We start from the raw sequence: 60,948 nt of genomic DNA on the forward strand, positions 1-60,948 counted from the left end.
TCGATGAAAAATATCGATTCTAGACCCATTAGGTTTTGTTTTTGGCATTTTGATTAACCATGATTTTTAACAGTTTTACTGTCTACTTTAACAGTAGTAGGATTTGAACAGTTCCTCACAAAAATCACAAGTTATTGCCAAAATTATAGCTTAAACACATGCTGCTAATAAAATTAAATTGTTTCCTGTTTTACGATTTAATATCGTTCTCGTTTGATAATACATATGTTTAGAAAAGCCTTTTTCGAACCAATAAACACAATTTCTTCCTACGAGTATTCTTCGGAACAAAGCATATTATCCATCATTTGATTCTATGTTTCACCCACGGCATGCAAGGAAGCTAGGCTCAAGACCTCGTCACATAACTATGATACTTTGGCGATTCGTGGGATTTGGAGTTGAGAACTCATATACGGAAGCCCCGCGCTCTACCAATAACTCAGCTGAGTCCCCATCCAAGACTGACATGATGTAACAGTGGTCCAACTACTACAGCGGACTAGAATAGTATTTCCGTGCACACTTAATCACCCTATAACCTAACTCAAACCCCGTGCATCAGTAGGTAATGATATAGTGCAAAAACATGATGATGCCATACAATAAATTGTCATGACATTGAATTCAGCCCCGAAACAGATATTCAGAAAGAATCGGAAAAGTAGATAGCTTTACTGTAGTTGGTTTCATGGGTGTTTTTTACGCTAGATGAAGGGCTTTACACGTCAAAATTGATCTTTTAGTCTTTTATTTTATAGCATTTATAAAATATTTGTTAACGTTATTAAAAGTAATTTACATGTATATATTACACCTATTGTGTTCTTTAAAGGAATAACTAATATGTTTAGATGGTTTAATAACTGAACAATTTGAGAATTCACTTATAATATCTTTCATAATAGATAAACCAATCAAACTTAAAGTAAAGGGTAGGCCTAGTAATCTTTTAGATATTTGACTTATCTATTAATAATAATAGGAGACTCTCTCCACACTTTGAGCATATTTTCTACGTCCACTTAACTATATTCACGATCATTAACTAATAATGGACTTCTTGGTGGTTGAGACTGAAATCTAATCAACACGATGTTGACTTGGTGGGAGTTTCAATTTTCTTTCACGGCGTTTTCAAATACTATGACGAAATTAATTTTCCCATAGAGGCAGGAACCAGATGGAATTATATTGGATGAAGTAATGAACACGACCTCATATATGAACTATAGCTTGCTTTGGCTTCGACTATACAGGGTGAGTTTTAAATAAATTCCCCCCCCCCCTACATTTTTCAACATTTCTTAAGATATCAACTCCGGACCACGTCAGATCATTGTACAGTAGTAAGTACTTTATTTTGACTGGGTATAAATTTTTGGCCGCCATCTTGGATCCGCCATATTGGATACAAAGTTTTTTTTTCAAATGTAAAGGTAGGGTTGTGGCCCATCTTTTTAAACTACATTTTTTTGCTGAATACGGTGCTGCAATCCGTTTTAAAAAATCTTGACCCATTCTAAAGTAATGAGAACTTTTTATAACATTATTTATAGCCCATTTTAGAATTGTGCATTTAGAAACTAAGAACATAATCGCAAAATAGTGCTAAATAAAGATAAGTATACACCACATAATATACATAAATCTTTATCTAGCACTATTTTGCGATTATGTTCTGTTATACCCTGTCAAAATGAAGTACTTATTACTCTACAATGATCTGACGTGGTCCGGAGTTGATATCTTAAGAAATGTAGAAAAAAGTAGGGGGGGAACTCATTTAAAACTCACCCTGTATATAAAAGTTAAGAGTTTTTTGTTGCCTTAGAATACATGCATATTTTTAATGATACAAAATAAATTCACGTTTGTATTGTTGTTTACTAAAAAGATCAAAGTCAAATTTAGGACAGCATACTCATATAATTTTGAAGACTTATTGGAACACAACGTTGCCATCTTATTCATAACTAACTAGGTAAATAAAGTATGTTTAATTAACAAGCATTGGGCTAAATGCATGGATTGACGTCAGTTTAAAGTAGCTTTGATATTATTAATTTCATCAACTTGGGGGGAAGAATACAAATTAATACGTAAGATCTACTAATAACATACCGTTCTTTAAAAAGGGTACTTGCATTAGTTTATGTTTTAATTGTTATTAATCGTTCTTGAGTATAACTTTCTGCCTTGAATGTATTTCGTAAATACAAGAAATTGTGTTCACGTAATGAATAAAACGTTCAATTTTTTCAGGTCAATCTCCATCAGGAGGAGGAGCCTTCAATCCCACGTGAGTAATAATCATTATAAATTACTAAAACATCACGTCATGGCTTTTCCTCACGAAAATTTAAATAAAAAATTTAAAGGTTCTAACTGAAACAAAATAATTTTAAAAACCTTACGGATATAGTTTGAAAATAAGATGTATTTTTCTTCGTAATTCCAATACATAATATACACAATTTGGTTAAATTGTGACTACTGAGGTTAAACTTCTTCTTCATTCTTCATTCTACATTCTGAGGAGTACTTCTTCATTTACAACATTACTGTCCTCCACCAAGAGCTTAGAACTAGTCTCTGAAATCATGTACATAATGTTTTTGGCTAGAATACTATCCCCGCTGTATCTCTTGTCAATTAGCGTAAACTAGCACATGCTTAAACCTAATTTTCCAATAGTACAGTCAGTTCTCACATAACTTCATTGAAAATCATTATTTATCTTAAAGTAACATGAAGTAATATACCTTGGACGATGTTTTATTGTGGTTCTCATAACCCCAAAGGTCATAAACAATTGTAGGTCCACAGTATCTATGATGTTTTCGTCAACATTATGTTTATCTTTGATGTAAACACATCACTCACCACCAAATACGTGAACTCCTATTATACAGCAACTAGTCTGGCATTGTTATTATGTAGCCTGTAGGGATGGGCGGAATTGTATAGTTAAGAAGGATTGTACTAGTTAATGATATTAAGAAGTTCTTCTCTCATGAGCAACCATTATAAATAAGCGTAGAGTGATAGGAGAAGGCAAGTGCCATTCCTTAAAACTTATGATTGCTTCCAGAGCAGTGAAAACCAGTTGAATGAAGCGATCACGTATCAGGTTTTTATGAAGTAAGAAACTCAAACTTAGTCTCAATAGGATATTAATACTATTTATTATTTTAAATTATAATTTTGTCGAGGATAACATATCTACTTGCACTGACTAAAATAGAGCCGCGTGTTTCTATTAGCCTATTAAGATAAATATTGGTTTGACAATGTGCCAATTAGTTAAAATCTGATAATTTAGATTCTTTGTTTTAACATCAATTTACATAAAGTAAATATTATTTTTTAGCTAACAAAAAAAATCCAGTCAATTTAGTTGAAGGCTACTTGCAGTGTTTAAAGACAATAATAATACCGCTTGTTTAGATTAGCCTTATTAGATTTTTTATAAACAAGGGATTAAGCAATGCTTGGTGGTGATTAATTTGTTAGGCAAGTCAAATTAAAAAAAACATAAATATTTATTATATCCAACAGTCTTTTGTTTTCTTTCGATCAATAATGATTACAAAATATTCTCTAACATATTAGTTTCAAGTTTTAAAAAACTATTGTAAATAAACAAGCATTACTGACACAACCAACAAAAAACATATCCTGTATACATAAATAAACAGATCTATACGGTATCGACAACAACATAGGTACCAAAAACAAAAATAATAGTTTACAAAATGCTGTTTTATTTTTTTATAATAAAGATGGTACCAAATACCAAGTGTCACTTATAAATTTGTTTTTAATAAGTAAAATATGTCAATACATATCTTAATTAGTTAATTAAATAAAATTATTTAATAAATTGATGGCTCGAAAACCTGACTGGCAGTTTTTAAGCAATGCATATTTTGAAACACGTTTTGAAAAACGGTTTATCTGTTCAAATATAAACAAATTGTTTCTCTATGAAGATAAAATAGGAACTCAAAAGTCCACTGCGGCAGAGCCCTGATGATATTTCTCGAAAAAGCTTCTTATTGCACACCTAGAGCCTTACTGGAACCTCCATTTTAATTCCAGAGTTCTTACGGCTTCAACAGGTTGTTTTTTACGCAACCCTAATATTATAACTATAAGTGCTGTGAGACACTGTTTAACGACAAGACAATCATATATGTTGGCATTCCTGTTTTCTTGACTTCATTGATCTAAAAATATCTTGTTCTTTTTCTTCACACTCCAGTAGCCTACTCGACACTCTGTATAAATGGTCTAGGTGTTCATTGTGAAACTTTGAAGTTATCAAAACACGAGTATCATCAACATAACATGTCACAAACTCAGACAATTCTGAGCCAAAAATAATGTAGACTATATTTCTTTGGTAAAGAGAGCAGTAACACAAAAAAAAACAGTAAATATAAATGTCTCTATAAAAATAAGTCGCATAATAAGACATTAGCCATGCAATGTTCTAAAAAGTCTATATGTTTTGATTTGTTCTTCATTCTTAATAGGCCTACCATGATTATCGTAGCTCAACTTCATGCTGTTAATACGCGTAGCAAGATATATTTCAAGTTAAAACTCTTTCAGAGAACGCCCGTTTGAAAAATTATAAAATGATATAAAATTCAACATTTGTTTGGTTTAAAAGTGAAAATGTTTGTTCACAGAATTGGTAACGAGTCTAAGATTCATCAATATCCTGATGGGGAAAGCGGAAGAGTCGACAGTGTTATCTTTGCATCTAAGGGAGACACCAATAGCCATGCCACGTCAGAAGGAGTCACCAATAACCATAATGAATCAGAGGGAATCACCAATATTCATACTGCATCAGAAGGAGTCACCAATATTCATACTGAATCAGTTACCAATAACCATAATAAATCAGAGGGAGTCACCAATATCCATACTGCATCAGAAGGAGTCACCAATATCCATACTGCATCAGAAGGAGTCACCAATAGTCATGTCACATCAGAAGGAGTCACCAATATCCATACTGAATCAGTCACCAATAACCATAATAAATCAGAGGGAGTCTTCAATATCCATACTGCATCAGAAGGAGTCACCAATAGTTATGTCACATCAGGAGTCACCAAAAGCCATACTGCATCAGAAGGAGTCACCAATAGCCATGTCACGTCAGAAGGATTTACCAATAGCTATGCCTCGTCAGAAGGAATCACCAATATCCATACTGCATCAGAAGGAGTCACCAATAGTCATAATGCATCAGAAGGAGTAACTAATAGCTATACCATGTTAAAAGGAGTTACCAACAGCCATATCCATACTACGTCAGAAAGAGTCATGAATATCCATTCCACTTCAGAAGGAGTCACTGAGAGCCATACTGCATCAGAAGGAGCCACTAATAGCCATACCACGTCAGCCACATCTATTCATGCTACTGAAAGTGGCTTAACCTCTGAACACCCGTACCAAAGTTCCACTGTAGCAGACATTCATTTTCTTGTTAAAATGAAACCTGATGACCCCACGGCAACTTAGAAATTTGGGCCTTGTATTACGAAGACCCCCAATATTGTTATAGGAAGGAGGACCAATAGCGATGCCACGTCAGAAGGAGTCATAAAAAGCTTTGCCCCGTCGCAGGGAGTTATTTGGAAAACGTTAAATCTGACTTTAATATTCATGATTTTTGTAACTATTGTTTGCATGCAATAAAACTAATATCAAATTATGTTGTTTTGTAGATTTATTTCATTAACAGGCAAAAGTGCAGAAAATTAGGGTACCATTAGGGAAATTTAAAGAACTATTGTTTTTAAGCTTCTTCGGCCAGTAATGCTTCTTATATCAGACGCCCGGCATTTTACCCAATATTTATAAAAACTTGGCATGTTTTTTAGTCTTAGAAATATATCTTCAAAAATCAACAAAAATTTTATAGTGCTAAAAAATTGGAATGGTGGTCTTTTAAAAGGTTCCATGTCAAATTCTATGAAAACGAGTGACTCAGTCAAACCTTACACGACATCAAAAATGTAAAGCACTTTTCAATCGAAATCAATTTGATTGTGACTGGCTATGACCAATAAACCACATAAGTTTTATAATTTCCATAACAAAACAGTGGACATCTTGTTTTTTTAGGTTTACAATGTTTTTAAACCTAAAACGAACTTAACGATCAAATATGTCAGCTCAGTTTATCAAACTTGGTTTGTTTAATGTGTATACTTATTTTTTTGTTTATTAAATACTAGTACCAAAAACTACTTAGTATCAAAAAGGATTACGGAAAGTAAATAAAAGAAACGTCTTATATCACTTATAACAAGACGGTAAATATACAAAAAGAGATGGTAAGTGGTTAGCTTAACCACTTATCATCTTTTTGGTAGGCTATATTTACCGTCTTGTTGTGAGTAACAGTATAAGCGTAAATATATGTTTTAGGTGTTATAAGACGGTTCTTTAATTTACTTTCCGTAAATTTAATAACACGTACAATGCTGATAAAGAAGTTATTTAAAAAGGATTGGCAAACATATTTAGTATTTGAAAAAGTTAAACAATCATACTACTGTATTAACCTAACTGCAACAGAAAAATCATTCTGAAATGTTCTTGCATTTGACCACTTTGGAAGTCAACTGCTAATTCATTAACTTCTATGTAGGCCTTTTTTATTGTAAATTTTCCATAACAACAGAAAAATCGGATTTTCAAAAACAGCTTACCATATTTTAGTTAATAAAATAAGGTTGACCAAAATTTTATTTTTCAAAGTCCCCAGTGTATAAAAATAATTTCCATGTGGAAGGTGTTTTCCAAAACATGTTGTTCTCCTTGCCATAGAGTACCATTCTTTTCTATATAGGTCCTCATATACAGTGTGTCCGATCATAAGTGGTTAGTAAAATTATCTGTCAAACTACATGGTAATGGTTATAAAATTACGTCCATTTGAGGTTCCCAACTCAAACAGTAAAAGGATAAAAGATTAATTAAGATTTTAAAAAGAATTATGGTGAATGTTGTGAAAAAAACTTATATTACTATATAAGAATCACATTTATTGTTAGTAAATTCATTTTTTAATCCTCCCAAAATGTATAATAAGTAAAATGCATAAACATTGGCATCATACTTAAGCTTTATCGTCAAAATTAAAATTGTTTAAAATTGTTTACGAAGACAAAATTTAATAAATATTAAAATACTTATCTCTCGGTTGCATAGACTAGCCGAAACGTTGAAAAACATACAGTAAAAGAATACATTGATTAAATTTTATATAAAAATGTTTACATTCATGCTAAAATTGTGTTAAATTAATTGTTTGTCTATACTAAACATTAGTATATGTTTCTTTCGGCTGATTTTAAAATTAATTTATATACTTAATGTTTGCACGTCAATCGTTTTTTTTTTTTACTTCTTCTCCCTACACATACTAGTATGTAGAGAAAATATTATTTTCGTAAAAAAAGCTAAAACGTGGGTTTCAATGTGATGTCCAAAGATAACAGAGCTGTGGTCTGAGTTTTGAAATTTTTATTTTTAATGGTGATTTTCCATAAAACAACAGAAAAATCAGATTTCCAAAAACGGCTCGGACAATTTTGATTAAAACTTAGTATGTTAAGGTCCTTCTAACTCTAAGCAAAATGGTAAACCCTCTAATAGGATAACAATTACGGTTTCAAAATTATTGCAATTTTGTCTAGTTGTACCCATGAATTGTCATAGTTACGCCCAACGCTTACTTGTTACAAGGGTTGCTGACAAGCTAATGGGAAAATCCGTTTTTAGTTGATGATACCGTTTATTTATTATCTGGTAAATACAATGTTAAAAATTATTCTGTGACTCTCAAATTTTAAAACTACTCATAACTCAAATTCATGGGTTAAGTTATGTAAGACCAAACGTGAGGGGGAAAGTTAGGTGCAGGTAGAAGCTTATCTCAGGAATGCCACTGTAGAACAAAAGAACATAATCAACGATAAGGAGATTGAATCAGCAATCACAGTAATAACAGCAATAACAGTTGAATCAGCCTGGACGATAAGTCAGATGCCAGAAGTATGACTAACTAATAAACAATTCAGGAGTGCTAACTGCAAACTATACAAACATTTATAAAATGATTTAAATTTTCTCTTTGAAGAAAAGCTCTCAAATGCAATTCCATTTTGGAATTGGATGTATAGTACAGAGAGTGGGCATTTTAAATTATTCAAATATCACATTAATGAAACCTTAAATAAAAACTCAACCCTTCATCCTAAAGATTATGATTATTTGTGGAAAGATTTAGTGTTATTTAGAAGTATTTTGGGATTAACTGTGATTTTTATTATGATTAGGTAAAGATTTTTTAAATGTTAAATTGACCTGTCTACATGGGTCTCAAAGGTCAATGCGGGTAAAATATCAACAAAAACGATAAATGGGATGATACTTTACAAGAATTATGTATAACTAGGTTGATATATTTTATGTAGCAGCAACGGGAACGAACTCAAGACATCACTGCCTTGGCTGGTCATATTGCTCACTCTATTCACCGACAGAGCCACGATTTTCCCGTAATCATACAGTATTTATGTAATATATAAAAATATATTAGTGATGAATTCAAAGTTATAAATAAATATTACTGTACTAGATATATAGTTTAAATGTATTACCATTATATAACTTATTGCCCTTTTACAACCTATGTACCAAAATTGGATATGATTTTGATCCTGGCAGACAAAAGTCAACACGGAATATGGTACCTACTAAATTGAAATCAATCTTTGATGAGTTAAGCCATTTGAATTAAATTATTTAGGTTATTTAATCTAAAACTTACAGATCCTAAGCAACCTTTAATTCAAACTGAACTAGTTAATTATACTAAATCAATAAATAGAGTTACCTTCGTCAATCAGATCATATTAGTTGTAACATTGTTACGGCCGTTTGTTTAGTCAAAAACCCCCGTTTATGTTTATGTATGTGTACGTCGCGTGTGACAGTTTGTGTTTTTGTATATTAACGACGCCACTAAGGCTGAACGTCTGATGATGGCTTGGATATGCTGAAACGGCTGTAACAATGTTACAACTACTATGAGCTGATTGACGAAGGTAACTCTATTTATTGATTTAGTCACAAGATCAGCTCAGGGGCTAAAAATGTGGATTTTAATTTAGTTAATTATGTTCACTTTCGAAACTCCCAAAAATATTGTCAACAATTATAATTTTATAGCTACACAATGTATGCTCTTGTCAATGTCTGTTGATCCCAAATTTATCATATGTCAATATTTAAAAACAGCAGGAATATGTTTCTATTTATTTATCAAATATATATTTGTAACCTTTTAGCGTTGTACAGTATTTGTTAAAACCTGTTACTATTTTGCGAAATGAAAGTTAGTTCATTCAATCAATATAACTATCTTTAAATATGCATGCTTGTGAAATTGCAAGCAGGATAGTATTTGGAGAAAATATAAGTAAAACAACTGTCTCACTTTTTCAACAGTATTCGTGCTTTTAGTTGTTTAATTACACCTGTTGCAAATAGAATTATGAAAGACACTTGGCGAATTCAAATAAGCAAGAGGGGTCCAACAATCTAACTTGTTGGTTTGAGATAAATCAAAACTTGAAGCACATTTTAACGCGAAAACTTCGACTCTAGACTCTTCCTCGATATGATTTGTTAAAGTGGGGCTCAACTCTTAAACTCATCCTTTATTATTCGCTTGAGTCATTAACTGGCTTAACGTCTTGGTGCAAATAAAACAAAAAGCTAATATTCCAGCTTGTGAGGAGTAATAATATTTATATTATTGAACTAACATTTTCATTGCAAAATTTCGTGTTTCAATGTCACAATCAATTTATCATACATTTCCTATAATTATAATTAGTTTAAAAATATATATGTAACTGTAAAATATATGTTACAATTTTACGTTGAATACATTTGTCTAAAATTCAAAGATTATACTTCTATGATTAACTTGAACTAAATAGAATTCAGTCGTGTGTTGCAATTTTAAGAAGAAAACATTAACTCGAATGAATGTACTTTTTAAAGACTATCATGTATAAACCTTTGCGTTCTCAATAGTTAATTATAGAATGTGAATTGGAAATATAACCCTGATATATTATGACAACTAAATGCAATGGAAAATGTTTAAAATGGTGTTGTATAGATATGTGGTATAAACAAAGCATTACAGAAGATTACAGTGGTACAGTTGAGGATTGTAAGCGGGTTAACTAACTTTACTCTTGACAAGACCGAAGATGTCCAAGTATCATCCAATTCACTACATCGATCATTACATTTTCACCATATCAGCTGTTCACATTTACACATTATCAGCTGTTTTCGGACATTGTTTATTGTCCGAAAAAGGCGTTTTGTAGAATAGAGGTTAAAACTAATACTTTTTCTTGTAGGACCGAAATCTAGTGCGATAATATCAATGATCTTCAAGAAGTCCTAAAATCTCGAAAAAAACAATGTTTGAGAAACTTCCATAACTAAATAATAGGGCCAAAACTAAGTTAACAAGTTATATAATATCAAATAGCCAAAACAATTGTTGATACCATGAATACATGTAATAAATCATCCACGAATGTACTTTGGACATTATGAAAAAATGTAGTTTTGAGGCGTTATGTCACTTTTCTAAAACCATATTGACTTTACACCGAATAGACTTCCCATATAATGTAAACATTTGAAGGCAGGAAAATAGATGAAGTTCAGGACCATCTCACCAGAAGGTACTAGTGTATTGGGTTAAATATTAAAATCAATGCAGTATCGTAGTAAACAGCTGATTGATTTATCACTTGACACAGAATATTGTCATTAGTTGCTAGGCCATCTCAACAGATTGTACCACGTTTTTTGCTTAACATTTTTACTATACTTGAGAAGTCTATTCTGTGTATAGTCAATGCTAAACTTTGTTTCTGGACATTATGGGACTATTATTCAATGGTCTTTGACATTATGACACTCTTTAATTTAGTTTTGGGCATTATTAAACTTGAGTATAAAATTGTATTTTTATTTCATTTGCCTTTTTGATGGTCTTTTAACTTATACTTTGACATTATGAAACCCCCCAAATTCAGCCGTGTATATTAGAAGTGCATTAACAATTTGTTTCCACAGATTTACAAACTACATTATTTTTACTGTTGTTGTTGGTGTTGAGCAACAACAATAAAACTATACAAATCATTGTATTATTGATCGTTTTATTGGTTGACTATTTCAGTATGATAGACATTTTTCAATTTACGTAGTTAAGAGTTCATTTTATACTGTTGTGTAAATGACATTCACATCCCGGGCAAAAGAGCTCGATAAGGAATAATCTTTGGAGCTTTGTGCAAAATGTGCAATTGTGTACGAGAATATGCTCAGTAACCTAAACTAAGCATTGATACTACGGTCTTACATAAATATAGCCAGTCAATTGCACTTTGTTGAAATACAATTAAATCCCCTGACCAAATTTACAATGTGTATACGTAATAAAAAAAAAAACAGAGAATACAATTTGAAAAAATACTTTTTATTCTTAAACTGTATAATGAATCTTATACAGGGAATAGATAACTAGCCATAATTATCAAGCTCATGCGTTGAAACACTGGACGATATTTCGATGCCAATGTGTGAGGGGGCAAGCTGATCTAGTTGCATAGCGAGGGGATTTGGTCTCGGAGGTCCCGGGTTCAAATCTCTCGAATCACCAATCACTTTAGCTATGATATTATGCTATTACCCTCTAGGTCTAGCCTGAAGAGACGTGTAAACCAGTTCAAGAGTCTGGACTAGAGCTACAGTCCTAGGATGTGAAGGTGGGACATACAAATCCAAATTGTAAGGAAGCTCAATAATACCTTAGTTAATTTTAATAATTTTCTTTCAAGTGATTCACAACGTAAAAATATCTAAGATAGTTGTGCTCCTCCTCTGCTTCAATAGATATCAGGTATGTTAACAACGTAAATTCAGTTTATTAAGAATATGGCTATAGGCTACTATAATAGTTTCTTCTTTATAAGTAGTTTAACATAATATTTTATTTTTATTTTCCTGATAAAATATGTACCTAAAGCCGTTAGATTTTGTTAACTCAACCCACTTTACCCAGACGTGCTTTACTCCGCTAGCTAAAGTTTATAATTGGGTTTTGATCTGCTTTTGATATTGTTTATAGCCTTATCTTTACGAAAATCGGCCGTAAAAATATTTTACGTTGTGTTATCTTTATTTCCACAAAGTAAATGGTTTATCCACAGATGTTTTATGAATATATTATTATCGGAACATCTCACTTCAAGAAAAATATAATTATTTCAGGGTAGTATATCATGATTTCAAAACCCTTACAAAAATACATAAAAAGTCCCCAAGTATCTGAATAATTTTAGAGTGTTGAAGATAGAAGAATATAATATACCCATTTAAAGTACAACATTTAATCCACTAGATGAAATTGCAATTTTGTTCATCACCTCAATACAAAATTTTGAGGACAGACCAAAAATTGAAATGTCAACCCCTTCTTCAGTGGCAGCTCATTTTACAGATATTTATGACAGAAGAAAAAAATACTATTTATTAGCCTTCTTAACTTTAGGGGAAAGTACTTAATATACTAACGGTGGTGAGTTTTAGTACATACATAAATTATTTTCTCTGATTAAATATTTTACACAATAAACAACTATTTAATTGTTTGAAAATGCAATTAACTCAACAGACACTTCAAATACAAAGATAATTAATATCCACTGCAACACAGTGGAGAATAAATAAAGGATATAACCGAAAACCCATTCGCGCATCGACTGTTTTACAATGCTCTACTGTAATCACATCTCTCATTCGACTCACAATCCGGAGCCTAAATTGAGTTTTGGATCGCTTCGTGTGGACCTCTGGTGTCGAAAGGTTGCTTTTGTTGGATTACTAACGTATTACACGTCGAATATCACGATAGCAGTGGTTTATCTTTGCTGGAATTTTCAATAAATATATACAGTTAGATATTCAATGGTTGATTACTTATTTACTGCACTTAGACATCAAAGAAATTTGTTACGTGTTTACTGAAAAAAATGCAGGATGATCTGAGTAGCTTGTTACTGCCCAATATCAGCTGGTTAGAGCGCGGGACTTCGGTCCAAGACGTCCCGGGTTCAAATCCCGCCAAATCATCAATGGATTTTATCCAAGTGATAATACCACAACCCCTAGTCTAGCCTGAAGTAATGCGAAAAACAATCCCAGGCTCGTGCCTAGCGTCCTAGGACAAAAAATATCAGCTGTTTATTTAGTCAGAACCTTAAAAGCCTAGATCAAGGATAGCTAGATCCAGTTCGAATCTATAAAACTACTGAATTCGTAGGATTGAACTGACGACTTTATAACTCTTAATGACCATTATCCGCTAACACAACAATATTGAACAAGAGTTTTTATTTTCTCTCAACTTAATTTTTTATGTTATTAATGTGTGTTTTATTTGTTTTTTTATTTTATTAGACAAGGGTTGTATAAGTAATGGTCAAACATAATATTATTTAAATATGGAATAAATATATCTTTTTATGAAATATTTGAGCAAAAGGACAATCAGGCAAATGGAATTTGCATGGTCTGTAGGTTTGCTGCAACCGAGAAATTTTTGTTTTGTCTTACTTTTGATATCATCAAACATCTGTAGAATTCGTCTTTAAACAGTTTCCGTTAAGGCTCGTTCCCAAATGTTTAGTAAGCTTAGTATGTTTTTTATCAATTCGTCAAAAATAATAATTGTGTAAAATTAAGTGTGGAATCAAGCTTGACATTAAGGTTAAAATTATTATTAGACCCATTCTTATGTTATTTATCTCAAATACTTGGTATATTTTCCAAATAGGCTATGATTGTTTAAAATTTATATAAACTATATTAATTAGCTATGGTAATAATTCGTATTTCATTCACATTTTCTTTCTAAATTTACATTTTTACCCTATTTTAATTTAATTTCATGCTCAAGAGAGTCCAATAGAATATAATCAAATGAAATATTATTTTGAAAGGGCAATCGTTTTAGAACAATAAATAAGAATTATAGAAGGCAAACTTTTAGTTCTAGTTTCTAAGATAACCTTTTGAACAGTAACTCCCGTCGCATGAGGCCTCATAGTTATTCTCCTTAGATATATTTAATGTAATATAGATAATATTTAAATGAAGTTCTAAATCAATAGTCTATATATATAATATTGCAACATTGTTATTGTTGTTGGTCAAGTATTACAAAATGTAGAAAATTAATAAACCTACTTGAAGCAATAAATCCAAAGTGACAATATTTTCTCATGATTTCCCCTTGGATAGTACATTATAATGAAACTATAATATAGCCTACACACTGTTCCTGAACTCTCCACCACCTTAAGGCCTAAGGCCTTAAGACCTTCCTGGCCTAAAGACAAACTTAAAATCAAAGTTTACCGCTACAGTCGCCATTTTTTACCAAACTATTTTTATTCGATAACGGCGTTTTGTAGTGAATTGAAATTTGGCGCAAAAATGCAAATAACTATTTTTTTTAAGTATTTTTAATATTGTTGAATGTTGAAACCACAACAAGAATCAAGAATCTTTACTGCCGTTGGTTCATAACAATACTGGCATTAATAAAAAACAGTATTATTGAAATGCAAAATGTCATTAATATACTATTTATACTAAACAATAATGTAATTAGTGTTAAAAGTCAATGACCACAATACAACCTAAGAATTCATGGATTGAATGAAATGGCTAGGCAGGCCACTCACACGACTCACAAGAAATAAGTTGGGCGGTGTCAGTCAATCTTTTAAAATATGCTACGATTACATGGTCAGTTTTGTATGAGTTAACTTTTTTCAATGTGTGCTGTGAAAGACCAATATTTTTCCATCTGGTGTTGAAAGTTTTTCTTTATGAAGTAATCTAAATATAAATTAGTGATATACTCTTACGATTCCCTTCAAATGTCCTCCTTTCACATACCAGAGGACATTATGCTCTAGCCTGGAACCGTTTTCACACATTACTTCGGGCCGCCGCATTATCACATAGTTAAGCCATTCGTCACTGGCGGGATTTAAACCCGGGACCTCGGGGAATAAACCCCTGCTCTCTACATCTAGACCAGCTTACTCCCTGCCCTCCTAAGATAGTATATACCAATGCAAACTGTTAAAATATATTTTAATATACTGTATATTTTTTTAGAATTGCTACTTGGTATCTTTGGCATTACACGATAAACCCAACGTTTTAATATTTTCCCATGATTTCACCACTAGATTGACAACCTAGCTACACTTAACTCCTGAGGTGATGTTAGGCCCCAATAAATCCCTTCTGTGGCTTGACAGGTTAAACCAATTTCACTCTTTATTCTGGGTCCAAGATTGATAGCAGGGTAAAAGTCACGTCCATTTCCCCACATATTTATCATATTGCTCATAACATCTTGGCTATATTAAAATTCCAGGCTATATTCATCCATTTTACCTTCCAAAATAAATATTGCCTCGACAATTTAATAAGGTGAATGATAGAAAACAAGGAAAATTTAATATTGAAAAAGCTTGTAGAGCATACTGAGAAAAGAAAAAATCCTGGAATACAATTTATGTGGGAATTGATTTTGTTTATGATTTTAATTGATGGTTAGTATATGTGTGTATATGTTACATCGTTACTATATTTTTTAATAATCAATGTAACAGTAAACACTAAATCAAAGGTAAATGAAACTGTTTAAATTGTTTAGTAACATTTTTCAATTTTGTCTTGATTTCAAAGTTTTGATATCCTTAAATTAGCAAAAAACATTGATACTTACCTAAGCAATCAATTCATTGCTGCTAAGTAAAACTAATCTATAATATATTCAATGAGTTTTGGATTAAACTCCACCCATATTCGGGTGTACCAGTGCCAAAAAAATTAAAAGTAAAGAACTTATAACTAATCATAAGGGACATCTGTTAGGTAAGGTAAGGTATAGGCATAATAGGTTTTGATTTTGAATTTTCTAATTACTAATCAAATTTGACTAATATAAACGATATGATGGTAGTTGACGACAAAAGTGTGATAACAAAGACAATCATTTTATTAGTTTGAAAACTCATTTTCAAACAATAACAACATTATCTACATATATAGCATACATAACATTTTATAAAAATAAATTTGACAACCATTCTCTAATATACTACTATAAAATCTGAAAACATTTTTTGTTCTTTGGTAATGAGTATTACAACATCTAAAAGTATATCACATAAATTGTACATGATATTTGTAGACTATCACATGCAAATTGACTTAAACAGAGGTAACTAAGTTTCCAAATTGACTTCTCTTTTAGATACAACCACTATCTGTAGAGATATCATTCTTCAAGTAACTATGTCTTCCCAATAATCTAGGCCAGAATTTCCTGTAATCAAAAGCAGATTTATTTAACTTATTATTATTTTTACAACAGTTCAATAAAAGTAAACGTTGAGCCATTGACTATTGAAACGCCTAGACATACCGTTTCCATGTTAAAGTTGTCACCAGTTTTTTAATCAAAATTGTCGTGAGTCACCAACAGATTGTGCTGTCAAACTAATGGAATGACTTATTTTGAGCTATAGCAATTTGTTATAACCCATCAACTTGGTTAGCAAAAAAAAATAAGGTAGAAAATAGAATTTTAGACACTATAGCGCATTCTGTAACTAGTTCACACAACTATGTACTTTTTTAATAAAAAAATTGGTGACAGCTGGTCCATATAGGGTGTCTTCCATTTTGCGGTCAGTCCATTTTCCGGTCATGTTTAGATATGCCTGGGGGGCGACGAGGTTCTAGGGGTGGGAGGGTTTCCATTTTGCGGTCAGGTTTCGATTCCTAGAATATGTGACTATACTGAATGAATAGTTGTTCCATGTACATAGAGCAGCAACAGTTCTTGATTTTTTACAGGATGACCTTCATGAGAAGTTGTTGACGGAGCCACTTTTATATTAACAGACAGATATTTCTGAACTCGCAAATCATGTCTAATTATATTCCAATGGCTGTATATTCCAACAAACTAGTCAAGAAGGCTATATACATCGGTTACAATACTGCTACAATGTCCTCTCAAATCTGTTTTATTTGCTGATAACACCGCCTTTTTTACATCAAGATAGGCTTCGTCTGGCACGCAATCGTGGACAACAGCTTTAATTTCTACATTGTCTTTAGTCACTATTCTGCCCTTGCGTCTGGCGGATCTTTCCTTTAAGCACACCTACATCACAACACCTTGTTTGTTTTCTCGATATATCCTATTAGAATAGCGTACCCATTATAATGCAAACATGGCTTCCCCCTCAAAAAAACCCACTAACTTTATGATTCTAACTTAAATAATACTATTACTATTCACACACGTAGGTGTTAATACCTTGCCGACAACAGCTAAGCTAATCTCGCGAAAGAAATTGTTAAGTCAAAAGTAAAGCGGGCGAGGGGTGCATAATTTCAGTTCACATACCTGCATTGGTGCATTGGTGTTCCCCATACCTACGCGTCTTCAGCCCCATCGGCCTAGTCTCTGCTATGAGTCATCAACCTGGCTCACATGTTCTCGGGATTTTCAGAATATGTGACCGCAAAATAGAAAGCTATTTTTCAGACACCCCACGAGATTTTTGGGTTGACGGTAAGTGGACGATTTTAAACTTGACCGGAAAATGGACGACCGCAAAATGGACACAACCGCATATCTACTTCAGTATCCAATAGTCAACGGTTGAACTGAAAGACATTCACTGGCATTATCATGCATACTTGGGTATTTTCAAAAGTAAATCAACTTTTTCACATATAACGGAAACATGAGTAACATGACATAAAGAGTTTTTTTTATGTCCAAAACTAAACAGGTGTTTTTTCTCTTTGCCTTGGTTATCACAGCTGTTAATGTCAAAGGAAAGGACATATTTATTAGTTTTATATGGTTTATTTTTTCTTTGCTACTTGATTAACTGTGACAGACTTGCTTATTAAATGGCTACAAAAAAGCTAAAACTATGTTGTGTGTGTGGAGATTTCTCAGATCTGGAGCCGAAGCCTTTTCAACAATACTTCCAAACAATTGTCATAAAGGATTATTCTTCGTAACTGCTTTTGGGTGAGGATTGGGGAAGTTATAGCTTATAAGCTCGTTAGTTGTTGTTAACTAATGAACATGCTCTTTCCATTAATGGAATAAACAGCAGGTTTCATCATGACACAGAAAATTCACCTGTTTAGTTTTGTTGTATTATTTTTTGAAACCCTTTGTAATTATTTTATCTCAGTTTATAATAGATTAGCAAATGTACCTTTAATTATATTGTATTCTCTATAAATCTGTTCAGTGCCTTATTAAATCAATATAAGATTAATGGAATTATAGTAACTTGTGTTTTTGATCAGCAAATGAAGGAACGTAATCAATATCTTAAGAGGAAGTGAATTAAAATAAACCTTTCTTACTGTTGAACTAAGTTCTGTGCGTGGGATAAATATTTATAATGTCAATTTATTTAAGTGCAATAATTTTTATATTTCGTAAAACATATTTAATGCAATAATGCAGCTTAGGAAATGTCAGGAATATTTTCTTGGTTAAAGGCAATAACAATTTTCATCGTTTTAAAAATAACTTGAATTTCTCAACCCTCCTAAGCTATATAAACCTAATTTCAAGACTTTACTGACATCTTTACAGTACAATACTTACATTATCTATACTTTTGCAAAGGTTGAGGAGATTATGAACATTTTGTTACTGTGTTTATAAAGATGTATTGTTAACTACCAATAACTTAACTACAAATAACTTAACTACCAATAATTCAGTGAAAAACTTAATGTCTCATATGTTCAAAGGTTTTAACCTAATTTATTTTTAGAAATATTTCCCAACACTACTACTAAGTGACAGTGCTTTCTTTGTACTATTTTATCCCCCATGCGTTTTCCCAACCATAAATGAGTACAACTTTTCATACTACATTTATTGTTATGTTCAATCTTCGGTCTTTTAATTATGCTATAGTATGAAACTAATATGCGTTAGTCTAATATTCATTAGTCTTGTGTGTATAATAGATCAATTCGTGTTTCTGGTCTTAAAAATTATACTGTTTACCAGAGACAATTATGAACATTTCCAAATTAAATCTTTAATTGAATTTAATACCTGAACAGAATTACTGTAATTTTTAAAATATTTATAGAATGAAAAGCTCAAGATTGTTATAGTACACAGTAAGAATAATGAACATAAGCTCCATGTTTAATAAGAAAATGCAGCTTCTAAAATACTTGCAAGACTATTCTTTGAAGAGGGGCAACTGCAGTGTGAACGTAAATCAAACATGTTAATATAAACACCACATGTTCCATACAGTTTTTACTGTTTTTATACCATAATCAGTGGCGTATCCAGAGGGAAGGTGCCCGAGAGGGCCGCCCCCCCCCCCCAATTTTTTTTATATTAGGGATGTGTTGTTTCTTGATGCCAATTCTCAATACCACCGATACTTGAACATTGGTAACTTATCGGTGTCGAGAATTGATCGTCAATGGTCAATTCCGATACAGATACCAGACACTTTGGTGACAATCGGAAAATTACCCCTTTTGCAGCAATTGCGCAAGACGACGATGATGACTGCACCATCACATAACTAACCACGATCACATTAGACTAACCATGGGAGACAATGACAATTTTTTTCCGATAGGTACGAGGAGACGATTATGATGTTTACACCACCATGAAGATGACAATGATTTTTCAAACGGGTAGCCTCCGGATTATCAAGATACAATTAAAGTGGTTCAACGTCAACAAAGTGGTGGGCATTATCAACATTACTTGTATTTAAACCACTTTAATTAACGACAATGATGTCCATACGAACAAGGGAGATGAACCAAATTTTGCTCCAATCGCGGAAGACTACGATAATTTCCACATGACTGTAGGGGTCAGGAGATATTCGTGATTTTGCCACGATCACGGGAGGGATCGATAACGTTTTTGTGACCACCGGAGACAATTATGGTGATTCCGTTTCTGAGGAAGATCTTCAGGATTTTGCAGTGATCCAAAAATACGACGACAAAGACTCCACCACTGCGGGACATAATCTAGTTTGTAAATAATAATAATAAAATGCCTTTATTTAAAGCGGTCTTCAGTCAAAACTGGTTTTAAAGACAACTCAAATCACAAACAAGACATTTTACACAATAATTACAAACAGTAGGTGAAACTAAACTAGCTTTAATCTTGCCTTAAATGAATTACATGACAGACTTTTCATATTTCTTGGGAGGGTATTGTATGCCTGGGGTCCAAAGTATGAGAAGCCCTTTTTACCTGTCTCACGCCGCACTCTCGGCATTTCAAGCAAGCCGTCCGACTTTAAATATATCTGAACAGTTAAAGGTGGACGCAAAATCCTATGACATCACTACTTTGGTTTCACAGTTTGTCAAGCTACCAACAGAGCCACTGACTCAACGATATGTTAAAAAATTTGCTAATTTAAGTAACATCTAAAAAGGATATTGAAAGCTTAAGCTTTTATTCCTATTTTGAGGCACAATGTTTCTCTAGCAACTGAAGAGTTTAACTTTTTAGAAAGAGCTACAGGAGGATCAGATGAGTCAGTCAGTTCACATTTCATAACACATTTATGGATATAAATTAGCGATATTTTCTTACAACTCACTTTAGATGTCCTCCTTTCACATCTCATGATAAGAGGAATATTTTCTTGGAGAATGGCAATGACAAGGATCCTATTTTTTTAAATACATTGCATTTTTAACCTTCTAAGCTATAAACCTAATTTCACAGTCAATCAGATAGTATTGTATTTTACAATCTCTCCAGCAGCTCATAATAGTCACTTAACCTTTGAGAGAGCCCGTGAATTACAAAACAGGACAGGTCACACTTGGAGATTACTTCCAGTGTATAAAAACTAAATATTTTTCAGATAGGTTTGGCTATAAATATTTGATTGTGATAAAAAAAGTTTGCAAATGGCATAATTTCTCCTCTATAGAGTTTTTCCAGAAAAGACTAAGCTTTCCGACTGCTGTGAGGCAAAGTAATTTTCATTTTGTTTCTCTCTCTCTCGGCTTTATCTTAATTTTGAAGTAAGAGATCAACAATAAAACCATCAGTTGAACTGAAAACTATCTAAAACCTTGACTGTATTGTTTCTCAAATCCTATTGGGATGCATTTCTTTCCTGTTTACAGAAAAAAATTTTAAATAGACCTTACACCCCAGCAATAGGAAGAATAATCCGTTGTTATTTTCTACTTTTAAAGTAAACTCCTTCCTATTCAAATAAAAGGTACCTGTAGTACTGTCGGTGATCCGGGTTTAAGTCAACGACCCAGGTTTTGAACCTAAAGGTCCATTTTCAAGCTATCACACGGTAAATACTCCAAATCCCCTTCATAACTGGGAATAGTCATTCAATACACAAAACAAGAACACAAAAAAAATTTAATAAAAATTGGCCAATTATAATACTAAACAATGTGAAAAATTTGGTGAATTTTTGTTTAATATTTTCGTGTTTGTGTTTTGTGTATTTAATGACTCTTCCCAATTATGAAGGGTATTTGGAATAGTCTATGTTTTAACTGGTGACCACTTGAAAATGAAACTTTAGGTTCGAAACCTGGGTCGCTGACCTAAGCCCGGATCACCGACAGTACTACAGGTATTTAACCTTTTATTTGTAAAATTTATGATCCAGAGGCTGGCTAAATATGTTAAAACCTTATTCGCTTTACTAAAATCTGTGAGACGTAGGATTGAACCAATGAAATTTGTAGATAGGGAAGGTATGGGGGTTTAGTGAGTGGGAGAAAATTTCGCGCCGTTCCGGCCAATCCTCGCATGCGGGGTTAATTCGGCAGATTGGCCACAACCTAAACCCCAACTCTCACTTGTTAGCTGTGGAGAGCTACCTTCTGCCACTGGGTGTTGGTCCACCTACAGAACCAAGTGAGGGGGGGCCTAGACTAAGGTGTAATGCGATCCGTGCCAAGAGTCTTGTGGCACTGGGGGTCTAATATTCAGTGTCTTAACGGAGCCTTCTGGGAACCAGGGGTAACCCAGTCATACGCACCCCTTACCTCTCTAATCGGGTCACTGGGGAGGTGGACTTAGATACCCGATATTCGTGAGAAAAATGTAGACAATCTGACCCAAATTGAGGAGGAAGGTCTACTGAAATCTGACGATGACGACAAGCTTGCAGAAACCGGAAAGGAACGAAAAACGACTTTCCAGGGGCGAGTTGCAAAGATGGAGGATAGCGGATGCTTTAGCCAAAGGTGAAAAGGTGCTATCCAGAAGTGAGAGGAGGCTGGTGTGGGCTACCAAGCACCCTAACTCTGCTCCCTGCAAAGCCAGTTCCTCGGGGAACTAGGATGCTGGGAAAAAGCAGGGCAAGGGTGGTACCCCCAAAGCTGACTCTAATGAAGCCTCCAGGAAGAAAGGTGGAGGCTGTGCTGACGCAGCCACAAAGGATTGGCTGGTCAAGCAAGTACAGGAGCTGAGTCCTTTCAGGGAAATCTCGCTATGGCTTGCCCCAGCCAGAGACCTTGTGAAAGCTGTGAAGGTATACTTGTGTGCCCAGCCGTACAAGGTCTGCGTATGAGATCCCTCGTACAAAAAACGACTTTCCAGGGGCGAGTTGCAAAGATGGAGGATAGTGGATGCTTTAGCCAAAGGCGAAAAGATGCTATCCAGAAGTGAGAGGAGGCTGGTGTGGGCTGCCAAGCACCCTAACTCTGCTCCCTGCAATGCTAGTTCCTCCCGGAACTAGGATGCTGGGAAAAAGCAGGGCAAGGGTGGTACCCCCAAAGCTAACTCTAATGAAGCTCCAGGAAGAAAGGTGGAGGCTGTGCTAAACGCAGCCACAAAGGATTGGCTGGTCAAGCAAGTTCAGGAGCTGAGTCCTTTCGGGGAAATCTCGCTACGGCTTGCCCCAGCCAGAGACCTTGTGAAAGCTGTGAAGGTATATTTATGTGCCCAGCCCTACAAGGTCTGCGTATGAGATCCCTTGGCCTATTGATGGGAGATCAAAAGGAAAGAACAGGTTACCATAGTCAAAGGGCTCTCACGGTTTACCAAGGACCTGGGATTTGACGGAGAATGAGGACCTGTGAACGAGGGTGCACAATAAGCTGTTCTAGCTGCGATGCAATCCCATGGTGACTTGTAAGACTGGCCCTCTGTTAAAAAAAAAAAAAATGAAATTTGTATCTCAGGTATAACAAGAAGGGCCTTGGACTGGGAGTGTGAATCATAGACGATTGATAAGGTTCTTAATGTGGTCATAGAAACAAGACTTGTTCCATTGTTTTCTTGTGTTGCGTAACACTTATTGCTGTTATGGCTGCCAATTTCAGCAACATAGATTAGATTGCATGTAGGTTGATTAAATATAAGGACAACATTATTTTATCAATGTAGACTTACAACGTTTAGAAGGCTTATAATATCTATCTTATATTAGATATCTTAATGGCTAGTACAAATTGTATCATCATACATTTTGTGGACCGGCAATACTGATAAACAAGAATAGTTAGGTACCATCATAGGCCTAAGCCCTGTGGCTGACTGCATACATGCTTTATATAACTATGCATGTGTTGTTAAAATATCAATATTGTTGGTGTGCTAAGTGATTACTATACTACACATTCTAAGGAACATACTACACATGTTAAGGCCTAGATGGAGAGAGAGAGAGAGAGAAATTCTTTATTTATAACAAATTATTTTGCAGCAATACATTCAAAAATAAAAATATTACATAGGTCACAATGACTTGTGCATGATAGAGATGAATCTTTAAGTTTTTGATTTGGGGTTTTTTCCCTATTAACTATGTTGTCAGATTCATTCGACTTCAAATTCATTCAATTAAATACTACAATTGTTTTATAAAATTAGTACAGTTTCCCCCAAAAACTTTCACTCGAAGGGGTTTCAGGAAAAATTTTACGACTTATGGTGAAGCTAAAAGTGCAATGTCGCCTAATATTGTGAATAAAGATTCACCGGATCCACTACTTAGCTCTTTAGAAGAAGACAGAAGAAAGAAAATGTTGAATATCAAGGATTGCAGAGATTGGTCTTGGCCCCATTACTATTCAATGTCTTCAAATCTTTTACCAACTCCCCCCATTAAAATTGTTATGCAAATGACACTGTCCTAGCATACTATAGCAACAAATTTTGTTGTTGATATTTTAGGACCTAAAAACTAAATCTTGCACCATAAAAAGCTGTAGTTTCAACTACTGCTACAATAACACTGCTGGCCAATATCAATCTCAAATTCATATTTTGTGATGTTAAGTGTAGAGAGCTAAATTACAGTTCTAACCCGCGACATCTCACAATGACCCTAGATCAATCTCTTGCCTTTATAGGTGTTCATGAGGAACCAAAGTACGAGTACTACATTTACAGTAGAACCTCTTTAATCCGAACTAATTGGGACCGGGGGTAGTTCGGACTATTGAATAGTTCGGATTACAGCACATATTGTTGTTTTTACATAACAATAGCTAGGGAAAAGTGAAAAATGCTTTATAAAGTAAAATACAGTGTTTATTTAATACAGTAGTAAACATAGGGAATGAACAGTACTGTACTTTACAATTGAAATAATTAGGGTGCGTATATCAATAAATACAGTATACAATAAAGAACTACTGTACTGTGTATAGAGTACATCAACGAGGCGTTCGGATTAGTGGACGTTCGGATTACAGGGGTTCGGATTAAAGAGGTCCTGTACTATTTTAGCCTCTGGTCAAATTTTATGCTGAATACTGTGTTTCCATGAGGTTAAATAGCAATCATGTTCGAAAGATCAATATCCAACTAAAAAAGGCCATGAGAGTGATTGCAGAGCTCTTACTACAAACCTGTTTTTCTCGGCTCTCGGTGTTATGGAACAAATGGTTCCACCAACCACTAAACTCTATAGACTAGTAAAGGAGTACAACCTGGTCTTTTTCCATTCCTCAGCTACCCATTCATCATTTTTTTTTTTTTTCTTGAGGGAGAAACCGTTTCACATCTAGAAAGCAACCATTGCAAACCTTCCAGCTCAAGAAGACTGAACAGGAGACTGAATTGTCCTATCAAGATGATTTGTCTATCTTCCTCCTAGGAGACTTTCCAGGACCAAAGCAATTCCTTGATCCTGACCAGATCAGTAATAGATGGAATGAACCTTCCACATAGGCTATGGAAAACTGCTTCCTTGCATAGGAATAACATTTTATTTTCATATATTTTGTACTTAATTTTAATGACATAATTGATTTGATAATCCTTATGGACTTAACGCACAATTCATTTTTCGTTTTGTTCTTTGTAAAGGACTTTTTCTGAATTTTTAGCTTATCTAATTACCATAAATTATCAAATATAAATATTGTTATCCTGCTATTTTGTTTATATTTGGTCAAATGTACAAAGAGAATGGTGTAAGTCCTTAGATTGATTAAAGCCATTTAAATAACTATAGATACAGAGTATAAGAATTAATGCTAACTTTCAAACATATGGATTGAACTAATAATCAACTAGAGTTGATGCTACTAGATACCTAATAATAAGGCTCTGCTGTAAAAAGCTTTATTGATGGTTAGGTTTCAAAGGATGTCAATATTTTGCTCCATCATTTACAAGATGTAATGAGCTACATAGGCTGCCCTGAGCCTGAGTACCCTATGTTAGCTCCCCCCAAATCCTCCCCACCAACGAATCAACTGCTAGTGGAGTAGTTCTAGAGGCGGCTTTGCACCTACAGTACTGTCCACGAGAGTCTGCAGTTGAGGGAGGAGCCTATTTACCACGTGACTTTGAATGAGCCAATGAGGACAGTGTGGTGTTGCCAAATCTAATAATACCAGCTGATTTAAAAATATTGTTTAGTATATTTTATTTAGTGTCGAGAAGTAGTCAACAGGTGATGTTGCAATGTCGCGCTAGTTTGCAGAATCTCGTGGCCCCTAGTTCCGAGAGAATGAGTCACTTTTATGGACCTTCCTGGTTAGCCCCGAGTCCAAAAATTTAAAATGTTGAAGCTGTCCAATAAAATTGTACGTGCAATTACTTTTATGCCTTGAGCTTTAAATAGTCAGCCATAGGAGAAGGGTAATAGCAGTTCTGTTAGTGTCCATAAAATGATCATTGGAAAATTAATTTGTTTGTACACAACGGCTGATTCGAGCAAAAAGTGTTTCATAAACATTCACATTAGGAGCGTAAATTTAATTTTGTCATGCAGGATTTTGAAGCAAGGATTACAGACAACTTCTAATCTATGATATCACCTTCACCAACAATCACAATCAACTACTTACACATATGTGCTTGAGAACTAAACACTAAGTCAATGGTAAGCTTCAGCCTCTAGTAAAACACAAGTATGTTTATAAATTTAAAGTTTTTTTTTTTCAGAGCAGTAACTACTGAAGCCTTTTTAGTTATAAATAACAGTTGTTTTAGTTTACGTTTTTTTTTTTCTTCTAGGATTTGTAAAATTTTGTCACAACCTTGAATACATATTTTTTATCAATTTTCAACTGTTTGGGGGGGGGGTGTTAGTATCCCAATCACCTTCGTCTCAAGTCTGACCTGACAGAGTAAGTTACCTTTGAACTCCAGGTCATTTGCACATAGTTGGCACGATCCAGATAAATTCAAGAAGTAGCAATTATACCAACTCCAGATATTGAATTTATTTAGTGTTAGTTCCCTTACTAGATAATGGTAAATATGTATTAGTATTTTAGACTAATGGTTATTAATTAGTGGTAAATAAGGCACAATTTATAGGAAAATAAACATTATATTATTTATTGTAATATCACAATACATTGAGTTACACATACATCCACTTTAAACAGTAACTTAAAGATTTGAGAAACAAGAAGAAAACGGTAACTTACATGTTTAACAATGTTGATCAAACCATGATTATAACGATTGAATATAAGTAGGTGAAGAATATATTTTATTTTATTCAAATATTTTAAACGTGAATCATTATGATTACAAGAAATCAACAATATTAATACGGGCTTGGGGGTCTATTGCTTTTATTTATTTGTTATTATATTACGTCTTAATTTTTATTACAGAATAAAAATATAAATAAAATATTTGATTTATATATAGATATAAATCAAAGAGTTTGACTGTTGTTCAGTTATTTCTAAAACAAAATTGCAAAGCAACATACAACACATACAATGTGTTGCACACAAATTGTCGTTTGGGTGATTTTCACCAAGCCAAGTAAGCAAATCTTATACAACATAACCACACAAATTACTCCACTGACCTTTAAATTTCAAAACTAAATAATTGCCAGATCTTTTAAAATACTGATAAATTGTAATAGTCCTCAACTCGGTACATGCAATAAATTTTGATCCTAGATTATAAAATCAGTTACCCGGTACCAGGTTGCTTAAAATTATTTGACTTTAGATAAATGCATTTTCCTACAATATTTTATTGAAAACACTTTGCAAATACCCCATTATAAACTTGCAATTTTATTAACAACGAACGAGCAAAATAACAACTGTTCACCAAAAGTTAAAAATAGCTTACATTGTAAATAATTAATCCAAAAATGCTGAAGTGGATATTTAGAGTAGATTATAACTAAATACAAACATTTTGCCTTTTTCCCTTTTGAGATAAAAGAAAAACAACTGTACAAAAATTAAAGCACCATTTTGTACTATTGAATGGTAAAAAACCCTATAGCGAGACTGCATTGAAATACTTGTTTCTAACATTTTAAAGAGATCCACACACATGAGTGTGTATAAATTATCTCAGAAAGATCTATAAGCTGTACAAGTTATGTTACTCTTTGGCTAATCACATTTAATAATTCCGTTCAGCCCCGAAACATTTTATTCCAAAACTATGAGAACTACGAGTGATAGAAAATATTTCATTTTGGTCCCAAGCAATCAATGTACGAATTAGTAATCTCTTCTAAATTAAATTACGGAACAGTAATTTAATATTTGAAATTACAGATTTGTCATGCTTTCCCCGAATACTTTTGTTTTAAACTTACTAAACAGAAGCAGCTATTTCAAACTCATTACCAATCACTTCAAATAAATATATTTTTAAGAACAATTTCTCGATAAATAACCCTGAGGTTTGGGATATAATGCTATTCATGAGTAATTTAAAACTTGAAGAGATTTAATCACCTATTATAATTTACGTATTGCCAAATCTTCTTTCACACAATTGTATTCTTTTTCACTTGACCTTATCGTGTACTTTGAACCTTTTAGGACGACATTATGGCACAAAGTTGAGTTGAGATCTAAAATTTAATTTTACATTTAATTATTGTATTTACAATTTTTTGTCAACCAAAAGCCACCTATGCAATTAGTAACATAGGACAGAAGGGGTGTTTCTAAAGTAATGGTGCAAAACTAAACTAGACGGAGTTTGTTAGAACTTAAGCTATTGTGGCTGTTCAACTAAACATTAAAAAAAATTTTTTTAAGGACACTTCGCATTGTAAAATGCGTTGGATGAGGAAGTTTCATTGAACAACTACAACACCTTAGGTTCAAGCAAACTCTAACTTACAAAACCCATTTATTGCTTAGTAGTAGTTATTTAATAAACAAGTTTGATATACTTAATCAAGTAATCAAGACAAAACACAACAATATCAAAAGAAACTGATAAACATACCCTTGCCATGTTTGCTGTTGACAGCTGTGTTGATCAAAACAAACAAAAATACACCTGTTTAATTTGCCCCATTATTTCTTGAAACACTCTGTATAACCACACCCAGTTAGGAGACAATACCATACCCTCTGTAACATTCAAACTTCCTACCCCAACAAATATGGCAAACCAAAATATGCACTGGTTGTATACTATAAATCACCTTTTAATAATTTTGAACTATTATTTGAGTTCAAAGTTTTTTTCATCAGTAAAAGAATTATTATTTTTGCCCAAGGACATTTTTCTTTAGTGACACTAAATATACCAGATCTACCTTCTAAAATGTATTTCCGCAAAGTAAAAACTCATTTTCCCCACACAAATTTCTTCAAATAATTATTGTGAAATACTACTTATACAATAGGAACTTTATATGGTGAACTAGTGACCTCGATCACAATATAACAAAAGATACATGTAACATATGACATTCACTCTTGCCAAGAAGTACTAAGCAAGAATGGACTAGTGGTAACAGTTGAGTTGCCAGCTGTATTAAAACTAAAGAATGCTGCTAATATTTATTGGCTAAAATTTGTTATTTTTTACTTTTAAGAAAAACCAAGTGGCTGATGACTTTATTTTAATTTCTTTTAGTATAGTAGCCTAAGATTACCCGAGCTCAATTGATACTTTCAGGTTCTTTAAGTTACACAAAAAAAGGATAAAGTTGGCAACACTGAAGATTTCAACTGATTAAAATTATTTTTATATATATTTAGACTGACACTTGTAATAAATCGACATACTCTGAATACATACATGTACTTGGCGAAATATCAATTTTATGTTATATGATTTTTGTGTGTATCTTTAAGTCGCCGAATTATAGTTTCCTCTGGTAAGCTAGCTGAATCTGCCAATTCCCATCAACATCTGTATTGTTGATTGTGTTATTAAGTGTTGTTGTTCAATTATAAAATCCATGTAAATATAACAAAAATCATTAAATGAAAAACAAATCTATAGACTAAAAATATGCTTACTTACAACGATTATTTTTAAGTGGGGAATTGTGCATAAGACTGCTTTAGGCCCTAATTCACAAGAGTTGCTTGGATTCAAAACATGTCCAAGTCCCAATGGAGCTATTTCAATTATATTTCTAGCTTCATAAGATTTAGTTGGATTATAGAGAAACAGAATGAACTTTTTAAATAAATCAATTGATTGCCAACTCCTAACAAAACTTATAAAAGCTTAAAAAACCTAACTTTTATGAAAAATGGAATGTGTTGAAGAATTTTGTTAAATAGAAAGGTGCAACTTGTAGTTAAAATCTAAAATGAGACAAATGGACTTTAAGACTGCATTGAACAAACTCCTCATAGAATTCTCTCTTTTACTCATATACACAAACTATACAGCACTGAGTGAAAAAGATTATTACCATACAAAAAATCACGTCAGTAAAATATTCAAATAATGTTTAGTTTAAGTGATTTGACTGTCCAGCAATTCATGATGATCCTTAGCATACTTGCACTTGTTGGAAAGACTAAACCTGTAATACTAGAACAATTAGCCAAGCATGTAAGCCACAATAGAGCTAGAAACCATTTTTGAGCCTTGCCTTAGGCCGTGCATGGATCTTGCACTAGAGAAAGAAGCCATGCAAGTAAACCACCCGATAAGCCAGCCACTATGTTTCTACCTAAATCTCACTCCAGACACCACAGGGTACCCACTCGAACTTAAAAATTAAAATCAACGTTTATTCATGATCATATTTTCAAACTTCTATGACGTTGATAAGTTTCAATGCTGTTAAGCCAGGTATGGGCATAATACCTACTGCATTGCAGCGAGTTGTAGTGGACATGAGACAAATGGAGCAGTACAAGGACACCACAGTGATTTTCCCGATGTTGGGGCAAGTAGCCGATTGACTCCAGTAAGATAAATATAATTTTGATTCCTAACCAAGTTAAAGTACTAGCTGCCAACAGCTCTATGATCAAGCCCAGCCAAGCTTTTGATTGAGCAAATCGAAGAGAGGGTCTGAGAATATTGTGCAACCAAATATTCCTAATGTCTCCGGCATTTTAGAGATTGAAATCTTGTATTGTTAAAGTGACTGTGAAAGTCGTATGTAAAGCTTGTCTGATATAAAATTCATGATGTCATCGCAATCGTGAAAGCAGATGATCATTACGCTGCTTAGTCAAGATCGCAGTAGATGGTCACAATTCACAAAAAAATCCAGGTTTCAGAGTATTGAGAATCTACCTTTCCCCAATACCACTGGTGTCAAAAGTCTTGTAGAATCGAGAATTTGAATCAACCCATCCATATTTTTAAGGTTTGACTGCAAAATTCAAGGCTTATTCCAGGATTTTTTATGCTTGACAAAATGTTTAAGGTTCTCAAGGTTGAGTGGGTTTCCGAACACTAAGGTTGAAAACATAGTGGAGCTATGGTGTAGCAAAGAGCGTAGCTGAGAGTTTTTTTACCCCCAATGGTATCGGCGCTTGACATACACATAATGGCAACGGTAGCAAGTCAAGAAGCTAAATTACATTAATTTTGATTGAATATAAATAAAAACCTTATTTATCCTAATATGATGATGAATTGTACTGATTTTGTAATGCAATCAATTAAGTCTAATGGGGAAAATAGTAAATAACAGCAAAGTAGTCATTAATTAGGCTATACAAGTGCTTAAATATTTAAAATAATAAAGTTGCATAACATTTCTAGAAACTTCAAATTATTGTGAAAAAATATAAGAACTGTTTACAGAATAAATTTCATATTTTTAATGTGTCATTTAAGGAGAGTTTGACTTTTTGACAAGAAAAACGATATATTATCATGTTATATATTGTAATAGCATTAGTCCTATTTCAAAACATGATTCCTTTCAGGAACTGACAAAATAAAACTACGTTTTAAACCATGTACGTTGTCAGTTTGACCATTGAGGCTAGACTCTCGACTGAACCCTCAAGGTACAGAAATCGGGGTGGAATATCCAAGCGTAGAGGCTAGCGTGTCGCCTTGGGGACCAGCTACACTCCCCACTCCACTATGTTTTGGCACACCTACACCTGCTCAGCTACGCTCTAGCCTTGCCACTCCACTGTTGTCACATTAAGCTCCACTACACGCTAAGCTAACCAAGGATTAGAGATGTTGCCTGAACCTTACTCCAGGGCAGAGGCCATGCCTGGGAGATTGAATGTCAACAGCAAAGCCATGAGTTTTTTGTGCTTGATGTTGGAGAGGATGGGCAACTGATATTTTGTGTTAGGTAGTCCAGGACAAATCCACTAAACATTTAATCGAGATATCTACGTAAGCAATACTGTATTGCTGGAAACAGATTTTTTACTGCCGTTTGGCCTTTTCTAGAGGGGATCTCCAATTCACAGAACCAAGCTTGAACCACGTGCTCTGCTGAAAAGAATAAACATTGAGAAGTAACTCTCACCATCCATGACCAAAATCTTGCCCCTGTCATTTCAGGATTGGTCGGTGATTATCTAACAATATGAAATCTTGTGCTGCAATGGTGTGTTAAAAATAAACTTTCCTTGAAGCCAACTAGAGTAGTTCCGATTTAAGACCCTAACCAAAGTAAAGGTGCAGGTTACGGGTAAACTACATTTTGTAGGTGACATGAATATTCAAAAATCAAATATTGCTAAATCATGTTGCTTCTGGTGTAGATAATCATGCTGGTTTTGAGAAAGGTAGTTTTTGGACCAATAAAACGAACGCAAAAACAAAAACCATGTTCACCCATCTCACCCCAAACATAATATGTTGATTAATCTATAATTATTAAATATGTATCAGTCATTGGATCTACAATCTTAACTCCATGAAGTGAACTAAGTAAACAAATAAACATTACGATTCACAGACGTTTTAACAAACAGTGAAGAAGTTTATTCAACACAGGTTTACCTTCCCATACCTCGATTTATATAGTCAGATCTGTAAATAGCATCTTTTTAACTACTCCTTAATTTGGCTAAGAAACATTAGTATAGCTCACGAATGTAACTGATAGTTATTAAAATTTTAAGGTAAAATGGATGGAATTTCTAATTAGTCTACTTAAATGCTTCAAACACACTATACTTCAGGCAGTAAAGAAACTCCTTCCGTTATCAAGTAACCCTATATTTGATATTTACATCATTTAATTAGGCTATATAACCCAACCTTTGGCCTGATCATTAGCCAATAGTCAAGTTTCATTTTAGTTTCATTGTGTTGTATTTTTAGCGAATTTTCCATTTAGGGAATAAGCTATTACCATAGGTCTCATGGTAAGACCTAGACCCGGGACCGATTTACTTTTTCATTTTGAGGTCCCCAGAGGCCAAAAACACCATCCGTTCAAATTCAAATATATGTGTGTGTGTGTCCGTTAGCGTGATAACTCGAGCAAAAATGATCCGATTTTGATGAAATTTGGTACAAACGTGTAAACGTGGTACCTACGTTTATTTGAAAGAGTTCCCGAACTAGCATAATCGGACTATCGGAACGGGGGTTTACAGGAGGTTTTATGGGGTAAAAATTGATTCTTCCCTTTTTTGGCCCTAAAAACACAATATTTCATAACTTCTCTCCAAACCATTTTGTAGAGCTTAAAAAAGGAATAATTTTGTATGATGAAGCGTTGTTGTATGCCTAACGGTTACTGAGATAATTAAAAAAAAAGTAAATTTAAAATTCCCATGTTATTCTTATAGAGAATAAATAAACTGTTGTAGTTTGCTTGTTTATGGAAATATTTTAATCAAATTTAGCAATTTTGTTTATTTCATACTAAGCTATCAACATTTCAAAAAAACCTTAATATCTTCCCTGTAGCAGCAAACCTAAGTACTCACTAAAATTAAAGATATTTAAATAGGAAATAAATCTGACAATTTTTAGGGACTATTATAGAAGCAATCCAGCCGGGTAGGTGGAAATTCGCTTAGTCTGCAGGTTTGTTGCGGCGGGGGTATTCTTTGGGTTTTATCTTGTATTATTCTATGCTCTATGTGTGTAGGCAGATTAAAAAGAAAAAAACAATGTTTGGTTACGTACAATAGTTAAGAAAATGTAGATATAGGATCACTTGATAACAGGAAGAGATTTCTTACCTCCTAATACATAGAGTAGACTCAAAAGAAGTTTCCATCAATTTTATCTTAAAATTGAAACATATTAGACAGTTGTGTGAATGGTAATTTTTGGCAATAGTAATACAATTATATTGAGAGAATGTTATGTTTAAAACCATACATACCTACTATACTCAATTTATCATTATTATTTTAACAAGAATGTGGAAAAATCCTGATCAATCGGTTAAATATAAATGCAGAAAAAATATGTTTGTGCCAATATACTTATTCTAGCTCCAAAACGTTTGTCAAACATTTAAAATCTGCTAAAAATAAATCTGAAGTATCTTAGTCCTCTAAAATTTGATCACCTTCACAACCTATTTGGGAGGTGTGGAGTATATAATAGATTATGGTCACGGTATTTATCAGGCCTGATGTTGGAATTATAGTAACAAAACCTTAAAAAGGTAAGTATTTAAAGCTAGATAACAGTTTACAGTCTTTACAGTTCCATTAATATCCTAGCATAGACTATAAAGTCATACACATATTGTGAGCTTAAAACATAGCTGTCTGAGACATTTTACTAAGTGTGACAGAATAGCAATCTTGATTAATTTTTAAAATCATAAGAGAATATTTCTTGGCACAAAGTCCAGTAATTACTTCATGACAATTTTAGCTTTCTGTTCACAATAATAATTGTATCAAACTAGAGTTACAGTTAAAATAATTTAAACCAAATTCAATAATACATAGCACAGGTGATGAAACGAGAATCTTTTCTCGGTAACTTGTTCTAATTAACTTTGTCGATTGTTGATCAGTCACACTTGGTTAGTGTAGTATCACAGAGTGCGCAGAACTAGACTACAGACTCACACTTGACAGCAACAGAAGCGATCTACCAGTTCACGCAGAGACGACCTACTCTCGGATCCACCGAGGGAACGAAACACGCCACTGGTCGGATCTTCACGACACTCGGCAACAAACTTCTGTAGATCTGTCTTGGGGAAACCGTCTCTGTAGTACAGCTGTACAACAAAACATCTTTGATCACTCCATGAAAAACATTCAGAGGAAAGAAAAATCATTTTATTTAACTTAAAATTACTTAGTGTGAAAAATGTCCATCCAGTGATTTAATATTGGCTCAAATAAAGTAATAAGTAAAACAAACAAATCAAAATTTGTAGGCTTGACAATGAAACATAATTTGAATTGGAACCTCCATATACAATGAATAAAGGATGGTCCATAAATAATGGATCATTTTAAAACAAGTGTCAATCACCTGTTGTTTTGTGTCGAATTTTCATTGTTCTATTAAACAACAACAAATGTCATGCCATTTGAGTAATCATGGATTGTTGGACGTACCGTACCTTTTGCATTGAAGCCTATTTAAAAAATAACGAGTCTGTGATTGTAACTCAGCGGTTATTTCAAAATCATTTCAACGGCCGTAGTCATGGTGCAGTTCCCTCTTAGAACACTATCTATAGGTGGGTGTTTAATTTAAGAACTAAGGGACCTGTTCTCAAGAATAAACTTCCGGGGAGGTCAAAGTCTGTATGTACAGATGAGAACATAGCAATAGTTCTCCGATGTCCAAAAATTCAACAAGAAAACATTCTGTTGCTTTAGGTGTTTCTAGGACCAGTTTACATCGTATTTTACATGACCATTTGAATTTGCATGGTCCCTACAAACTGGTTGTTGCACAGAAGCTCAATCGAGGTGACCCTAGATTACGTCTGGTGTTTTGTCAAAGACTCTTTCAGCGAAAGATTGAAGGCAAGAACCATCTGGGGCGCCCTTTAAAATAGGCTTCAATGCAAAAGGCTCGTTGTACGGTCCAACAATCCATGATTACTCAAATGGCATGACATTTGTTGTTTCAAATACAATGAAAATTGTACGAGTAACGACAGCTGATTGACATATTTTAAAATGATCCGTTATTTATGGACCACCTTTTACTTTATAAAGTACTTTTAGGTGATTTGTATTTGGCAAATTGGGATGCTGTAAACAATTATAAAATAAAGTAACTAAAGCTTTATACACTATAACAGTTTATGTAGGATAAACAGGCTTGATGGGAAGGATAAGGGTTTACTTGTAATTGGTGTTTCGGGCCACTCTCTAGGTATTCTTTTTCAGTTTAGAACTATTATCACAGAAATTTTCAGACTTCACAGGTACAAACTAGTCAATTCAATGGGGATGTACAGAAATGTTAGATGATGAAGGGGAGGAGGCCATTGCTCCTGGTAACTTGAGTGACTACACTACACTGCAGTCATCACTGGCTTACCTACATCACTGTTTAACATACAGAATAGGTGCTTTGTGGGGACAGTTTACGCCAGAAATTTTGAATCTTGGAACTCAAATCCTGAAATGTTAAGCTCAACTGCCGTAACCATAGACCACTGAACTATGTGGTGGTCTGAAGACAGTGATGTGTTACTGTACACATACTAGTCAAAGAGTGGATCAAAAAAATCAAAAGGAATTAATTAACAGCCAAAGTACTGAAATTGTTAACTACCTGTTTGTAATTAGACATGCAATACAGCAAAAGCTAAGAAAAATTTCACCAAGTTGAATAACACAAAAATTCACATATACAAATTCATATTTGTTTACCTTGATTGTATCGTATGCATCCATTATGACTGATATGAACAAGCTGAGCACGACATATATGTAAAGACTGATAAAAGAGTAGAGGTAGATTCGACTGAACCACCAAAGCATTGAGGATTTGAAAGACATCATGGAGAAGGTGGCGTACATGTCATCTCCGTTGATCAAAGCAAATAGGCATTCTGAGGTGCTAGCCAGTGAGCGAAACTGAAAAGTAAAACATTCGTAGGTATACTTCTCAACTTTGACAACTTTAACAAAATGTAAAAATTTTTATTTATACCCTACAGTACATTGCATTTGACAGTTCAAGTTAAACGTTTTTTTTTTTTTTTTATCTCTTTATGTGAAATGTATTGTTTTTCTTTCAAGTATCAAAGCTTGATGTATCGGCCATCAAGAGTAACATGAACAAACTTCCACTTACAGCTATGTAAACATAACTCAACAGAAACTAGCTAAAGCCGAATATTTTAAATCTAGCAAATCTCGGCCACAGTATTGTACATTTTAAAGAACACTAGAGCTAACAACACACAATTATCTGAAGAGAGAAGAATCAATGACAAAGCCTAATGGATTGGTTACCTTCATGTGATAAGGTCCTAGAACTAGCCAGCCACAGAATGTAAAGCCCGCATAGATCAGCACTGCACACAGCAGGAATCTGGCGACCTTAGGGAATGCTGCCTTCAATGTCAATATCACAACCTGCAAATAGAATTACAGTTGGTATTTAGACTGGTGTTCATCATCACACTTTTTAAGTGCATTTAGTGCAACATACATGGATATTGTTGAGTGCCAAGTGCATTGTCATGGGGAAGACTCTTAGTCGTGTCCCGTTTGTATGTACATCCCTAGGGTGACTTCAAATAAATCATCACCTCAGAGAGACACAAATCTGTTGCCACCACGATAGATCTGACCAGTTGCGAAGCAGAGAGGCCTACAAGTGACTTATTCTGATTGTGCCTAGGTCTTCCAGTCACATCACGCCCGTATATAAAGCACTGGTACCACTGCATATGAATAAGATCTACATGATTTCAGGTCCCTGAGTACTGGGCCTTATTTGGAACATCTCTACGCGTCACCGCCGTTGCATCTACACTGTCCTAGACAATTATTTAATTTATATTAAAACTTTAAAAGATGAATAATACAGGATCTAGCACCTTTTTGACGAAGTGAGAATGAAATTACCTTTAACAAACAAAAGTTCGGTAGCTAAGACATAATTTTACTGCGGCAAAATTGTGATCATTTCCTGTGGTTAGTGAAAAATTACCATCATCTTCCACGATCTTTGCAAAATTCTTTACGAATCCTGCAGTCATGGAAGAATCATTACCGTCTTCCTTGATCTCAGCAAAATTTTGAAAATCTCCTGTGGTTGTATGGAAATTATTGTCTCCCGCAATCACATAAAAATCGTGGACAAATCCCAGAGTCATGGAAAATCCTCATCGTCTTCTGCGATCACCACAAAATCCTGAAATCCTGAATGCCTACGGGGTTGTGTAGACATCGGCATTGTCTTTCACAATCACGACAAAAGTCTGGAAAAATCCTGCTGTTGTTTGGTCATCATTATCGTCTTCCAGCAGAGGTTGTGCAGACATCATTGTCATCTCCGGAGTCTCGTCAGGGTATTAAACATCTACCGCGGTTTCAGAAATATCATCATAGTTTCCTGCGATCACTGAAATTTTATTCTAGTCATTACGGTCGTGGTGAAACCGTGAATTTTTTAATGCGCGATCTTCGCAGACTAGTCAAGATCACATCGTGATTGTAAAAGCTAGGCTCGATCTTGATTTTCAGACTTGGCGTTTGATCTCTTAAGCTTGTAGGTGAAACTTAGCCGCTTACACACCTCTATAGATATGTATAACTTTTAATTGGACTTGACCGAAGTCTGTGTATACCAAAGAGTTGGTTATTTCGAGCTCGGATATTATACTTGTCCAGCTGCTTGTTCTACTTGTATTATACTGTGGTGCTTGTCGGGTTGGTTCTACTTTATTCTATAAACTTGTTTTATGAAAAAGCTTTTTAAAAGTTTTTTTAAAAAGTTTGATTTGCAAACAAAATTTACTCTAAAGAGGTATTAATTAAGTGAGCTTACTTCAAAATGTTATAGGAATTAGGGAAACATAATATTTTTGTTATATATTTATACTATAATATTAATAAATAAAATATAATTGAATATAAAATCAGTGTGCTGAATAGTAGTGCATGGACAAAAATCCAAAACATTAGTGATGAGGAGTCAAAGGAAGGAAATGCATCCCCTTTCATTATTTAAGTGCACAACTGGGCAAAATGGATCTATTTAATTCATCTATTGTCTGTAATTTAGCTTATCATATCAAAACAAATATTAATTTATTTTCTTCTACGATTACAACGTACATTGTAGGTTTTGAAGAATCCAAGATAACGCAGAACTCCAAACCACACAAGTAAGGTTCCAGTACCAAGAAGAAGACTGCAGGTGTTCCATTGGTCCCCAATGAATTGCTGCAAAAAATTTGGTTGAATATATTAAAATTTAGAGATTTTACAACTTAAAAAAAGTTATGAAATCTCTTAGCTATTGTGTTGAAATCTTTTCAACACAATAGCAAATAACTAAGTTACATTCTAAATCACTTAAGAATTATTGAACATGATAACATTTATTGATGTTAAAATTTAAATTATCTTAAGGCTTTTTGTTTAGGACAAGCTTAGTTTTTCTTGCCCAATAGAACTACCTTCTTTAATTGAAAGTTGAACCTTCAGATGGGTTTAGAACTACCGAGTCATGATTTCTGACACAGCTAAAATTTGTGATTGGCAAGATTTGAATTTGAGCCCTTAGGACAGAAGTTTTCACTATAACTACTAGTCCAGCCGTGCCGCATATAAGTACTCAGATACTGTTATCCTTGAGTAATAATATATTTTGCAATTAATAACAATCACACACCTGTACTAAAAAACGGTGTACCTGCCAAGATAGTTCAGCTACCCTACCTGAGTCCAGGGGCTGAAAGATATACAAGACAGAAGAGATTTATCTTCAATAGAGTTTTTCTGAAGAAGACCTACAGTATATTAGGACAAAATATGTGTGATATGCTTTGTTTCCTTTCAGCTCCTTGGCCCTAATTTTGTCAAGAGAGGTAGCCGAATCAATAAAATAACTCAACAATAAAAGATGTAATATGAATATGATAAAACACAATTATGAATATGAATGAGGATATGTATGAACTCTCTTTAAAAACATCTTTGTGGGTAGTCATGTTGTTAAAGTTATGGAGCCTGATTCAAACTGCATATTTTAAAATATACTTCTTCTGAAATTCAAGCACTAACTCCAACTTGCTGGATGTTATATTGCTATGGACACCTATACAGTAATTCTGGTGATTCTGTAAATTACTAGAGGCTTATGGCTGAAACGCAAGTTGCCCTGTCCTAATACAGTAGATCAATAAGCAGTTTGACAAAATGCCCTATTTTTAAATATTTCAATAGGCAATTAAAATTATAAGGATTTTTTTATATGGCCAACGAAAATTGAATTTTGTATTGAATTGAATTGAATTTATACTCTACTTTGGATAAAAATAATAATGCCAAATAGTAAAAGCATGATAAGTTTTGAACAATTATTGAATGAGGTAGTCATACATATTCATATGGAATGAATATTAATATCAGAGTTTTGGGCTGTGGTTTATCGGTTTGGAGGAAATGGAACAGGAAATAAGGGTATCAAATTTAGATATGAATTCTCTAATGAGAGATAGGCATACTGAAATATTTTAAATTACAAAGATACAACCCAAGGTTTTATTCTTACACGGACAAGCCTCAATATTTAACTACAAGTGTGTGAATTCAAAACAATCCCTATTTTTTTTATTTACTTGATTGCTTTTTAGTAAAACTGACTTTTTAATCTTCCCAGTAATTATGTTACATGAAGTTACTGAGCAAAGACAGGGTTTGCAACCAATGCATATACACTGCAGAAATCGGGAATAAAACATGATAGGTAATGAGGAAAAAGATATGGAAATGTGATTTGAATATTTCAAGGAAGATTAGAGCAAAGCAGTCACTTAAATAATGTGGTATTTAAAAGAGCTAAACGGCATAAGAAAATGTTTCCATCAGTTCATAATTGTATACAAATTCTTCATACCTACATGAATTAAATGTTTTAAATTATGAAATAGACTTTCTAGAAGTTTAGATGAAGACAACATCACAATAATGTTCTTTGTTTACCAGTGGTCTACAATTTCCTGACAGATGTCTAGGACCTGGATACATTTTTCCTGGACTCTGCCATATTCATAAAAAAAACTCACAAGTTTACATCCATACAGTGCATACAATGTCTAAAGTGAGTTCATATATATTAATACATTTTTGGGTTCATTCAGATAGTTTGATAAATGTTTATTTTCAGACTTAAAAGAACAAATCTAAAGGGTTTTTGGCACAATATTAGTTAATTGAATTTGGGGTTCCCTTTCTCTACAAGCTTAGGAAATAAAAAAAGAAAATTGTATAGTTGATTAATGATACCTTTCTTTCAATTTCTTCTTTCATTGCAGATCCCAAAATAAGCAGGACATCGTTGATAATGATCATAATGTACCACAAGTTCCAAAACTCAAATCTACCTTCTAAGCTGAGTTCTTTTCCAAATGCTTCTCTGAAAAACTGCATGGTTTCCTGAAATCATTAATTTTCAAAATTATAACACACTTTTCCATAGATTTAAGTTAAATTTAACCTGAAAGCTGAGCTTCGTCTGGAAATATGTAATTTTTCAAGTTTACTCAATTTTAACAAGACAGAGTTAAACCGGTAGACTGAATTAAAAACCTGAGGATAAGCACACGGTCTTTCTGTCTAGGCTATATGTGTAGGTTGTAGTTGAACATGCTGTGTAGGCTGTGTGGGCTATATGGTAAAAAACCCATATTTTAGAAAAAATTATATTTTAATTCCATACAATGTAAAAAATACTATAAAATAATTTGTATATGACCTTCTAAGTATACTTAAGATGATAAAACTTAAAATGGACAGTTATATAGACCAGGGGGCTCCAACCTTTTTTCCTCCAGAGCCACATTTTAATTTTTTATGACGGACGTCATATTTCAACACCAAGAGCTTATCCCCCCCCATAAACCCACAAAGTCGTTAACTAATTAAGAGTAAAGTGGTGTTTTTTTTTTAGAGTTTCTAGCTTATTTTGTATTTGCTATATTCCTTTATAACTGGTTGACTGACTAAAATAACAAGGCCTAATGAAAACACAGGATGACATAAATCTTTCCTATTGAAGATTTTATTGTAATGATTATAAGAAAACTTCACCATATAGAAATTAATTAGTGTAAAGAGTATAAAGAACAGTAGAGAGAATACAGTACTGCAGTTGTCACTTAAAATGTCAGCTAATTTAGGGTTACAATTTGTAGTTCTGATAATTAGGATTGATTTCAAACGTCCATCTAATTAGGCAGATTTTTATTTATATGACTCAGCCACTACTGATAATTTTCCCCTATTAAGAAAAACTTCCAAGTGAGAGACTTATACTATACTCGTATTTAAACTAATTTAGTGATATTTTCTTCATTAATTGAATCTGGTGAGAGCTAATAATTTCAGACCTACAAAAGTTAGTTTTTTTTTCATAACTAGTTTATTTATATTTCAATGAAATTATGAATTTTATATCTAATATTGTACAAGTAACTTTCAAAGTCAGAGTTTTCTTAATAATGTTTTGCGATAATAGATGTATCTAAGATAAACTGTGCATAAACTGTTAAAATAACTAGTTTTTAAATTTGTCTTTTGACATTTTGTCTACCCCAATTTCATTATTGCAATAACCAATTTTCACTATGATCCTTATAGCTCGTTTTTGCAGTTTTAGTATACTAATACTGTCCATGTTTGATTTTGACTTTGAGTGGGACATACATTGAAATGTTTCTAACCAAATCTTCAACTTTGCTGAACAATCAAGTCCCTTTTTCTTTCTGGTAATAAATATTTTTTAGTCTGAAAAAAAAAATACAGTTAAGAGTAGGAACCTGAAGCCTGGTGGGTATCAAGTGTTTTTATTTTTTTTTCGGTCCAAACCCTGGTCTTAATACTACCTAACGTCGACCTTTTTTTATAGCATCATTAATTCACAGCCCAATGAGAAATGGCATCTGGGTCTGGAAGCGATCTCGCATGGATTCAAACCAGCGACCTTTAGATTTGAAGGCAAGCACTATAACCTCTCAGCTAGCCAAACAATTGTGTTGTACCTACTACGATGTACAGTCATGCCACAAGGAGGGTCAGACAACACCGAGGGTTAGATAATCAACCCTCTACTATGCATCTTTTAAAACTATAAGAAACTTTCATATATGGTGACTCGGTTAGAAGCAACTTACAAATTTTAGACATTGAGCGTTGTATATAGCTCGGGAGCAGAGAGCGAGGGATGTGCCACAAACAATGATGACCAGTACGTTGAGAATACTGCGTAGTAAGTAGCCTAGCTGATTGTCATCTGAAAATTATGCATACAAATAAGAATTTATGTGGAATGAGTTTATAAGATCACATGCTAGCTCCCTTTCAGAATTTTGTGTTGCTAGGCAATACAAATATCTTGCATATCTTAGATTTAAGCAACCAAGCAGAGGACTAAAGCAGATCTAACAACCTGGTACAATGAAGCAGTTGACAATTCACAATTTTACAGTTTTTATAAAGGCGAGTAACCCCTTTAACCACAGGATAGTTGATTTGTCAGAATATTGAAACATGACCAACCGTCTGTAGCATTTCAGCTTGCCTTCCGCTAGCATAAATCGTAACATGATTCACTAGTATTCAACCTAAGTTTTTAACCTGCTGCTCACATATCCCTGCACTCTGCAGTATTTTTTTAGCATGTAACTGTTATGTGCTCATCTCTCCCCTATAGTAATCAAAGGTTGCCGGTTCAATTCTTAGAAAAGACAGTTGCTTTTTGATGGTTCGAAATTGGACCCAGCTGTTCTTGGTCATAAGGCTTTTAATAAATGGATTAAGAAACGGCTAATCATAGTCAGTTTCTACAAGATCTACAGATCTACAACGATCATCCCACTTCATTCTACACTCACCTTTCCTGGCCATCTTAGGTAATTGAATTGAATATTGTGTATAATTTATAACCGATGAGAATGGGTCACAGCATAGCATCTATCTTCATATTTTCCTATCTCATAGCTAATTTGTGATTTGTATAGTTTCCTTTTTAGGTCCTAGCTCGGAATAATTTTTTATGTTACTTCAGACTTAGATAAAATCCATTCAGAATTAACCTTTGGGCTTTGAACCCGGGACCTCAAGGACCGAAGTCCCACGCTCTACCAGTAGACCAGCTCACTCCCCAATCTACTCATATAGTATATGTATGTAGTGCCTAGCACTCACTGATATATTCCACATCCCCTTGACACACCAAACGTACTGGATCTGCATCCAAAGATAGCACCATTTGTCCATCCATGTCTTCATTGTTGAATAGTATCTGTAAATATTTAAACAATGTTACATTTGAAAGATTGAAAGCGTAAAGTAAGCGTTTTTATTGATTTCATGTACAATTTTATTGATTGGTTTTAATACGTTTTTATATTAATATATGTATAAAAACATTGTTTGTCTAATGTTTCAATACCCGGAAAGCAAACTCTGTATGTCACCGATCGTGTTTTAAAATCAAAGACACTGACAAAGGGTTAAAAGTTGTTTATCAATGCACTTGTTTATAATTATAAGGTGGAGTAGGATTGATGTAGTTATGGTTACTTTACAGCATAGATTTATTCTGCAAAATATTTTTAAATAAACAATCAACTGACCTATCTATTTTGTCATGTCTACATCTAAAAACCAGATTGCTGCTAATGATTTGTCAATCCAACCATAGTACCGTCAAAATAATTATCTTTAAATTCGTAATTACGTACAAGGCAAACAGCAACAGTATCATTAGAACCTAACAAAGGGCTAACGTAAAGCAATTCTGGAAAATTCATCAAAATCTAATTGTTTCATTATCAAGTTGTTTTAGTTTCACGTCAAACTTTGCATAATCCTCATCAGATTCATCTAACAAAATTTGACTATCATCCATCAATTTATCAATTTCACTCACTTTTTAGCCTTCTTAAACAGAACACAAATTCAAAACCAGGCACAACATTAACACATAGCCTATCAGGTTTTTTAATCATCCAAACAAACCCAAATTGAAGAAAATTAATGCAGAATATCATAAAATCAATGTTTGGTCAACCAAGTGTAAATATCTGTCAGGAAAACCTTGATGCTTGTCTGATAGGCTTGGTACAGTACTCTGGTGACATTTAGTGATAGACAGAAATGCTCTTTGAACTTAAAGCAAAGAGTTAATATAATGATAACCTATAAGCGATTAACGTTACTCTTTTGAACAACAGTAAATTTTTAAATCCCGGAACTAATGAAACTTGTGTGGTGAAAGTAAAAAATGTATTCCACCTGTTTCTTTCATTTCACTTAGCCTGTATTCTAAATATTTGAGAGGCTGGTGCAAAAAACTAACATGATTTGTTAAAGTTAATAATTTGAAGGTTTAATATGAATCAGACGGAAACACAATATCAATCTCAGTACCTAGCTCAGTGGTAGCAGACATTTTTAGTTCTAAATAGCTGCCTGCGTTATCTCATCTCTGGCTTACAATGCAGTCTAACCTGTAATGGTACGTCCCTGTCTTTAGACCACCGTAGAACATTAGGTCTATGGCTGTGGTAAACAATTACTGTAAGGATTTTAACCCTTTGCGGTCGAATGGCGAGTATAGGTCGCCGTGTGCCATTTTCTCAACTGCTCAAATGGTGACCTATATTTGCCAAAAAAAATCCTACCTCAAAGGGTAAATGGTTTTATTCTAATACAGCATTCACTGAGAGTTAAAATGTAATTTTTTTTTAAGTGAACAATATTTCACAATCCACACACTAGTTTCTATTTACCTCGATATCAAACTTGTAACAGTCTGGTGGAGTGATAGGCCCAGCAGCTTTGAAGTTGACTGTTTTTATAGCAAACTTCAGGGAAGCCTTCACCAGAGCTGAGAAGTTTATGGTGATATTGTGCTCCTTAAAAAAGCTTTTGCTTGAGAAATGTTTGGAATCTGAGATATTGAGCAATGGACAGTCTGAAACAAATTTTGAAATTAATGGTGTATCACTAAAACAGCAACATAGTTTATAGAAAATTCAACTGTGAAAATTATGCGGGTACTAGCAAAAGCAGAGCAAGTTGTTTGTCCAGAACAGTGCTCAGGTTGTTTATTACAGTTATAGACAAACGAATAATAGTAACGAGAATATGACAACTTTACAGTAAATTTTTAAAATAATCAATTTTTTTAAGTTTTTTCTTAACTCATCTCAAAAAGAAAAAAAAATACTTCCACACCAACCAACAAATATTCACACACTGTTAACGAGTTTTCCCTTTTCTAAGTCATGGATTGGCAAGCATGTGTACACATATTGCAGGCACTGCAAATACACACATGATTTGCGATTCTTCACATGATTAGTGAGTCTTATTCTAACTCACTCTCCCTCATTTGTCTTTATTCCTTCCTCTTTCCCCGACCCGGACTGAGAAAGCAGTGGGAATTTCCCGTGTTCCTTTAAGCCAGCTTTAAGCAGCCGTGTGACAGGTCACACGGAGCTGGTTTTCTCGCCGCTAGTAACTAGCAGCTAGAACCAGCGGAAAACCAGCATCGTGTGACTGATTCTCCAGCAGCTGGAGGGTTTAAACAGTTTAATGTTACAAGCTCTTGAAGAGTCACTATCAGGTCATGTGACCACCCAGCTGTGGTCTCTAGCACCATTCCAGCTATGTTTGACATTATCAAGCTAGTTCTCGCAATAAGCAAAACGAATTTAAATTAATTTAATACATTTAAACAAATCTATAATAAATTTAAAATTTCATGTTTAGAAATTTGTTCATGCATTGCCGTAATTTTCTCGTTACGATTGTTATATCTCACCTATATTAACTAAATGAATGTGTTTTTTTATGTTGATAAAAGATCAAGTCCTTTTGTTATAGGCCTACCACAACTTATTCGATTTTAATAAGTTAATTTACATGCCCGTAGTAGACAAAATAATAGTGTTTATATGTAAATATTTTATTTTTTTCTTGCACTTTTTACTTCGATGATGGTTGATCATTGACAAAACATCACTTCTAATACCAACATTATTTTAGTAGTTACATCCACTTACATCACCAGCCTTGCAAGTTGTAGCGCTAGTTCTCCAGCTTCGTCTGACAAGACTTCTAGCGCGCTGGAGAAATAGCAACTAAAGCTGCTGGTTCTCGCAGCGAGAACTAGTTGCTGGAACTAGCTCCGTGTGACAGGGGCTTTATTTATACACAAGCCTTCAATTGTCTGCACTTTGGCCTTATAGTGTGTATGATGGAACCTGTGTCCTAAACCTCTATCTACTGGCCAAATTTTTAAGGCCCAGGACTGTCCCAAGGTAGACAGAAGTTCAGGAGACAGATTCAATCTTTTTTACTATAATATGTAGGTTTGAATAGGGCACAAACATAAAAATATTGTAGACCCCTTCATACCCACCATAGAGCCGAGTCAGGGCTAAGAAATAGTTTGGCCAAACTGTGAAAAAAGCAGTTTGACTCCAATAAACATCTTACAACTTATTTATTCTACAGTATTTGAAAGGGGCTAAAATAGCATTTCAGGTTATTTAAAATAACATGTTAGTAAACACAACTGATGATAACAAAGTTAGTGAAACTTATCTGAACGCTACTGACTGAATTGAATCAAAGTGATAGGATATACAGTGTATGAACAGATAACTAAAGATGATTAGGCTACTTAATAGGTTTAGTTGACTTTTCGTTTTAACTAATGATTTAGTTTTTTTTTAGTTGATTTTTTTGTTGGGTTATCAGAAAGAAATTTTATTTTTTTATTTCAAGAAGCAGCCGTATAAAGCCTATTGCAAAAGTTAAGGTTAAATACGAGGGATTCGTCTGTAGACAGGAATCCAGCACCGAAATGATGATTTGTGGTGAAATTAGGAGGAGTCCAATCAAAGACACCAAACATAGAAGTGTTCTAGAAGACTAAGATATCTGAAATTGACATGGGAGGCTTAACATATCTACTGAAATGTAACCCCTTAATAGACAAAAATAGATGACCTCTGATTTACTTACTAATGTCAATCTGACTATTAAAAACGTAGCTTTCGTTGAAACCAAAAATGATGCCTTCCCTGTAGTTGGATATGCAGAGTTCAGGTGTATCCATGGTGTTGTTCTCATTGGTGTATGAATACGGCCCAATAGCATCCGACAGGCTGGCATACTGTCAACAAAGAGAAACTTGTTAGTACAGAGCAAGGCACAATGTTCAGAACTATAAGCAAAACTGAACTATGAATTATCAATTTTTAATCTAGCAAAAACTATTCTTGTTTAGTTTTATAAAATCATGGTGCAATTTTTATTCAAATTCATGTTTTAGCCCCTGAGCTGTGATATAATTAAATATCCCCGCCACAGCAAACCTGCAGACTAAGCAAATTTCTATTTACCTGGCTAGATTTCTACTAAAATATTCCCTTATGCCGATCATGCAAACTATCCGATGGTTCGCAAACTCGTTTGAATAAACGTAGGTGTATACGTTTGTACAAAATCAAAATTAAAAAGTAAATCGGTCCCGGGTCCATGAGACCAACGGTAATAGGTTATTCCTTATATGGGAAATTTGCTAAAATAGGTTTTTACCTTTATCAACAGCTCAATGCAATGTAACTTAGGTTACGGCCGTATCGGCATTACAATGCCATCATCAGACACAACAAAAATTTAGCTGAAGCAGCGTCGTCACAGTTAAATCTTTTTGTTCTTGATGATGGCATTGTAATGCCAAAACGGCCGTAGCCCTAGTTACAACCCATTGAGCTCTTGACAAAAGTGAAAACCTATTTAAAGTGATTTTTATAGTGTGAAACACTGTTATGACAATAACCGAGGAATTCACACTGGTACCCCTTGCATCCTATGGACTCAAGTTTTGTTTATATTCAAAAACAGCTTTGTTGACTGTTGTGACCAATTGGTGACCGGATACACTCAAACGAGGTGGATTGCGGCAGGTTGCCCAAAGCATGGCCTCCAAGAGGCCCAAACTTGACTTCTGGAATTTTTTTTACTTTAAACCCAGACAGTATAATAGGAACCCCTAATTTTGATTCATCTCAGAGAAATAATCTGATTGTACACTTTCCACTTTTGGTAAATGTTGTGCAGCATGTGGGTTAAAATAGACCATAAAATATTTCAGTACAAAACAAAAACGGTGAAACAAAAATGGTGGTCATGGTAAAGTGTATAGCTGTGTCCAAAGTAAAAAAATAAATACAAATATTTTGTGTCATGTATTTTGTTTTATTTATTTTTTAATAACTAACTTCTAGCATTATACAATCAAAATCCTGTATGTATAATTTCCTGATCATAGATTTTAAGATTTTTTTAACCACTTTCAAATATAATCATTATCAGAATGTAAATTCATACGAAAACAGGCCAACACATTTTACTCAGCAGTTTACTAATAACGGTGATCTATCAATACCAGTAATACTATCTTTGTGGCTTGATATTCATTAATCTTTCATCCCAGTATGGTAACTGATAGGAATACTATAGGAATGAATGAGCTTCTTTGTTGGATGAACTCAATGCATTTATGATTGACCTGCTTTAAACCAACGCATTTTGGTTGGGAGGATTTCTCAATAGTTTTTAGTTTTTACTTGTGTATAACCATAAAAACACTGAATAACTTTTAGTCTGATTGGAGACCATAAAGTATAATCGAAGATAATTTGTTATGCAGTGGGTAACACGCACTGAAATAAAATATGAATATTAGGATTACAGTTTATGGTTGATTGATAATAGTTAATATTAGATAGATTACTAGAAAATAAAAATTATTACTTTAAATCAACGTCTGTAGGCCTATATAAACATGTTGGAATACAAAGCAAACGAAAAATAGCATTAATAAAATAGGTTAGGCTATAAAATTAACTTCATAAAGACTTAAACATCTTTCTTAAACTCACCCCAACAACAGCATAATCTAATGTGTCATAGAAATCATCTTTGTTGTAAATTGCAAACGGTCCTAAATTAGGAGGGTAAGCGTTGACCTCCCTTTCTTCTGTCCAACCTTTGAGAAAAAGATGTGAAAAAGAAATACGATTATCCCACGTATAGTTCACATGATTATATCTACTGTGGGCGAAGAGACAAAGCTGAAAACAAAATCACATATTAGCCATAGACTCATAAAATTCACTTCCAACTTTTAGCATGATTTACAGTTTTTGAGTTTTTTAAATTATTGTCAACAAAAGTGACAAATTATACGATGGGTAAACCTTTTAGGTATTTCTACATATTCTATATTCAAACTAGAGCGTTAATCATGCATGGAACAAAACTTCTTTAACTTTGACGTCTAAAACAGTCGTCTATGATGACTACTACTTGTTTGCATCATTGTGCAAAATAGTTTTTGCAAATGTTGTTGTCACTAGTATTTTGAATAAAGTTTTCATTAGGGAACAACTTTGTTGGGTTCCGTAATAAGAACTAAATTCATATGGTTAATTTTTTTAATATTTCATCTTAGTTTGTGGTATCAGTTCATCAGTCGTATGACTTACTACTGTGGTGCTTCATCTATTTAAATCATAAACCAGCTTCCATTATTTCACTTTTAGCTATTGCATCATATAAGCCAATAGTATGTGTTAACTTACTATATCCTCTAAGAATTCATCCACAATACTAGATCAGAAGAGAATTGTTTAACAATCTTCATAGGTAGTTTTGAACTTGGAGTTTAAAAAATTAGTGGTACTGTATGTTAAATATAGGATTATACAGCAGTTATCAACTCAATTTAGCATTATAGATTTAGATGTTGTAAAGGAAATTGTATTTTCTTCACATTATATTTTATTGTAGGTACCCTATTAGGACAAATTTTCCTAAAATACAACAAATAAAAAATAGTTGACAATGAATTGTGTAGTAGGCTACAGTACTAAAAATTAATCCGTTAAACTTCATCAAATAAATTTGATGAAATTCTTGCTCCTAAACTACATTATCTGTTTACTATATCAATAACTAAATGAGAGTAAATATTAGTTTAATCCCACAAGTTTTCCGGTAACAATTTTGGGGGCAAGAGTTCTGGTCGCGTAAACAAAAGGACCGTTGATAAAGATTCTATTCAGTTTGACTATTGATAGTAAAAATCACTGGTTAAACAAAAAAAAAAACTTCAAACAGATTAAACTAAACTGTGATATTATATAGGTAACTGTGAAATTTAGCTTCACACGGATCAATAAACAGTATTATATAAGTAGCAACAGAATTGTAAATACCGGTACCCTTGTTTCAGTAAACCTGCAGACTAAACCTATTTAAATTCAACTCTGGTTCTTTATGAGGTTTTTATTCAACCGGTTTTATAATAATTGGAGATATATGTTTAGATCCCCACAAGAACTCTTAAATGAAATCAAAACTAATTTTTTTTCTTACAGTCACCCGACAAAGTGGGCTCCCTTGCACAGATTATAGTACAGAAAGCCAAAGTAGGCGCACAGTTTTTACTTTGGTGCATACCAGTATTCCAGACCAACCAAACAACACAAAACAGCGTGCTTTTATTATACTGTACACGTAATCCGTGTACGCTTGAAAATAAGTTGGCATCACATAAAGATATTACGACTACAATCAGCTGGTGCAGCGTTTCCCATTTCGTTCAGTGTTTGGATTTAACCTAACCAAAAAATGTGTTGTACAGTGTTTGGAAGACTAACTATTTATATGATTTATAGTAACTGTAGGAAAAATATAATGTGTAAACACGAGTGCAAACTGACTTTGCTGCACTAGAGAAACTTTCCACACTCGCCTACGAAACATTTCTCTTGTGTGCAGCAAAGTGCTCCTTTGCCCACTAGTTACAAAAATAACTATTGTCTTCTTCTTAGCAGTAAACCTGAATAGTCACGAAGCCAAGATGTTGTTTAGGCTTCCTATACCGGGTGTGATCCTAAGTGTTAAAATCCTTCTCCTAAACTTTTTTCAATACAAAATCAACCAAGCAGCTGGAAATTTATTGATCTATGGAGAGATATTTGTATTTATACGCTATGATGTGTTGGTTATTAGACTTGCCAGTGAACAGAAATACTGCAAGTAAAGTTGAGGTTTATATTGATAAGATGCACTGAGCTATAATTCTAACTGAAGGTAGCACTGAATGTCAAAGATGCGTGTCGCCAGCCGCCATGTTTGCGTGAGGCGGGTGTCATAAGAAGCCATGTTATTGCTATGACAAGAAAACTCACTGCTATACCAACCTAACAAAATCAGCGACACGCTTTTGACAGACTTCTGCCATGGCAGTGCTACCTCCAGTTATAATTTTAGCTCAGTGATAAGATGTTTATGTTTTAGTTTGGAATTAAACTACACTTTTTAATATTGATAAGAAAAGATAGAAGTCAGGACATAATCAATAATCATACATCATAAATGTTTATAGTGACATATTCTGTGTTGCTTCATTATATGAGAAAATCCCTTAATCAGTGTTTGTACAAATATTTGTGGTGGGAACACTGATACATGGAGTAGTAGCCAAATAAACAAATAGTAGCCTATACGCATACGGTAATGGAATATACCGCATGAATTAGAAAAAAAAACACTAAACAAATTATTTTGGAATTACATAAACCTGAAATATTATTTAAAACTTTGTAATTTATGTAATTCAATAATATGTTGAGGGGTGCTAAAGTACAGTAGCTAAACATTATTAGCTAGTTTGTCTTTATCTTCGGCTGCATACACATTTTACATAAACCCCTAACAATTTCTTTTCAATAAATGTGATGTGGAAAGCCAAAAGGGACCTCTTGTGGGCGATGCAAAATATTCAGTACAGCCGATATAAGTAATTAAGGTAGAAAATATTGAAATCCCGGGTTTTTATCGATTGTTATACCTCATTTAACATAGAACAGGACAGTATCGGTTAAAATATTGAATCAAAGATGTAAAAGGTCAAAATAAATCATTTTGTTACCCTCTGCATGGTCAGAGAAAAGGTACCTCTTGTCGCTCAATGTTATTTAGCCAAAACCACAAGAGGTCTCATTTCTAATGTTCACTTTATAAACAGACTTTAGTACAAAAAATGAATTGTCTTGCATTCTAGTGGACATTTAGAGAACTACAACCAGGTTCAGCTTACGGAGAACAAAATATCTCAAAAATTTTGCAGTCTTGACAAGAGATACCTTTTTTATGTTTTGGAGAACAAGAGGTCCCTTTTCTGAAATGTGATTTTTACAACATGCTTCGATAAAACAATTATTTAAATGAACACTACGGTGAGTTAAGACAAAATTTGGCATTGCCTTCAAAGAGGACGGAGGGAGGAGGGGGTTATAAGCTTTCTTTTGATACCAAAATCGTTTCTTAAATTTAAAAAAAAAACTGTTTTCATGCATATTTGAAATTGGCAAATAGTTTTTCTCAAAATAACCCTTTTCCATAAAAAAATTTCAAAGTCCTATAACTTTAACAGAAAAAATCGTAGATGCATAGGACTTGCACAAAGTGATTCGGATTTTAATAAGGAATTCAAATATATATATATATAACTCAAAATTGAAAAATCCCGATTAGAGGTCCCCTTTTTGCCTTCCACATAACAAATGTATTGTGTTGTGTAACAATAGTACCACTTATATTAACAATGCATGTTCTTGCATACCTATATTTTCATCTAAAATTAACAGCTTTAAAAGAATAATTTAAAAATTAAAATCCTACTGTAAAATAATTAATGGACAAAAGCAATTGTTGGTTTCATTCAGGCTAAAAGTTACTTTTGCTATATCGTAGGCTTGCTACATTATTTTATTGATCAATATAACTCATTGAAAGTACATGACATGATGAGAGGTGGGTCATCAGTCTATACATTCTCTAAATGTGGAAAGGAAGGTCCTTTTTTAAGATTGTGGGCACAGTAGTTTTTATTCTTTTCGCTGTTTAAAATAATTTATATCTATTATGACTGACACCAGCTGATTCTGGATCTCTAATAGCACTCAGGTTTACTCATGTGGGTAGATTTTATAGGGGCTCTTAAAAAAGACTTTAGATGAGGGTGAAATGGTGTGGGTGTGAGTGCATTGGGTTTTCAGTTAGCTTTACACACAGCCCACAGCTTTGAACTGCAGTCACTCCCAAAAGGTTACAACAATTATATAAAAAAATTTCTTCCCTTGGCTCATCAATATTCCATTACAACAAGATAAGAGCAAACAAAATAACATTAAACAAAATTAACAAGCATTTGAAATCAAAAGTAACCAAGGTCGATTTCAAGTATTTCAACAGATAAAAAAAGTTAAGTACAGAAAAAAGAATTTGAGTGCTTATCCATACAGGGGTATATTAACATTACTTATTTACAAACAAATGTTCTTACCTGAGTAGTAACTAGTAGTATCTTGAAAACCTGAAGCAAAAATTTGTATGGGAAACGTCTTCTGGCATGCCACTTTTCAATCGGATTCATAAAGAAAAATCTAAGTTTTCTTCTCATTTTATTCACATCATTCAGTCTGGGTGTTTCCATGCTCTCGGTTGGAGAATCATTGCGCATAGAAGAATGAGCTCCTGGCATGAGAGATTGGTACTCTAAAACATCAGCAAATGCATGAGGCCGTTTAAAACAGTATATTATACAAGGTTCACAATGTGAAATGTACCGGAGACCTCACAATGAAATAGAGATAGGTATTAAATTAGGCCCTAGCCTATAAGAATATAAATATGTGTTATTTATAATTTTAATTTATTTTAATTGAGAAATGAGTGCAAGCTTTGGATATGAATGTCTTCAAGCTGGAAGGTTGAATTATACAGCCTACTGAAGTTTTTACATGCGTTAACTACATTTAGCTTAGTGAAAACAAGCTTTATAATAGGAAGGTCATGTTCCCTCAAATCAGATCCCACCATCCTTTAGAAGAGATATTGATGAACAACATTGCATAAAAACGTTGCTATTTATGTATTTATGTAACATTTGGAAATACAACATGTTGATGTCACACCATTTGTTGCCAACAAAGCTGTGCTACCCTTTTAACAAGGCCCCTAACAGTTCAAGATTAATTCCCATGTTCAGGTCCACTATGTTTACACCATCAACTACTTAATCAACTACATTTTGTAGCCTATGTAATAAGTTAGTCATTGTTGTTTTACCCTAATTTTATACTCGTTAAAAAAGTTAGGCCAACATTAAGTAACTGTTGATTTTTATAGGTTTCACCTAGTTAATCATGATCAAGCATTCAAATTAAAGGCGTAAGTCGTATGTGAAACATTGACAGCTATCAATCTGCTTTTAAATTTCAGCACCTTGTTACTCTCAGACCAGCTGAGACTCTCTTTGTTTTATAATTTTGAAAAGATGAAAAGTTCCGATCACCTTACTGATCCAGATCAGTCGATCTCAGACACTGTCGCGACCCGTTCAACTGACCTGGTAAACCAAAGCTATTGATTTCATTTTGTTTGTCAGTTGACCTACCTTATTATAGTTTGGATCACGGATCTTTGGTTTGTTTTGACGGATACTGATATTGAACTAGGCCTTTAATAATAATGATAGTTATGAAAATGATAAAAATAGGTACATTTCAAATAAAAGAAAATACCGTAGGCTACACAATTAGTGTTACTTAGCCTATAGGCTACTTTATTCATTTTTTGGCACCTTAACATGTAGGCCTACAACTAAAATCATGTTTTACTTGTAATAATTTGTACATAAGGTACCGCAAGTTGGCCTTACTTTTACAAACCTTGACATACGACTCTACCGGTTAAATCGATTATCAATGATGTATGAATTTCAGCAATATACAAGTGGGCTGTTGTAATCCACTTGATTTGTTTCCATAAACCACCTCTAACACCTCCTTTTTACAATAGGTAGTATTAATAGTAAAAATAAAACTGCGGAGACTATGAAAATGGTTTTTAACGTGTAGCTTATGCCCAGTTTAATTCGCTTCCATTTTGTTGTGGACAGAGGTTTAAATGTACATAGAGGTAATCACGACACGAATCATGAATTATCGGGTCAGTCAGTTCTTCAAACTCCTCAGTTCCAGTCACCAGTCATCTCAGTGTAGTTCTTAGAACTAAAGATCGATGAACAAAACAGAGTACCTATGTGAACGGATTTTTTTCGGTCGTTGTGATCCGAATCACTCGTTCACTTGGGTGGCCCGTTTAAATCAAATGGGTTCTGACCAAGCGCCTAACCTCTAGACAGGATGAAACCAATTGCAAAATCACATTGCTTCATGCTCATAGACAGGATGATAATTAATAGGTTTAGAAAGATTTTTTTTTAAATATGTGTCAAACACTCTTAATGTGAGCGGTTTAAACCTGTACTACGGAGCTCAAGATGTATCGTAATTGACACGAAACACGTACTGCAGAATTCAACTGGTGATTCACGGGGTACCGAAAAAGGTAAATTATCTTGATTAATAACGAATAAATTAGAGAAAACTACAACAGTAGTACCGGTAAAGGGTACAGTTTCTTACAGTGGTAGCAAAACGGGAGTGCCGATGGAGACCAGGTCAAGTCCCTTCAAACGCACGCACCCCCACAGGTCTCCATCGGCACTCCCGTTTTGCTACCACTGTAACTGGGCTATGCTAATTTCAATTGAAACTATCGATTCGATTAGTAGGCCTAAACCTTCATGCGATTTTTTCACCATCAGCTCAAGTTTGGTTGGTTAGGTTAGGTTATGATAGTTTAATTTTATAATAGATATATTTTAAAGGGTGCAGTTCCTTAACTGGGCTACGCTAATATTGATTGAAACTTTCATGCGATTTTTTCACCATCAGCAAGTTTGGTTGGTTAGGTTAGGCCCCGTTTATGCACCAAGAGCGGGAGCGGTAGCGACAGCGGAAGCGATTTCTAACACCATTGAGTTAAATGGGGCTGTTTATGCACGAAGAGCGATTGCGATAGCGGTTGACCTCCCGCTGCGGTTTCTAATTCGCCCGCTGTGTAGTTAGAAATCGCAGCGGTTGCCTGGAATAGAGCGGTTTTCAACTACATTGAGTCAAATGGGACTGTTTATGCACGGCGGGAGCGGGAGCGGTTGTAGCCAGGGTTGCCAACTTGACCCACGCGCACGTGCACTTAGGACAAATAGTTGAGTTAATTATTTGGCAGAGTTTGAGTTGGCAAGACTGTGTCCCCCTTCCATTCTCCTTTAACCGACCGCTACCGCTATCGCTCTTCGTGCATAAACAGACCCATTCACAGCCGGATCGCTCCCGCTCTTGGTGCATAAACGGGGCCTTAGGTTATGATAGTTAAATTTTATAATAGATATATTGTTTCAATCGATATTAGCATAGCCCAGTTAAGAAACTGTACCCCCGGTAAACACCGAGCGAGCAAGACAAAATAGTTCATCATTAAGATGGAGATAGGTTTAAATGTCTTAACATAAAGCATATTTTACCTTCCATTGGTTCCTGCCATCTACTATCTTCTTGAAAACTTTGATTTGGACTAGCAGTACTGCTCATTCTAAATGTATTACCGTATAGGCCTAGTGATGTACAAAAATATCAAAATATGTAACTTATCTTAGTCCGTAATAGCACTTTTAACACAAATATAAAATCTTCAATGTGTTAACTCCAAGATCCATTTAGCAACATTACAGTGAAGTGAAGCTCTCTCTTTCTTCTTTCCAATTCATTACCCTTTATTCTTATCAATTCAGTGCAACATTTAGGTTTGGCAAGATAAGACAGGTACAACACAAAGCAAAATTATAATTGTCTAAAAAAAAACACAAGGAAATGGAAAACTTATGTCAGAACATAAGATAACTTACAACCAAAAAATGTACTACTGTATGACAATTATTGACAAGACAAGACAAACTAATTAGGTTACCACAACACAAACGGTAAACGGAATCACAAAGTGAATCGAATATATTATTATACTATAGTACAACGAACATATGATTGATTGATTGATGACAGGAGAGAAGAAACATTACACAACAGCTGCTGTGTGTGCCACTTTTGCCACTACAATCATCTGTGAAGTTTGTCTAAAGATACCCTTAACCAGTGAAATCATTGATTAATGATTATATAATATTCAATTCAATTCAAACAATTTTATTCATGCAATTCTTAAATTAATTACATAATCCCATGTGCCATGCAAAGTACGCGCGGGATGAAAAACACATTTTTATTAATACATCTCATTTTCTTGTTTCTGGCAGCAAACAGTTCATTTTTCCGTCTTTATCACTTTTACAGAACAGTGAGTAGACATTTCCTATTGCAACAGTTTTAATCATATAAATAATACTTGTGTTATAATAAACAAATTAGAATAAATTTAATAAGAACACGCTTTTGTTCGTGTTCGTAAAGAATCTTCATAACTCTAGGAATAAGAAGGATTTTCCAAACTACTTGGTAAAACCATAGATAAAACATATGTGTTATATATGGTATAACCACAGAGAAATATTATACATTACATAGGATATTCTATGATAGGATAAAAGCTTTATGGGACAACCGTGCGTTTTTAGCTCTGGTACGTTAGGGCGAAAATGTACTTTTTTGTAACGAGCCAGGCATAACCCGAACAGTGATGGGGAAGTGAGGTTGGGGCGACGAATATAATTTCCTCTCTACACACAAGCGACTGGTACTAGGCACAACTTAAGTTTACCATTGAATGTATCCTTTCTCTGTTTCTTACTCCTCTGTGGTAATATAATACAGCAGGCCAACCAACACGTAAAGTATACTTCTCATCCCATTGTAAAATCTTAAGCTTGTTTTTCATGTTGTTAGCACCGGGCCTGGACACTACCACGGCCGCCTTAAAGGCGGCCGTGGCACTACTGTCACAGAAGGTTTGTTTACATTATATTTTATGGTTACCGGTATTTTATGATTTGTACTTTACTTTTTGGTTATATAACCAGGGCACGGACTATGGTTTACTGTATTATTAAATTGTTCAATTGGTTAAATAAGGTTTTAAATTACTGTAATAAAAATACCCCCGCCGCAGCAAACCTGCCGACTAAGCGAATTTCCATTTGTCTGTTTAGTTTATTAGTTAAATATATTTTAATAACATTAGGTTTAACGAGTACCTAGGTTTGCTGCTACAAGGAAACTAATAAAGTGTGTTTTTGAGTAAAATATTAATAGCTTAGTACAAAATAAATAAATTTGCCAAGTTTGATCAAAATATATCAATAAACAAGCAAACTACAACATTTGACAATATTCTCAATAAGAATAACATGGGAATTTTAAATTTACAATTTCTTTAATTTTCTCCGTTACCAATAATCGAACAAAAATACTTTTATATACTAAATTATTTGTTTTTTTAAGCTCTTTAAAAAGGTCTAAAGAGAAATCGGAAAATTTTGTGTTTTGAGGGTCAAAAGTGAGAAAAACCAATTTTTACCCCATAAAACCCCCCGTAAAGCCCCGTTCTCATCATCCGATCGTGCTGGTTCGCGAACTCATTCAAGTTTATCCCGCTTTACACCTTTAAACCAAATTTCATCAAAATCGGACAAAAATTACTCAAGTTATCGCGTTCACGGACGTATATATATATATATATATATATATATATATATATATATATATATATATGTCTATATATATATACATATATAAAAATTTTAACGAATGGTGTTTTTGGCCTCTGGGGACATCAAAATGAAAAAGTAAATCGGTCCCGGGTCTAGGTCTTACCGTGCCACCTACGGTAATAGCTACTTCCCTATAGGGAAATTCGCTAATAAACAAATTGTTAGCAAAAACACGCCCCTAGAGGCATCGGACGGAACTAGCCTTCACTAATTTTTAATTTTGTAGAGTTGTCCTCCGACCCATTAAAACCAGGCTGAGAATAACTACGGACTCGCATACAACAGCCATATTTAATCATTTTTAATTTAACAAATTTTTATTGTATCAATGTATGTATAGTAACGTTTTTGACAAGTGCAAATTTTTGTAAATATATATATATATATTTTTAAGAGGCTGGTGGCCTCTTTTTAACCTTGCATTTTCCCGTCCACATAGATTACAGATCTGAGCGTAGAACGTATACAGCAAAGCAAGGGGTGGGCCGGTACAGTACAAAGGTGAACTGGTACTAATAAAATGTTTGTGGCAGTCACCAGGATCCGAAACCACGACATCGCTGCCTTGGGCCTGAAGTCCGTGACGCTACCAACTGAGCCACCGACTCACCAAACTTAATTTTAATTTAATTAATTTTTATTTATTTATTTATTTTGTAACTTAGTTTTAATGAGTAGTCCATCCAAGAAACTTCGGTCAAAGATTAAGACAAGTAACATCAACATTGGCTTCAGCTGACGCATAAGGATGTGACAAATCTACTAAGGCCTACTAAGAGGCCTACTAAAGCCTACTAATCTACTAAGGGGTTACAGTATGTTTATTTCGTGGTATTTACGCTTGAAATGAACCTTTTGGTTCAATTAAAGTGGTTCGAATACCTGTAATGTCGATAGTCCAAGTGGTTGTGCAACAACTAGTTTTGGCTCACAATGGAGCCTTCTTCAGGTTTTTCGCAAGCACATTGTCGATTCTTCTGAAGGTCGTCAAAGTTCATAAAACATAGAAAACATTTAAAATACACACACAACACGCATGACTATAGGCATAGCTTTAACGAACGACGCGACCGGCGGGAGTTTACGTCAAGACATTCTTTCGGTTCAATCAAAACCTTGGTATCCTGAGAATAACCCGATCATTCAACAATACAAGTGCCTCCACAGCAAAATTGCAGACC

At 33.9% G+C, this 60,948-nt stretch overlaps 1 protein-coding gene across 2 annotated transcripts; it reads right to left on the bottom strand.

The window, feature by feature from the left end:
• Positions 1–16,328: 16,328 nt before the first annotated feature.
• Positions 16,329–58,033, bottom strand: LOC128997883 (mucolipin-3-like). 2 transcript variants are annotated; one of them, XM_054423661.1, is made up of 13 exons: positions 57,572–58,032; positions 54,485–54,696; positions 50,010–50,201; positions 48,085–48,235; positions 45,840–46,024; positions 44,251–44,347; positions 43,218–43,336; positions 41,332–41,481; positions 39,157–39,264; positions 37,324–37,446; positions 36,736–36,942; positions 34,960–35,114; positions 16,329–16,552 (listed from the first exon to the last, which is right to left on the bottom strand). In XM_054423661.1, exons 1-13 carry the CDS (start codon positions 57,636–57,638, stop codon positions 16,477–16,479), a joined length of 1,842 nt encoding a protein of 613 aa, XP_054279636.1. In that variant the 5' UTR covers positions 57,639–58,032; the 3' UTR covers positions 16,329–16,476. The 2 variants fall into 2 exon arrangements, with proteins under 2 accessions (XP_054279636.1, XP_054279637.1); XM_054423662.1 differs by having other exon boundaries at positions 16,343–16,552; positions 34,986–35,114; positions 57,572–58,033.
• Between the last annotated feature and the right edge of the window lie 2,915 nt (positions 58,034–60,948).

The sequence above is a fragment of the Macrosteles quadrilineatus genome, unplaced genomic scaffold (genome assembly GCF_028750875.1).
Source record: "Macrosteles quadrilineatus isolate MER2022 unplaced genomic scaffold, UCM_ALF_1.0 Scaffold_7__1_contigs__length_78375512, whole genome shotgun sequence".
Classification (NCBI taxonomy): domain Eukaryota; kingdom Metazoa; phylum Arthropoda; class Insecta; order Hemiptera; family Cicadellidae; genus Macrosteles; species Macrosteles quadrilineatus.

Coding starts and splice junctions, on each gene's coding strand:
- LOC128997883 (XM_054423661.1), bottom strand. CDS start 57,638: ATGAGCAGTACTGCTAGTCCAAATCAAAGTTTTCAAGAAGATAGTAGA. Junction 50,202..54,484: donor TACTACTAGTTACTACTCAG/GTAAGAACATTT, acceptor TTTTGTTTTCAG/CTTTGTCTCTTCGCCCACAG. Junction 41,482..43,217: donor ACGCTCAATGTCTAAAATTT/GTAAGTTGCTTC, acceptor TAATGATTTCAG/GAAACCATGCAGTTTTTCAG.